This window comes from Pithys albifrons, chromosome Z (genome assembly GCF_047495875.1).
Source record: "Pithys albifrons albifrons isolate INPA30051 chromosome Z, PitAlb_v1, whole genome shotgun sequence".
Classification (NCBI taxonomy): domain Eukaryota; kingdom Metazoa; phylum Chordata; class Aves; order Passeriformes; family Thamnophilidae; genus Pithys; species Pithys albifrons.
In genome coordinates this window covers 33,595,574-33,667,662 of record NC_092497.1, presented here as the reverse complement: position 1 = coordinate 33,667,662, position 72,089 = coordinate 33,595,574, and the positions used below count along the sequence as shown (strand labels likewise).

At 39.7% G+C, this 72,089-nt stretch overlaps 1 protein-coding gene across 4 annotated transcripts; it reads right to left on the bottom strand.

The window, feature by feature from the left end:
• Positions 1-28,612: 28,612 nt before the first annotated feature.
• ALDH1A1 (aldehyde dehydrogenase 1 family member A1) lies at positions 28,613-63,531 on the bottom strand. Of its 4 annotated transcripts, none has more exons than XM_071580272.1 (13): positions 63,356-63,531; positions 56,770-56,874; positions 54,361-54,501; positions 51,325-51,454; positions 50,246-50,307; positions 48,282-48,410; positions 45,687-45,800; positions 44,002-44,104; positions 43,262-43,446; positions 40,059-40,223; positions 37,925-38,082; positions 32,157-32,231; positions 28,613-29,220 (listed from the first exon to the last, which is right to left on the bottom strand). In XM_071580272.1, exons 1-13 carry the CDS (start codon positions 63,404-63,406, stop codon positions 29,148-29,150), a joined length of 1,491 nt encoding a protein of 496 aa, XP_071436373.1. In that variant the 5' UTR covers positions 63,407-63,531; the 3' UTR covers positions 28,613-29,147. The 4 variants fall into 4 exon arrangements, with proteins under 4 accessions (XP_071436373.1, XP_071436375.1, XP_071436376.1 ...); XM_071580273.1 differs by lacking the exon at positions 28,613-29,220 and adding an exon at positions 31,081-31,332; XM_071580274.1 differs by lacking the exon at positions 32,157-32,231.
• Positions 63,532-72,089: the final 8,558 nt, after the last annotated feature.

Below are 72,089 nucleotides of genomic sequence, written 5' to 3'. Positions count from 1 at the left end.
ATCTCTCTGCAAATAGAGCCATGGATCCAGATACCTTGGATAAAGGATATTTTTAGAAAGTCTGCAAGTTACATTCATTTGTTTAAAGGGATCATATTTAAAACATTGAGGACATTTCCACCAAGACTTTGCAAGCCAAGTTATTGCTTGATGATCCAGTTAGTGAGAGATGCCTCTGTCTGAATTAAGGTGAAAAGGAGATCACATGCTGAAGTCAATAGCACAGATTTTATAGTACAGTAAAATTTGAGGTGAAGAGATAGAAAGAAATAGAAAAGAGAGGGGAGAGAGAGAGACAGAGACAGATCAAACAGAAGATAGTTACCTCCTATGGACCCAACAGCATCCCACTGTTCCTTCTTCACCCTGAGCTTTCTATCATGGAGGTCCCTAAGTCATTCGTCTGTGTGTATAGCTTTTATACAGTCCAAGTTCCATGCATCCACAGAGTGGTCAAAGATGCCATTCCCATAACTTGGGGTGGTATATGTATGAACAGTTCATTCTTTTCCAATAGTTTGCCATAGTGGGAATTTTTGTCTGGATATGTTAACCAGGATGTCTTAACCAGATCTCCCTTCACCAGGCCTGGAATTAGCACTGGTTTTGATGAGCATTGACTGGTGAAATAATGATCCATTCCAACCTCATGGAACAAAGGCACAAAAGTAAAGCTTTATTGAGAAACTCACAGATACATATAAGGTTTTGAGGGGAAGGTTCTGGAACTTGCATGTGATTGGGTGAGGGTAGGGACAGAGTGGGAAACTGGTAACTAGATAACCAATAAGGAACAACTCATTAGATGACAGGAGAACTAACCAATAGAGAACCAGGGATTGGGGTAGAGGCGGAAATGCATAGGAGGGGCAGGCATGCCACTGGCAGCTGCATTGGCAATTCAAGGCGGAGGCGACCCTGATACAGGGCCACCCCAGCCCGGACCTGCTAGGGGTACCCGTGGCAGCTCCTGGTTGCTGCTGCGTGGCAGCAGCAGCAGCTGCAGTGGTGGCCACATTGGCAGTGCTGGGGGTGGACGTCCCCTGGGCAGTACATGCCCAAACCAGGAGACAGTCTCCCACGCCTAAGTGGCGTGATGGCTCATCGGGGACTAAGCCTCAGGGGAATACACTGGGGGGGGGTGTGTGACAAAAAAACCTTTTGAACTAAAACCTGTACAGTAAAATGCATAACTTTTAATCTCCAACAATTCTCTTGTGTATGTGGCTGGTCTGGTCTGTGGTGCTTTTCAGGTCACCCTCCTCAGAGGTCCGTTTTAGCATTCTCTCACAAATGTTCTGCCATAATTTCTTATCTAAAGATCCTACTGCAGTGGCTTATCTTATGGCAAGTTTCTTCTGTGACATTGACAGTATTTTGAGACAGGCAACTGTGCTTACAGTTGTAAATAACTAAGATCTAAAGATTCCAAAACTTCTTATATAATTTTAAGGACATAGTCTTGTTGCCAGTGTATAGCACGATTCTGGCACCTTACTGTAAGAGTGAAAAAGCCTAGCCAATCCCAGATATGGGGCAAAAACTGGAATACATTTATTGAACAATCGACACTCAATTTAAGGTCTTGGGGCAGCACATGCTAATAGGGAGGAAGAGTTATAGTAATCGAGGGAGAGCTTATTTTTACTAGAGAATTACACAAGACTTTGCTGAGTTACACAAACAGTTACTGTTTCTCATATCAGAGATTTATATGAGGGGAAGAGGGCAAAGGGTTACAACATGGTCTGATAACATTATTTCTAGAGTCCTTTCTTATCTCAAGGCAGGAAACAGCTTGTCTTCAAGTTGAGCATCACCAGGCCTTCTCTGTTCTTGATGATGGAATTTCTCTCAGCCTTTGTCGACCAAGGTTTGTTGTTTAAGCTTTTTAGCTCTTTTTGCTGGAAGCTGGATTTCAGAGTCCAACACCTTACAGTACCTCTGACGACCACACACAACAATGATGCTGTTGGAACATAAATAAGCTGCAACATGGTTAAAATATGGAGGTGCATTTTTTTTTCCAACAAGCAAGTTCCTATTGGCAAAATCAGCTTCAGTGCTACCATGCAAAAGCAGACTGACAGCTCTGTCTGTGTCATTGCTGCTCTTGCTTACTGAACAGCATCATGCAGATGGGCATTCTCACTTTGTAGACTGTGTTCTCTAATATTATCCTCCAAAATAAGCTTCTTAGCATTTGACGTTTCCTTTCCTCAAATGAACTTTACTGCACAGTGGAAACCAAGTATTCTGTCATTTCCACACTCAAAGGAACAGGGTATAACATGCATTGAAAGTGAGATACTCTGACGAAGAGCGACAACTTACCGTAAATAGCAGTTTTCAGAGAAACCTATTGCCCAGCATCTGTCTGTATAATATGATGGCACTTTCATCACCAGACAAGACCACGAACATATCTGTCTGCCTATATGTATCTATGATCTATGTATCTATCTACAGACCAATAAACAGTCTATATTCTGGATTCTGTGACAGCTTAGAAAAGGGGACTTCTGCAATCCAGGCGAGATGACGCAACAAGGATCATGCACAGCCGAGGGTTTGTGAAGACTGAGCAATTTATTAAAATGGAGATTCTCTTTTATAGAGGGGGTGAAGTCTGGGGGCAGAACATGGGTGGAGTATGTAAACTAGGGGGCTGGGACAACCATATACAAAAAACTGGTGGAATGCACCAAAACCCAAACAGTCAGGGAATGGAGGGAAATGGCTATAGAATAACACAGGGAAGATTCCAGAAATAACTGAGGAATTACAGCCAGCACAGTATTTAACATTAACACAATACATAAGACCCATTATCATTCTAAAAATTAGTCTCCTTGACATGAAACTCTGTAGGCTCAGAGTACTCCATCCAGCATCTGAAGTTGTCTTCTCCAACATCTCCAATTTTTTGTTTTTTAAAATAATGAAAGCCTGCGAAAAAGTTCTACTAGTAAGTTTTTTGAGACATACTATAAGACAAGGGATACATAACAAAACATAAAAAAGGGCAAACAGGCCAAGAAAACCAATAAGAATATTTCTTTAGACTTGCTCCTATACCTAAAGATCCTATCCAACTAAAAAATCCATTAAACCCTCTGTCATTTTTGATTTTTAATTGTCCCACCAATCCTTTTTACGAATCAATACTTTGATGAATGGAATCCGAATGGTCACTTAAGGTCAGACAGCACAATCCTTCAAACTCCTGGCATCCATGGCCTTGGAATAATAAAAGGAAATCAATGATAGCTTGATTCTGCAATGTTGCCTTTTGTAATTGTTCTTTGCAAGTGCTCTAAAACTTAATCTCTGAATCACAATTTTCAGTAAAGTCTTTTGAATCTAATTTCCATATGTTTGGAGCTTTATTTTCTGTTTTGCTAATCCAACCAGGCTTCTTATGTACCAACACAGCACTTCATTCTTCTCCTTGTCAGCAATGATGGTAAAGGGGTTTTTATTGGATTGAATAGAGCCAGCTTACTCAAGGTGCATGGTCCTCCTTGAGCCTCACTAGGGATTCCCCTCCATACTCTCTGACCACAAATAAAAAATGTTTGAACTGGAAGAGAGATAGACCTAACAGGTAAATTCAGAATTACTTTTGGGTGCTGATCGCACTACACTGACTCATTTGTATAAATCCCAACAGGGCTCACCAAGAAGGAAAGCCAATTGTAAACTACCCATTATAGCCAGTTCTTGAGGGTCATGAGGGAGCATTATGAAACCAAAAGACTGTGATTCCTTGGCCTGAATGACTTTGCTTAAGCAATTGTCAATATTAAAGGTACTTCCATAACAATTGGGGCATTAGAGTTAAGCATTGGGGCATAAGTATTAACTAATAGCCTTCACTGGCCAACAGAGAAAGGAATCCCAACTAAACATATTTGGAAAGGGAAAGAGGGGCTGGACATTGAAAGACATCTGTATTAGTGGCTCTGGCAAGTATCATAGAGATGTTATCATGCCCACTCAGTAGCCACTCTGGTAATTCTTCACTCAGCATTGTCTTTCCACATAAGTAGACTCAGGATTATTAGACTGATTCCTTGGCAATTTTGACTCATCTCGACAGTATCCACTTTGACCCAGAATTCGTGGAGATACAAGTATACCCCTTCCCCCAAGTTGTAAGAGGGAAAGGACCCATCCATTTTCCAGCTACTAAATCGGTAAATAATACCTTTGCTTCAGAAGGACTTCGATTGTTGAAGGAATTAAAATGTCTTTTAATAGGTGGTATATCCCCTTGTAGCCTATTCAGGAAGTTTAGCACGTATAAAGCCTTTTTCAACTGCTCCTGGGTGTTAAGCCTACATTCCCTTTTTTTTTGTTTTAGCAGCATATTTTTCAAAGTTTGATGAACTCTCTCAACTACAGCTTGACCTGTCAGGGAATGTGGGATGCCTGTAGTATGTTTAACATCCCTTGCCCAAAGAAATCCTTTAAACTTTGGGAAGTATGTGCTGGTCCATTATCTGTCTTGATCTTCTCTGAACTCCCATAACTGCAAAGGAGAAAAGCAAGTGTCTCTTAACATCTCTGCTTTTTTCCTCTGCATGGGCTGTTGCCACCATGAGCCCTGTGTACTCCGATACAGTGTTCTAGGTCCTTCACGACACTTAAGACGAAGACCCCTCTCTAGTTCTTCGGGGGTACTGTCAGGACCAGGGAACAGCTGATGACAATTTCCTGCATCTTTCCCAGAGGAACACGTGATATCCTAGATACTAAAAGGCCCCATCTGCCCCATGTTGGGCACCACATGCGATCTGGGTGGGATGACGCAACAAGGATCAGGCACAGCTGAGTGGTTGTGAAGACTGAGCAATGTATTAAAATGGAGATTCTCTTTTATAGAGAGGAGGTGGTCCGAGGGCAGAACATGGGTGGAGTATGTAAACTAGGGTACTGGGACAACCATATACGAAAAACTGGTGGAATGCACCAAAACCCAAACAATAAGGGAATGGAGGGAAAAGGCTATAGAATAACATAGGGAATAACATGGGGAATTGCAGCCAACACAGTATGTAACATTAACATGATGCATAAGACCCATTATCATTCTAAAAATCAGTCTCCTTGACACGAAACTCTGTAGGCTCAGAGTACTCCATCCATTGTTGGAAGTTGTCTCCTCCAACAGACATCAGCTATAATAAAGAACACAAAGAACATTACCTGTTAACATATGGTTTCCTCTTCTACTTCAGTATTGTCTCCGTTGGATTTTCTGAATATGCTGTGATTAAGGCAGATTGTATAGACAGCTCCCCTCTATCCCAGCCATTCCCTCCCTATCCGGGTGCTGATGGCAGTGGGAATCCTGGTCAACAGCTTGCAGGTTGCCATCTTCTAAACTTTGCCTTAGATTAGGGAGGGATTAAATCGTTGGTTTGTCTTGTGGCAGATTCACTCATTGGAGATACAAACACACCACTGTCAGTACAGAGCTGCCTCTAACCTTGGCTATGCTTTGCACCAGACTTTTACTGTTACTTCAGTGGAAGGATGCAGCAGGCTCAACAGAGAGAAGAGAGATACTAAGGTGAAGAGCAAAGTGACTTTCTTTCCCTTCTCTGTGCAGCATTGTGGTGGTGGCTGTAGTTCCACTAACCTGGTGACAAGCTGGCACAGACATGTCTTAAGGGACCAATTTGACACAGCAGAAGCAGGATCTGGGTTTTTTTGTGAGCTGCCATCCTGTCTACTTGCTTGAGAAGTGAGAGGCTTCCCACCCCTTCACAGACCAGCAGCTGCTGCTCTTTTATGCCCTATACCTGGGACAGGAAAGACAGTAAATTTGTATAACCTCTCTGTTCATGCAACATATCCATCTGCTTTCTGTGAAATACGAGATTGGATATCTGTGTGTGTTAGGCATGCATATTACACAACTGGAACTATATCATGCTGTGTTGGAGAGGACCTGCTTTAAGCTCCAGTGTTGTTGAAAGTGCGGACCAGCCAGGCAGCCCTTTTCTGACTGTAGGGCTTTTGCAGATGGGATCAGCTCTCGGGGCTCAGTGATTGTTTACATACTTCCATATAGGTCTCACTTCTTCTTTTATGGGCAGGAGTATGATTTAATGAACAAAGGGAGATTCTTCTGAACTACAATTTGATGAAGAAACCAAACACTGCTTCTTTCCCTCCCTGCTACCCCAACCCCCCACATATGGAGATGCTGGTCTCTTTGCCTGCAATCTTCTCCAAGTGATTCCCATATAGGAGAATCCAGCATTTCATTCCTGTTTTGATGTATAGATGAGAAAAATTCCAGTTCTCTTCTTACTCTGTTTTTATGGCTTCACTTCACAATTTTCAGCAGAATTTAAATGAGTTAGAGGCTAAAATGATATTTGCTTTTTCAATATATGAGTTTGGCAGTTAAATGCCTCCCTGACATCCGATCCCGTCAGATCTCGGAAGCTATGCAGGGTCAGCCCTGGATTAGTACTTGGATGGGAGACCTCCTGGGAAATGCCGGATGCTGTAGGTTCTAGTCCTGAGGACTTCACTGGCACTGTCCAAGCTCGCTCGGCCATGGCAGATGAACCTCAGGACTTAAACGGTGGGGCCAGTTCTGCGCACGCTGAGCCTCATCTAAAATCCACTGCGCAGGCTGGAAGGGCACACCCACGTGGGGACAGCCCTTCCCAAATCTTCGTTCACGAAGCCAAGCCACACACATATGAGTTTATTTCACTGTCTTATACTCACTTCCATGATGAATTTGGCAGAATGCCATTAGGAAGAAGTGCCACTGGCTATATGGAGTCCTATTTAAGCTGAGTGAACCCAAGGTGGATAGATTTACTTTGAAAGATTATATTGTGTCTTTGACATAACCCTAATGTTTTCTAAAAGGCAATCATTAATTCTTTGAATCCCACCTTTAGCCTGTTTCTTTATTTGATGGTGCCTCTTGACCAAATTAAATTAGGTTAGCAAAATCATTTTTGTATTTTTATATTCCAGAGTGTTTGAACCAGGAGGTGGTTTAGCTCAGTAGTTCACCAGTTTTAACTGATGCAGGTCCTGGGACCAATCAGTGCTGGTCACTTTTCAAACATCACCTCCTAAGGGCACAGAAGGAGCCAATTGCTAAATATTGAAAGTCAGGCAGAAAAGGCAGAAGGCCAGCTTGGCTGAGCAGGGGTCTTCTTTTGGAAATAATGCCAAAAAAAGGAAGGTAGATGCCCAGTGTAAACAAGGTAAAGTGGCATGGGATGAATTAAAAAATGCTACTTGCAGCTATATACATAATATATATTTTATATATATAATTAGTTGCCAAAGCTCAGATGGAGTTGAATCTGGTCAGAAATGTGGGTGACAATACAAAGAGCTTTTTCAAATACATAATGGCAATAGGCAGTATAGAAATATCATCAGCCTGTTACAGGATGCAGATGATTACCTCTCTAAGAGGGACAGAGACAAGACAGCAGTCTTTAACTTTCTTTGCCTCTGTCTTCTACATGGATGATGGACCAAAGGGATCTCAATGCACTGAGCTGGAGGACCATGACGGTGAGAATGATCAGCTCCCAGTCAACCCTGGAATTGTGTGGGACCTGCTGCTCAAGCTGGATCCTTACAGAACTATGGGGTCTGATGGTATGCATTCCAGAATCCTTGAAGAGCAGGCTGACATCATTGCAAAACCTCTCTCAGTGATTTTGTCAGTGGTCTTGAGAATCTGGAGAGGTCCCAGCTGACTGGAAGCTTGATTTTCAAGGGCAAGAAGGAGGACCCTGGAAACTACAGGCCTGTCAGTCTCATTTCTGTGCCTAGTAAAGTCATGGAGAAGATTATTCTGGGAGGTATTGAAAAATACCTGAAAGACAATGCTGTCACTGGCCACAGCCAGCACAGCTTCATGAGAGGAAAGTCCTGCTTAACAAACTTATTTTCCTTTTATGACAAGGTAACCCACCTAGTTGATCAAGGGAAGCTAAGTGATATAATACTTTGTATTTCAGTAAAGTTTTTCATACTGACTCTCATGTTGGGGAAGGTGCGTTGCGAGAGGAGTCTTTGTGCCCTTGCTGGCCCACCTCACACAGAACCCTGGGTTCAGGCTTCCAGTCACACGTGCATATTCTCATAGAGATCAGAGCAGTGCACTAAGGTTAAAATCAAGGAACCTTCGAACTTTATTCGGGGGTAAACAACTTATATAGGGTTTTGGAGTGAACATGAGGACCGCAACAACTTTGGATAGGCTGAAGGTCTCTGATCATACAGTGGTGGTCTGCTCTCATTGGCTGGGAGCCAGCAATCATGCACCAAGCAGCTTCTCTCAGGCGCCACCGGGTCTATGTTTACCTCGGGTCTGAAGTTGTTTACCTGGTTCTCAGACTGCCTCAAGGACACAGTGACCTTGCCAGCCTGTTAGCTCTTAGGCAGTGTGTTGTGCAAATGGAGGCTCAGGGCCAAACCTCTCCCTACACTCTCACAGTGTCCCTCTGGATGATATGTCCAGCACAGAGCTTTTACAGATGACACAAAACTGGGAGGAGCTGTTGAGTGCCTTGAAGGCAGGGAGGCCCTGCAGAGAGACCTGGACCAGTTAGAGAAATGGGAAATCATCAACCATATAAAGTTAAACAAAGGGAAGTGCTGGATTCTGCACCTGAAATGGGGCAACCGCAGATGTTCATAGAGATGCGAGAATGAGATGGTGGAAAACAATGCCAAGGAAAGGGACCTGGGGGTCAGTAGTGCCCTGGCAGTCAAGAGGGCAGGGAGGAGCCTGGGGGGCACCAGGCAAAGCATCACCAACCAGATGAGGCAATTCATTGTCTTTCTCTCAACCTTCAGTCCTTTACTGAAATCTTGCTCTTTGCCTTATCTTGCAAAGTCTGGACCTCATTTGTAGTTTAACTTCTATACTATTTACTCTATCACTGCAAACTATAGTCAAAGAGATCAAAATCCATAATTTGCATGTGAATTTAGTAAAAAGGAAAATAAAGGATTAATATTGTGAGACCTTTATTTGCTGCTGAATTTTTGTTACATTTAATTCATGAAAACTAACAAAAAAATTAATATTACCTTCATCTACCTAGCCACTTTTTTTTTTTCCCAGCTGTTTTACTTCATCAGATTTACTGACTACATAATGTCCTGGGCTATATGTAAACATTTTGAGGTAGCTTAGACTTTTTGTCTGTTTGTGAGGCTCCCACTGCAGACCTGCTCCAAATATGACTAGGATCTTTGAGTGCTGCTAATGAAGTGAACATCTATGTGTGAGTACCTAATCATTAGCTTTGCATTGATATGGGCCACCAAACATGCAATAATCTATTGCCTCTTTGTATAATAAGAAATGGTTTTAAAACAAACAGTAAAGTAAAAAGTGTTTTTTTCCCTTTCCTCTCCACTTGCTTGAAAATGATAAAAACCTTCAAACCCACAAACAAACCAAAATTACATGTGCTTTGGTCTCCTCTCCAGCAGAGGTCAGAACAACATAACATTTTCCCATCATCTGGGTAAGAAACTCTTAAGAATAAATCCTTTCTATTTGATCCTATAAAAGTTGACAGAACCAAGGCTAATAATAGTGTTTCATATCACCTGTGAGTTCCAGGAAAATCCAGAAATCTACTCATATGATATTTTGATTCATGGTAATGATATAGGTATAGCTGTTCTCTGGCTATCTAAAAGAAACAAGGAATTTAACAGGCCATCTGAAATAGTGCATGGAAAAATTGAGGGAAAAACCCCTTTCCACTATTACTGTATTACTCTTTTTGTCAGAGATAATAACTGGTAGGATAACTGCTTGAGAAGTCTTGGTTTCTGCTTCTTAAAGCAGCATTGCTAAATCATATATTCTGGCCCATAGGTACTACACAGACCAAAATACTCCATCCACTCTCATTTCAAATATGACAATGTACAATGCTTTTTCAAAAAGCCATTTTTAAACATTATTTATAAGTGTACAGAAAGGGCAAACTGCAAACTCATCAAAGTGAGTCTTTATTTCAGAAGCTTCTATTTGGTCAGGAATAAAAATGCCCTCTGTCTTTTATGTCTTGTTTAATACAAAAAAGTATTGATTTTTATTTTCCTGGTTGAATGCATAGAAGTATAGTAATATTCAGATGGAAAAGTCTTATCCAGAACAATTTGGAGAAATTTTTTCAAAGCAAAGATGTTCAGATAAATTGTAAACCATAATTCCCTCTATAGAGGAAGCAAACATCTCTTCAAAGAATCCATATTGTGGTGAATCCATGATGACCCAAACACCACAATAATGAGAAATCATACATGACTAAAGAGAAATCCACAGCCTTTATAAGCTCCGACAGAATATGGCAGAAGGATTGTCCTGCCTCACACAAACTGCTCATGTAAGTAAATACAATACAATTTCAAAAGCTGAGACATCTCTTTTGGGAGGATATCCCTTCATTTTCCACATCATGGATGAACAATTTCAAGAATACTTTATACTTCACCTTTCCATTCCCTCACACAAACCAAGTATGAAGGAGCAGAAAGGAACTTATTTTCAACTCAGTATAAGGCACAACAGCCAGGTTCCATGCATAACAATATTATATCCAATTCACACTTCATATTTCCACTAACTACAACAAATAAATGTACATTCATAAACAATACTCTCTCTAAATGACTTCTACCATTGCAGCAGAAAAAACCAAACTCACCTAAACTTCAGCTACCACTATGTAATGAGGAATAAGTTCTTTTAATCATCTGTAAGTCTCAAGCCAACTAAAATAATTTGGGAATCTTGCAGCAAGAAAGAAGGAAAACTTACTTCAGGAAAGTATGAATACAAAACCCAGCATCATCATAGAACCACAATATGGGTCAGGCTGGAAGAGACTGCAGTGAGTCATCTTGTCCAACCTCCCTGCTCAAGCAGGGTCATCCTAGAGCAGGTAGCATAGGATTGCATCCAGATGGCTCTTGAATATCTCCAGTGAGGGAGACTCCATATCCCCTCTGGGCAACCTGTTGCAGTGTGCTGTCATTGTCACAGTAAAGATGTTCTTCCTCATATTTGGATGAAACTTCCTATGTATCTGTTTCTGCCCTGTCTCTTCCCCTGTTGCTTGCCACCACTGAGAAAAGTCTGACTCCATGTTGTAGTTTGGGATTATTATGTAAATTCTCTCCCCTGCCACTTAACTGCCCAGGCCAGCGGTTGACAAAAGAAGCAGTTAACTGTGATCACTGGGGTGGGGGCAGGTTTGTCTCTTTTGGTTTTTTTTTTTGGATATTCTCCTCAGTCTTGGCTCGGCGGAACGGGGGAGTGGGGGCTCCAAGGAGGCAGGCTGCCCTGCTGGTTACTGCTGGGGTTTTCCCTGGCTGTCTTGCCGCTGCCTACTTCGGATTACTTTTTCCTGCCTTGCTGCTACCTGCCTTGGATTTGCTGCTGGTTGCTCGTACCTGTCTGCTTCTTGGACGGGGAACACAGGGGAAAGAGACTGAGTCCATCTGAAAGCCCACTGCTCGTCTGTTTCGCTGGAGAGGGACTGAAACTCACTCTGCAGCCAGCTGGGCTGTGACAAGGACACTTAAGTATAACCTTTTCTCCCGGAGGAAAACCTGCTGGGTTTTGTTGTTGTTGTTTTTTTTTTTCCTCTTATGGTGTTGGGGAAGTGGGTTGCACTAGTCTGTTTACATATATATATATATATATATAGCAGTTATCCTTCTTGTATTAAAATTCCTTTTCTTAAATTTGATAAAGAGTGGTGTCATTATTGAGGAGGAGGCCCCTCCCCTGCTTGTGGGTAAAACATTTTGGTTTTTCCCCTCAAACTGAGACATTTCTTGGCGCCCAACGTGTGGGGCTTGTAAACAAAGAAGGATAACTGCTATTTTGTGGCACCATGTGGGTCTTGAGCTTAGGGTTCATCAGGACCATCCTGTATAATATATTGGCTTTTTGTTGGTACAAATTCATGCCAAAAGGAGCGGCAGGTTTAAGTCTTATCAACAAATCAATGAGCAAAACTCAAATAGCCGCAATTATTATTGAGTTCTTACTCTGGATTTATGGTGCCATGAATTCGATGCCTTTGGATGTCATGTGGGTGGTGCTCTCCAGGCTGTTTTCCTGCCGCAACCTAAGCTGCTACCTCTGGGGATTCAGTGATAATAGTACGGACCCTTGGGAAGGAACAAAGGGGAATCTCTTCTCCCAACCCTTTGTCCATTCCCCATTCAAGTCTGCTACAACAGCTTTTGAGATGTTTAAATTCTCCCTGGATGCCAGAGATATCTTGCTCTTTATGGTTTTTCTGCAGGGTTGTATCCCTGCAGCTTACAGAATGTTTGAAGGTAGGGCCAGGGTTTTTCCAGAATGCATTCAGAAACCTAGCCCAGTGAAGGGGGAAAAGCGAGAGAATAAAACCCCTGATGCCACAGTGAAGGGAGAAAAGGATGAGGCTAAACCAGGAGGACAGGCCAAGCCTATGGAAGTTGCCCCTATTCAGAAAAGGAAATATAAGACCAAATTAGACCATCCAGCAGACGATGAGGGGGCTGCTGCACCTCCACAGCAAGCAGACCCAGAGCCTGAGATCATCACTGAGTCATTGTCATTTGATAATCTCCGTAGTTTGCGGAAAGACATTGCTCGACACCCGGGTGAGCCCATCCTGACTTGGTTGATCCGAGTTTGGGACCTTATGGGTGAAACCTTACAACTGGATGGTGCTGAAGCCAGGTTTTTGGGGGCTCTGGCCCAGGACGTGGCTATTGAACAGGTGTTCGTGAGGGAATCAAAGCCCCTTTCACTCTGGGCACGACTTCTAACGAGTGTAAGAGAGAAGTTTGTTTATAGAGAAATCCTGCAGGAACATCATATTAGGAAGACTTGGAAGACGATGGAAGAAGGAATTTTACGTCTGAGGGAGATGGCAATGATGGACGTGCTTTTTGGAAGAGGTGGGCAAGCCAATAATGACCCTGACAAGGTCAGATGCACACCACATATGTGGTGGGACCTTTCACGCTCGGGGCCAGCTGAATACACCGATTTCCTGGCATCCATGTATAGGGAAGAGAACCATGAAACAGTGGGCGCAGTAGCAAATAAGCTGCGGATATATGAAAGCATGACCCACAGCCCAATGCAGGCCCGTATTTCTCCTGTAGAGACATTGGTTGAGAGTCTCAAGACGCTGCCTGCAGAGGTAAAAGCGATCAGAGAGGAAATTAGGGAAAGTCTCCAAGTGGCACCAGTGCGAATGAGAACCTCTGAAGTCAGAGCCAGACGCCCCCCAGCCAGAGGAAGTGGACAGACCTCACGAACTGAGATGTGGTACTTCCTGGCCAAACATGGAGAAGACATGGGACGGTGGGATGGGAAACCCACCCGTGCCCTTGCAGCCCGAGTACAAGAACTGAAGGAGAATGGAAGAAGGTCAGTGAGAGTAAGTGCAGTCCCAGTTTCCCACGGGCAAGAATCTGACCCACAGGAGGGCACCTCCCAGGTGTACTCATCGAGAAAAGGTTCTGACCGCTATGACCAGGATCAGTGTTAGAGGGGCCCTGCCTCTAGCCAGGTAGAGGCACGGGACAACCGTGTCTATTGGACTGTGTGGATTCGATGGCCTGGTACATCAGACCCACAAAAGTATAAGGCTTTGGTTGATACTGGCGCTCAATGCACATTAATGCCATCAGGACATGTGGGCTCAGAAACTATTTCTATTTCTGGGGTGACAGGGGGATCTCAAGAGTTGACTGTGCTAGAAGCTGAAGTGAGCTTGACAGGGAGAGATTGGCAGAAACACCCCATTGTGACTGGTCCAGCCGCCCCATGTATCCTGGGCATTGACTACCTCAGGAATGGATATTTTAAGGACCCAAAGGGGCATAGATGGGCTTTTGGAATAGCCACTGTACAGACAGAAGGGATTGAACAATTGAACTCATTGCCAGGTCTCTCAGAAAGTCCTTCTGCTGTTGGACTGTTGAAAGTTGAGGAACAGCAAGTGCCAATTGCCACCACGACAGTGCACCGTCGGCAATACCGAACGAACCGTGATGCTGTGATCCCCATCCATAAGATGATCCGTGAACTGGAGAGCCAAGGGATGGTCAGCAAAACCCACTCACCCTTCAACAGCCCCATCTGGCCTGTGCATAAGTCTGATGGAGAATGGAGATTGACTGTGGACTATCGTGGCTTGAATGAAGTTACCCCACCGCTGAGTGCCGCTGTGCCGGACATGCTGGAGCTCCAGTATGAACTGGAGTCCAGGGCAGCAAAGTGGTATGCCACTATTGACATTGCTAATGCGTTCTTCTCCATTCCTCTGGCACCAGAGTGCAGGCCACAGTTTGCTTTCACCTGGAGGGGCGTGCAGTACACCTGGAACCGACTACCCCAGGGGTGGAAACACAGTCCCACCATCTGTCATGGACTGATCCAGACTGCACTGGAGAAGGGTGAGGCTCCAGAACACCTGCAATACATTGATGACATCATTGTGTGGGGGGACACAGCAGAAGAGGTTTTTCAGAAAGGAGAGAAAATCATCCAGATCCTTTTGGGAGCTGGCTTTGCCATCAAACGGAGTAAGGTTAAGGGACCAGCCCAAGAGATCCAGTTCCTGGGAGTGAAGTGGCAGGATGGACGCCGTCAGATTCCAACAGAAGTCATCAATAAGATCACAGCAATGTCTCCACCTACCAGCAAAAAGGAAACACAAACCTTCCTTGGTGCCATAGGGTTCTGGAGGATGCATATCCCAGCATACAGTCAGATCGTAAGCCCTCTCTACTTGGTAACCCGTAAGAAGAATGATTTCCACTGGGGCCCTGAGCAGCAACAAGCCTTTGACCAGATCAAGCATGAGATTGCTCAGGCTGTAGCCCTTGGACCAGTCAGGACAGGACCAGACATACAGAACATGCTCTACTCCGCCACCGGGAATAATGGCCTGTCTTGGAGCCTTTGGCAGAAGGTGCCTGGTGAGACTCGAGGCCGACCACTTGGATTCTGGAGCCGAGGCTACAGAGGATCTGAAGCCAACTATACCCCCACAGAGAAAGAGATCCTAGCCGCCTATGAAGGAGTCCAAGCCGCCTCAGAGGTGATTGGCACAGAAGCACAGCTGTTTCTGGCACCTCGACTACCAGTGCTGAAGTGGATGTTGTCAGGACAGGCTGCCTCTACACATCACGCCACTGATGCTACCTGGAGCAAGTGGATTGCCCTGATTACGCAGCGCGCCCGTATAGGAAAATCAAATCGCCCTGGGATCCTGGAAATCATCACAAACTGGCCTGAAGGTGAAAATTTTGGTCTAGCAGATGAAGAGGAAGAGCAGGTGACACGTGCGGAAGAAGCTCCACCATACAATCAATTGCCAAAAGAGGAAATACGCTACGCCCTCTTCACCGATGGCTCCTGTCGCATTGTAGGGACTAATCGCAAATGGAAAGCAGCTGTATGGAGTCCCACACGACAAGTTGCAGAAGCTACTGAAGGAGAAGGTGGGTCGAGTCAGTTTGCAGAGCTTAAAGCCGTGCAGTTGGCCCTGGACATTGCTGAACGAGAGAAATGGCCAAAGCTTTACCTCTACACCGACTCATGGATGGTGGCCAATGCTCTCTGGGGATGGTTAGACCGATGGAAGAAAACCAATTGGAAACGCAGAGGGAAACCCATCTGGGCTGCCGACATATGGCAAGATATTGCCACCCGAGTAGAGAAGCTGATTGTGAGAGTCCGCCACGTAGACGCACACGTGCCCAAAAATCGGGCGAATGAGGAACATCTCAACAACCAACAGGCAGACCGAGCTGCGCAAGTGAAAGTATCACAGACAGATCTGGACTGGCAGCACAAGGGAGAGCTGTTCTTGGCTCGATGGGCCCATGATGCCTCGGGCCATCAGGGCAGAGATGCCACTTATAAATGGGCACGAGACCGAGGGGTGGATTTAACCATGGACATTATCTCTCAGGTTATCCACGACTGTGAGACATGTGCTGCCATTAAGCAGGCTAAGAGAGTGAAGCCCCTGTGGTATGGTGGACGCTGGGATAAGTATAAGTACGGGGAGGCCTGGCAGGTTGACTACATCACACTGCCACAGACCCGCCAAGGCAAGCGCTATGTGCTCACCATGGTGGAAGCAACCACAGGGTGGCTGGAGACACACCCAGTGCCTCACGCCACTGCTCGGAACACCATCCTAGGCCTGGAAAAACAAGTGCTGTGGCGACATGGCACCCCAGAACGAATTGAGTCAGATAATGGAACTCATTTCAAAAACAGCTTAGTTGCTACCTGGGCGAGAGAACATGGCATTGAGTGGGTGTATCATATCCCCTACCATGCACCAGCTGCCGGGAAAGTTGAGCGGTGTAATGGACTGTTGAAAACCACTTTGAAGGCGTTGGGTGGAGGGACTTTCAAACACTGGGATCAACACTTAGCAAAGGCTACATGGCTAGTCAACACTAGAGGCTCTGTCAATCGAGCCGGCCCTGCCCAATCAGAACCCCTTCACACTGTAGATGGAGACAAAGTCCCTGTAATACACCTGAGAGGTATGCTAGGGAAAACAGTCTGGATCAACCCTGCCTCAGGCAAAGGCAAACCCATTCGTGGGGTTGTCTTTGCTCAAGGATCTGGTTCCACCTGGTGGGTGATGCAGGAAGATGGAGAGACACGATGTGTACCTCAAGGGGAACTTATCTCTGGGTAAACGACTCATATTACTGTATTTGTAAACACTTAATTATTTGAAAGAAAATTTAAGTTTAATGTCGAGTATCGGCATGGAAGAGAATTTAGGGGTGGATAATGTTGTAGTTTGGGATTATTATGTAAATTCTCTCCCCTGCCACTTAACTGCCCAGGCCAGCGGTTGACAAAAGAAGCAGTTAACTGTGATCACTGGGGTGGGGGCAGGTTTGTCTCTTTTGGTTTTTTTTTTTTGGATATTCTCCTCAGTCTTGGCTCGGCGGAACGGGGGAGTGGGGGCTCCAAGGAGGCAGGCTGCCCTGCTGGTTACTGCTGGGGTTTTCCCTGGCTGTCTTGCCGCTGCCTACTTCGGATTACTTTTTCCTGCCTTGCTGCTACCTGCCTTGGATTTGCTGCTGGTTGCTCGTACCTGTCTGCTTCTTGGACGGGGAACACAGGGGAAAGAGACTGAGTCCATCTGAAAGCCCACTGCTCGTCTGTTTCGCTGGAGAGGGACTGAAACTCACTCTGCAGCCAGCTGGGCTGTGACAAGGACACTTAAGTATAACCTTTTCTCCCGGAGGAAAACCTGCTGGGTTTTGTTGTTGTTGTTTTTTTTTTTCCTCTTATGGTGTTGGGGAAGTGGGTTGCACTAGTCTGTTTACATATATATATATATATATATATATAGCAGTTATCCTTCTTGTATTAAAATTCCTTTTCTTAAATTTGATAAAGAGAGGTGTGATTATTGAGGAGGAGGCCCCTCCCCTGCTTGTGGGTAAAACATTTTGGTTTTTCCCCTCAAACTGAGACACTCCATCCTTTTGACGTTCTCCTTTCAGACACGTGTATACAGTCTTCTCTCAGTCATCTCTTCTCAAGGCAGAACTAGACAAGCTCCCTCAGCCTTTCCTCATACTAAAGAGGCTGTGGTCCCTTAATCATCTTTCCTGCCCTTTACTGGGCATGCTTGCGTAGCTCCATGTTTTTCTTGTGCTGGACACAGCACTCTAGATGTGGCCTCTCCAGAGCTGAGCAGAGGGTCAGGATCATCTCCCTTGACCTGCTGGCAAAGCTTTTCCTAGTGCACTCCTGGATACCCAGGATACAAGGGCACACAGGTGGCTTGTGGGCAGTTTATTGTCCACCAGATCCCCCAGGTCCTTCTCTGCAAAACTTCTTTCCTGCAGGTCAGCCCTCAGCCTGTGCTGGTGCCTGACATTATTCTACCCCAGGTACAGGACTCTGCATTTGTCTTGGTTGAATTTCAGAGTGTTCCTCTCCGCCCATCTCTCCTGTCAAATGAGATTCTTCTGAAGAGCTGCACAGCTTCTAGGATATTGGCCACCCCTCCCAACTCTGTGACATCAGTGAACTTGCTGAGAAGACATCTTCTCCTTCATTGAAGTCATGGATACTGGGCCCAGTATTTAACTTTGAGGGATACCAATAGTGACAGGCCTCCAACTAGTTCTTGTGCCACTGATCACAACTGTTCTGGATCTGCCATTCAGCAAATTCTCAACCCATCTCATTGTCATCATCAGGATAACTTTCTTCACTGCTAGGTATATTTTACTGCTTATGTAGGATTATTTTTCGATACTGTTTTATGATGTGACAAAGACACATATCAGCATTGCTCATTTTACATGTCAAATGTTGGTACAATCTCTGCACATGTGGTGAGCTTTGGTTACATTCCAGCAAGGCTGCTTGAATCTGGTTTTTTTTTAGTTTTAGTCTAAAACAAATGCATGGCTCTCTTAAGTGACTCAGTTGAGACCTCTCTGTTGGATGGTAAAGAAATTGGAGGATACATTTCCTGTGTCAGGTCCATCTAGCTGAGAGATACAAAATAAGGAGCAGTACCCAAATCTACAAAAAAAGGATATGTATTTATATTCCACTTTCATGGTTTATATTCAAATTAACAGAGTAAAAATTTTCCCCATCTTGCTGTCTTGCCAAAATTATCTGAAGTTTCTATGAATATATCTTTCCACCAGGAAAGTTACCCTAGTACAATATCTGCTAGGACATGCCTAGACCTGCTTAAAACTTGATTGTTTCAAGCGCCAAAAGCCAGGTGACCTCCTATATGCCTAAGTTATACTGACAGTAAAAAACTCAGTTTCATGTTTAAATCCTGTCAGCTGCAAATGTTGTGGAGCACGGTTAACACTGTGTGAACAGTCAAGCTAGTGCTCCCCTTCTTTTGTCTTAGTGGCAACTGGATTTTGTTGGGCAGGACTCCAGTGTCAAATATCTGATACCAGACTTTTCGTGGTGTCTTTTGGCTCTCCAGGAAATGTCGATACAGCAGCCTGTTTTGTAGATTGCTTTTTCTCCTTTTCTACTGTTTCACAAGCAAAAATGTATCTCTGTGCCAGAGTTATAGTCCAGAGCCCAGTGATTACAGGGGCTATTTCCAGAAAATGAAGGAAACTGGCCACTTACCTGTGTGCTATGTTTAGTTGCCTACTCCTCATGACTTGTTTTGCAGTTGTTAACTTGGTGCTTAGCATTCAAGGTTTTCAGATTGCATTTTAATGTACCTAATATGACCATTTGAATATGAGAGCTCAGGGCACCTGGAGATGCTCACAGACACCAAGGATGCCTTCCAACCAGATTGCAGCCCTGAGCAGGGTAAAGTTTATGCTATTTTGTCAGTCTCCTAAGAGTTTCCAGGTGTATTTTAAGACAGAATTTCAATAAAGAGAAAAAAAGAGAAAAAAAAAGAAAAGTTTTACCTCAATTGCACTTTGACTCCACACATAATTTACATGCGGTTTCTCCCAGGCCAATTATGAAATATAGAATTTTTCAGTCCTAGGTTCAATCCTGGTTTTGCAGTAGCTGCCATTGTACATTCATGTGTTTCTTCACTGACAGATGAGGTGAGCTAAAGCATCGTTGTGCTATCACCTCCTTGAGGCTAGGAATATTTCCTTTATATAAATCCTTCTGCATGTATTCTTTTGACACATTATTTATTTTCTTATATAGATTTTTTTGTTGATGTTGTTGTTGAGGTGTGGGAATACAAGACCTGTTGTTGGAGCTTAATGCGTTTTTTCTCTGTATGGGTTTGAGTTCTGAGAAGTTTTGTATCCCTTCCCCCTCTGCAGGTGGCTTCTTGACCCCTGGTGTTCCTCCCCACCCTATGTGTCCCCCTGCAGTTTCTCCTGACAAGCCTTGGCACTGAGAGTTGCTGGTGCCATCTCTCCCAGGCTGGATCGGTCCCACCCAGCATGACCCCCTTCTGTGGGGCCACTCGACCCCCGCTGCTGCCGCTGGGGAATGCCACCATGCCTGCACAGGTGTCATGGGCACCGGTGGGGACAACGCGGGTGGCCGGGGGAGCAACGGCGCAGGTGGTGCACCAGGATTGCAGCGTCTGGAGCCCACTGGCAGATCCAAGCCGTGCGGCAGCCCTTCCTGGAGCCCTGGCACGACTGGAGGTCTGATAGAAGTGTGCCGGTCTCTTCCACCCATCCAGCCCTGAACCCTAAGCCCCTAATTTGTCAGTTGTGGGTGTTTCCCCTTTGCTATCCTGGTTATCACTTATCCAGAGCCCTCCTCTCAGACCTTCTCCCTCTCCGTCCCTCAGATGTTATCAGTTACTGATCCATCCCTCCTAAGTTTCCACCCCTTCCAAGCCCCGAGCCGAGCCGACCCCTTAAATGGTTGGTCCTTTTACTGAATAAAGGCTTTTGGGGTTACCCTCATGATGTGTGTGATGTGTTCTCTGAGAAGCCATTCCCCCTTGGTAGGTTTCTGTTATTGAGGAAGCATTTTTATTGCATTATGGCAAAGGAAAAATGTATTTCCTATGAAAACAGGAGTCACAAATGTCACAGCAGCACAATCTGATTCACAGATATGCCATTGTTCACAGCCTTCTTGAAATCCACATTAAAACCTACATAAAAATTGTGCTGAACATCCTACCAGTTAGTAGGTTGCCTGTGGATGATTTTGGTCTCTTATGCAGCTATTTTATAGACCCTGTCAAAAAATTAGAATATATAATAAGATAAAACATAAATTAAATTAAATATTTCATCTACCTTGCTGCAAAGGTTCTCAGCTGGCTTTTTCTTCTTTGCTAACTACAGAGTATAACTATAATTAATACTGATGTTTGCAGGCATTTCAGCCTTAAGGACTTGTATTTCTTTTACATTTAGTCTTAACTGAATTCTCTGAATCTGCCCATTATGCCATGTATGTTCTATGTAATATTTCTAAATTTTTTGTATGTATATATTGTTCTCTAGTCTTCCTGGAATTGTATTTCTTAGGAAAATATGACAGGAAGAGCCATAAATCTCAGGAGCTGGACTTTTTAGATGATGGCTGAAAAATGCCCTGGGGTAGAATGTTTCATTTATTGTCACTTTCAAATGTTGTAACCAAAAGTACATTCTTACAATTGCTAAATCATCATATTTTTGATTTTGCAGCCTGTTGCATAATGAGACATTTTCTTTCTATCTCTGCAAAAGGTTCAGTTTGTTATTCTGCATCAGCTCCCTGTTGAAAGCACAACTTTTCTGTTGACAGAGAAATATATCGGCTCTTCTCAAAAAGAATTCTTGATTTATTTTATGTCTTTGCTTTCTTGAGCTTTGCTTTTTAAGCCCATAAACTTTTGGGAACACAAAATCTTGTCCATCCTTGGAATTATGGATTTTACTAGGTGGCTGTAGTTCACTAACATACATTTACAGTTTTGCTCATCAGTATTTTAAATCATAAAACTTTCTCCCAGAGAGAACAGTGACAAAAAAGTAAACAGATTTAACTTTTTTAAATCATCTAATGTCTTACTTTTATAGTAAGAATTTTAGTTTTAAATATTTAACTTGTTTCTGGATTCTCTAAACTGAAGTGATCTTTATTCTGTCCCCACATTTATTTTAATAATTCCCTGATTGGATACCACTGTTAGAAGTCTCACCTTCAAAATAATTTATTCCCTGCACCATTCAAGAGAAAGATTAGTTTTATATATGTGCATTTGATTTGTTTAAGTATTAAGGAGTTAAAGTGCATCTCTGAAATAAAAACATTGTTTTGGAAGTTAAAGCAGTAGCATCAGATAAGTAAGCCCCAAGGCAGTAAAGCACCAGACCACAAAGAGTAACTGGTTCTCCTATTCAGTGCACATCAATCCTCACAGGAGATGTTTACCTGAATCATATGTGTATGTGGAGCTGTCAAAATTAATACTAGTGACAGCTCAAACCCCTAAAAATATTCCATTTTAAAAATCTGTTAGCAGATGAGACTGAATCTTTTTGTATAAGCTAGAGTGTGTTCAGGCTGGTCACTGTTGTTGAAAAAGCAAAGCCTAACTGGACAATTCAGAATGCTAGATTTAACAGTGAAAAATTGGATCAGACTCTGTTAGATTTGGTGGTTGTGGAAAGTTTCATACTGTTAGAAATCAGTCAAGGTAAGACACAACTAGTTTCTCCGATGCAGCTCTTCCTATGACACAAAAGAACTCCTAATGAACTGTGAATCTCTACTTTCCAGATGCTTTCCAGCTCCAAAAGTGCCATAACACCACACAAAAATCTGCATCAAACTGACTCACATACATTTCTGTCAGGCTGCTGCTTGTGTGATAGGTAGGTAGGCACAGAAGGAGGCAATGAAACCACTGTAATCTTGACTTGGACAGGTATGTTTGGTGAGAAGGAGAAGGCATATGTCTCTTTCTTCTTTCATGCCTATTCTGTTTAATTTTCATGATCTCCCTGTTACAGGGAAACATTTGGAATAAAGCCAAAAGTGAAACTAAAACACTGTTGAAAGCTTAATGAAACAGTACTTTATTATAAGTGGTGGCCAAGTAAATGCAAACCTAAGAAAGAGAGAGAGAGAGAAGGGAGGAACTAAACCCCACCTGTAACACCCTCACTCACCCAGGTGTTACGAAGTTGTCTTACTGACCCCAGAATGCCAAGACTGCTCAGAGCAGAAGCTGCATTCTCAAAGCGTTGGCATGCTCACAAAATAGCAGGCGTCCGTGCCAGAGGCAATGTTCTCCTTCATGTGAAGCAAACGAAGCTTAGAGCACAAGCTATCTGCCTTTTATCCAAATTGCCAGTGATGTCTCATCTGGGCAGGTGTGGCCAGCACCGCCCAGCTAGAAACTCTCGGTCCCTCCCTCTGTTATATAAGTGGTACTCCTTCTGTGCATGTGTATGGACATTGAAATTTCCTTGTGCTTGTGTATTATAATCCAGAGGATCTTTATTAAATTTGTCTGAGGCCTTACTTCATCATTCCCTTCTTCACTTTCTCCTTCAAATGCCCTTGAAGGGCAATCAGCCAATGATGAGGGCCCAATTAATTTTAGTTTATACACAATGCTCCCTTTAACTTTGTCATTCTCATTCTTGCTGTCACTGCAGTGTACTCACTGGTCCTAAGCAGAGTCATTATGTATATTGAGTTTAGAATGAATGTAAAATCCATATTACTGGAGTTACCAAGGAGCCCACAGGTAGAACCTTGAGAGTTTATACCATTTGGCAAGGTTTCATGATCAAATATATTGTTTTGTTTGCAGCAGCAGGGTTTTGTTGATATGTGGATTATGCTATATCACCAAAGCTTCTCAATAGTACATGAAAAGGGACTCATAAGATACATGAAAAAGTAAAGATATTTCTGCCCTGCCAGTGAAAAGATGGTGGCCAGCTGCAGACTTTTGTTCAACAACTTGAAGTCCTTGTCAGGGTTTGTCAAATTGCTCTTTATGCCCAGAAACATCTTGAATTGGGGTGCATTGAACATTTGTAGTTGTCAAGTTATTATTTAGTCATAATCTTAGACTTCATGTGGAACTATAAGCAGTATGAGAATATAAAGTAAAATAATAAAACAAACCCTCTCATTGCTGCTGTCTATTCTAGCTTGCTTCCTTCTAAAAAATCCTTGGTACTAATAATTTTTCTTAGGACAGTTGACTACTTATATTTTGCTTCCATTGAGGACAGCCTTGTGGTATTTTGGTTAATACTTCTGCCAAATCTTTCTGCTTTGCTTGCTAGTAATTTGTCAAAGCAACTGTGGTCTCTTCCTCTTGCATGGCTAGTTTATATATGTATATATAGTCTCTGTTGCTGCTCTTTGAGGGTTGTTTCACAAGTTGAATCTTCAGCAGTTAAATCACCCAATACTCAGGCCTGTTTGTGAGATCATTATTCCTGTCTAATTATTTGTGCAACATTTTGTTGACTGAGCAAGCCTATACTGTATTTCCAAATATTTTACTTTTGTTTCCAGAGCACTGGATTCATCAAGTCACTCTTTTTTTTTGCCAGCATGACAAAGGTTATAATTAATTTCTTGGGACCTTTTACTAAATTCACTGGAAACTATTATTTCCAAATTTTCAAAGCCTTTTTTTAGTACTTTAGTTTAAAGTGGACTTTTCCTAATAAGGACGTATTTAAATCTCACTTTTCAGTAAGGGAGTATATGGAAGACAATATTAACACCAAAAGAACTGGCACATGACTTCAATAAACAGACAGAGAGCAGAAGGATCAGGCAGTTCAAAACCAATCTGGTAGCAAACATATGATAAAGGGCCTGGAGAAGCACACTTCATCTATTAAAGTCCTTCATGTTAAATCTTACAAAATTATAGTTTCACAGTGAGATCTATCAGAATTTCAAGGTGATCCTTATCTTTTCTTTCATTCCTCATCAGACTACTTGTACTTCTGTTACAGCTCCCTTCCTTACTCTCTCTTTTTCTTTCACTGACCTGTTGTGTCCCAGACAGAATACCCCCTATACTCCCCCAAAACCCTTTTGACTGCCAAGTTCTCACATCTTTCAAATTTCTCCCTAAAACCTACTTCATTAGGGAATTTTCACTCTTTATCCGAGCCAAATGCCTTTCTTGCTCTGAATATTTTTTCTGTATCTTCTGTTGTTTGCCTTAAGACCTTGATATCTAGTCATCAACAATTATCAGCGATTTTCTTTCTTGAAACAGAGTGAGAATTCCTTACAACTTCACTATTTTGACTGAAATAGCTAAAGGATCTGTTGTCATTCAACATCTTCCTCTCTGTCCTAGTTCAGCAGGTGGGACCAGTTAACACTGTGTGGGGGTGATCAAAACTGCGTATTCTACCCCCTCTATTCATTTCCCAAGGACCATGGACCATTTGCAGCAGCTGCCCAGGGAGTCGTTAGCATCGTCACACCCAGCCTGAGGGGGCGTGGCTGCCAACGGGCCATCAAGGGTTCAAAATACCCCATGACTCACAGAGTTAATCACCCATTGTGTGAGTCCCCACCCTGGGTGAGGGACTGGGTGCTCCCTGAGGGTACATAAGTGGTGAGTAAGAAGACCTTGAAAACCACTCATTGGATCCAGAGGAGCAGGAGGACCTCGACAGGAGGAGACTACTGCTCTTGACCAGACTACGACTGCCACTCTCAACCAGACTACAGCCATCGCCTGCACCAACACGTTTTTTACTTCCCTTTGCTTTGGACTTGGGGGAACCCCATGGGTCTCAGCACAAGGGCTAAAAAACCCCTTTGGGTTTGTGCCCCAGGACACTGGGTTATACTGCTGGGCTTTGTGAGTTGAAAGCAATTTCTCTTTGTGTCAGTGTATTTATTGTAATATCTTTCATTAAATTGTAACTCTGATTTATAAATATCTCTCTTATGGTAGGTCCATTTCTCCTGCTGGTTTACCTTAAAACCAGCACACTCTCTCTTAAAAAGAAATAGTGAGTCAGGGGCAGGAGAGAGGGCAGGGATCACCTCACTGATGGCAAGACAATGACTTTAAGGACCCTATGTTTCTAGGGCTTGCTTTTCTATATGATATAAAATTCCTTGAAACAGACAACTTTCCAAGAAAGTGCAAACTCTTCTCCTTGGTCCTACTTTCATGAAAACTGAAGATGTGCCTTCAATAGTGTTAAAGCGATAGAAAGACAGTTCACTAGAGAAAACATAGTCCCACTTAAATCTGCAGGGATTTTCCTCTATGTTATTCACCTAGATAACTACTGCCTTCAAGAACTATATGAAAAATATAATTGTTTCACTCCAAATATGCTGCTGATTCTAGTAGTCCATTTTCAGAGGCTTTGAAAGGACATGCAACAATTAAATTTTATTCTATGTGAAATACTGACTACAACTTCACTAACATTGTAAGCAATTTACATAAAAATCAACTAATGCTTTTCTTTCACCCCAGTAAATTTCAATGGTTCTGCTTTGGTATGTAGCTGGAGCAACATGATAGTGATTCAAGCCCGTAAGGAAAGGGCCTCCTTAATTACCGGTGTAATATTTACAGAGTTTAAGTCTTCAGTTATTTCTGTCCAGATCACAAGTCACCATACCTGTGTGCAGATATAAGTCAAAGGCATAGCAGATATTTCACTGTCAGATGGAGACTTTAGTACTATGAACATAGTTACAAAGACACTTAATTTTGAAAGGATATTTCTTGTACTCACAAAGAGATTGTATAATTACTAATAGTGTGTGTATTGTGGAAAGAGAATCCTCATGACCTTGACTCTGAGTCACCACATTAGCAGTTGAAGAACAAATGGGATAATATTCTGATTTTCTTTTTTTCTGGCTTGGACACAGTCATACACTGTGAACAAATGTGCTCTTGTAAGGGATGCCAAAGGGTCTATTTCTTTACACTGGCATATCTTGGGAACAACTTCAGTGTGTCATCAGATTGATCCATAGCTCAAGGCATGTGAAAAAAAAAAATTGGGAACTTAAAAGTGGCTATTAGATATTACATTTTGATCACATTGAAAAATTAAAATTGAGAAAACAAGACCATTGCCAGCTTTCTTTTACCTGTCAAGACTGTCAAAGAGGAGCCGAGCTGTGAATTTACAATGTTGCTGAAAACAGTATTAAAATAGTTTAGACATTCTAAAGAGAATATATATATTCTTGCAAGGATCGAGTTGGTCCTTCTCCTTTACCCCTTTATTGTGCTGGTTGCTCCCTTTCCTTGCATTATATTTTAGTCATTCTTTCCTTGAGCTTGCAATTCCAGGTACCTGCAGTCCTGCGCTGCCAAAGGACATTGTGAGGATAGTAGAACCAACCATCCACATAGCACACATTCAGAGGGCTGTGTCTTCAGGCTAGCCATAGTATGCTTCTAAGAGCTGAATGATTATTAGTTGTTGATCATACCAGACACAGGGCAAATGTGTGCCTTCTGGCTTAGTGTCACCAAAAAGGCACCCCATTTTGCTCCACTGTATACTTATTCCAGGTAAAGAAAGCAAATGGGGAAGATCAGGAATATAATTTCAAAAGTACACTCCTGATCCAAGCCAAAATACAAATATGGACTTACTGTACTTTGGGTTTTTATCCTTGTTTGAATCTTCTACAGTGGAATGAAAGAGCAGAATTTGGACAGCAGTGATTTATGAAGACCCACACCAGCTCTGCATTATGGCTTCTTATTTCTTTTTAAATATATTATCCTTCATTGTATCCAGGTTTTCACTAATACTATGTTTGTCACCACTTTTAATGCCTTTCAGATTGTTTTGCCATTCTTTCTTTATCTGCAGCTCATTTTAAAAAGTTTTTTTCTTTCACCTTTATTTGGCCTTTATTTTCATTTCTGTGCTTTCTACTGTACACACATCTGCTGAACAATCTAGTAATTATTGCACAGTACACTTACTTTTGATTTACGTTTTCTTCTTTTTCTTCCTCAGTGTTTCTTATATGGGACCAGGATTGGATTTGTTGGAAAACCATGTCTAATGAAGGTATTTCAGAGGCATATGTGTGGGATTTGGAACTAATATCTTTCAAGAACAGATAATGTAGAGGATGCAGAAAGAAATAGCTGTGCCACAAGTCTTGTGTCTAGTTCTTAATGAAAAAAGTAGTCTGAGAAGAGTCATAGGATGAAAGTCTGATCTGAATTTTGCTTTAACTATCTTATTTAAGAATAAAAATTATTAAAAATTGACCAACATATCCAAAGAAATGAAAATGTCTTTGCTTTCAATATTGTTCAAATTCTGTTATTGCTGCTTAAAAAATTGTGATGTGTCATGTTCTTACTAGTGAGCAGAGGTTGTGCTATGTACAAGGTTGTATGTAAGGCTGAACTTGCCTAACAAGAGTTCCATTGTGACTCTGGATTCAGCCCTGAGGAAATATGAGCTTGACAGTAGCAGGCTATGTAATTGCTGTACTTGGTGTTTATAGACCTTAGTTCCAGAGTTCATCTGGTGGCTGCTGATGCTGAGTGGCCATCAGAGGGTGCTGCTAGCTGCTCTGCCAGGGAATTGTGAAACACCAGAGCTGCACAGACTGAGAGACCTTGAAGATTATGATCAGCTTGAGACTCATATTTGCAGAGGGCCTTTGTGAGAATAAGTAGGTATAAGAAAAAGGCGAGGAAAAAGGATGAAAGGAAAAAATGGGCTAGAGGAGGAGGCAGGAAGATATGCAAGTTATATGCAGACACGAGTACAGGAAAAATGGAGCAGGGAGACCACAAAAGCAATTTCCTTCCTTCATCTCTCTTTCTCTTTTTTCTCTTCAGTATTTCTTGCTTGTAATCTGTTAAGATTTTTTATGTACTTACCACTTCAAATCCAAGTACTGTCTCTTAGCAAATTGTCACTGTTGTGTGTATTTGTATTTTTCCCATTATAATATTGACAAAATATTAGTGACCTTAGTGTCCATATAGCAGATATGATGAGCTGAACACACTAGAGATGCCTCTGTGCTGCATACTGCCCAATGGTAAACTGGTGTAGTAGAAAAGACTTATAAAAGAAATAGTAGGCTTTGTAGGTGAATTTTAGTATTTTTTAACATTATACAGGTTATACTTGCATAGCATGGTGAACAAATTTAATAGTCTAAGAAATACAACTAGAGAAAGATATAGAAAAGTATCTATCTGCTAACTACTCTTAAGTGCTTTTGCTAAGGTCACAAAGAAAAGAAAATGCAGAGAGCTTGTCATCTAACATTTAGAAGAGCACATAAATTTATACTATACCTGTAGAATGTATCAAAAAAGGAAAATTTTCATAGCATTACAGAGAGCTTCAGCTGCAAATAGGAGTAGATCTTTCTGAACATGATTTTTTAAAATTACTTAGCTATTTACCAGACATTAAATTTTCCTTATCACAATGAATCAAATTAAATTTTTCTACACTATTCCTTACATTGTTAATGCAAGCAAGTACCTCTTACACCATCAGAAAGCAAAAGGGTTAATGAATCATTTGGATATTAAAACCTTTAGGAATTCAGATAGCCTTTTCATATTCATTTGGAGCTGTTAGATTCTGTATCTCAAGCAGCATTACGAGTTCTTTTGTGGGATTTTGATTGTGACAGTCTTAACTTCTGTGTATTCATGAAGTCCATATTCTCCCCTAGATAAAAGAGAAGTAAGAACAATATTTATGCTAATGCTTTTTATATGAGTTTTGTCCTGGATGGGATTTTCAGTGTTCCTGTACAATTTGCCATATATATGACAAGTACATTGGACATATATGGAGGACAGCTGTGCAGGCTATACTGTTGCTTGAAACCTTTTGAAAAGCTACAGCAACAGTCTCCTGAGAAAACTGGGAGAGACAGCAATTTTATTTCTGTACTAAAGAATGGCATTTGATTGAGAGCATTTCTAAATTGAATTTCTGTTCAGCAAATAAGGATTATGATAGATCCTTACAAGCATCCTCAACAAATTTGCAATGGTTGGAAAAGTCTTCTTTTGCTGTCAACAGTTTTCTTCAACATCAAACTGACACTTCATGTCAAGTAAATGGGGGATATAATTAATCCATGATGAAAACTCCCAGACAGTAAAAAACACTTCAATATTTGACATGTTACTAACATAATTTTCCTTTTCAGTGGTTCCTTTTCAGAAGCTTGTTTTTGTGCCTGGTTTGACATCTGACACGGTCAAACTATTTAGACATAACTGATTGCTATATAGAACACGGGTTTGCTACAGTAAGTGTTCTTCAGTTCTCACTGCCATGTTAAAATGTAGATAGATACATAAGCAGAGCAAAAATCTCTGCTCAGGACCCATATAATCATAGAATCATAGAATCAACTGGGTTGGAAAAGACCTCCGAGATCATCAAGTCCAACCCTTGGTCCAACTCTAGTCCATTGACTAGATCATGGGACTCAGCGCCACATCCAATCTGCGTTTAAAAATCTCCAGGGATGGTGAATCCACCACCTCTCCGGGCAGCCCATTCCAATGCCTGATTACTCTCTCTGGAAAGAATTTTTTTCTGATCTCCAACTTAAATTTCCCCTGGCAGAGCTTAAGCCAGTGACCCCTTGTCCCATTGCTGAGTGCCTGGGAGAAGAGACCAACCCCCACCTGGCTAGAACTTCCCTTCGGGTAGTTTTAGACAGTGATGAGGTCACCTCTGAGCCTCCTCTTCTCCAGGCTAAACAACCCCAGCTCCTTCAGCCTCTCCCCATAGGACCTATGCTCCAGTCCCTTCACCAGCCTTGTAGCTCTTCTCTGGACTTGATCCAACACCTCAATATCCTTTCTGAACTGAGGGGCCCAGAACTGAACACAATACTCAAGGTGTGGCCTCACCAATGCAGAGTACAGGGGAAGGATCACTTCCCTGGTCCTGCTGGCCACACTATTTTTGATACAGGCCAGGATCCCATTGGCCTTCTTGGCCTCCTGGGCACACTGTTGGCTCATGCTGAGCTTCCTGTCAATTAGTACTCCAAGGTCCCTTTCTGCCTGGCTGCTCTCCAGCCACTCTGTGTCCAGCCTGTAGCGCTGCAGGGGGTTGTTGTGGCCAAAGTGCAAGACCCAGCATGTGCTAGGGGAAAATGTTTTCTGATTTCCTTCATTTTTGAAGAGGCATTCTGTTAGTTTGTGACATTCACTAGTTTAATTCATAGTGGTATTATCATTCAAAGAATAATACAGGGAATTTTATTCTATCGTTCAAGGAAGTCAGTGGCTTGACACTATGACTTCCTAATTATTTCAGTGCATACTGTTTCACACACTTTTCTGCCTCTGCTAAAATGGATTGCTCTATATTTACATTTTTTTTTCAAAGTGGACAACTATCTCGTGATGATTCTTTCCTTGTCCTTTAGAAAGGATATTGGTCTGATAATTGTGACGTTAAACTAAAAAACTGCATTAGTTCTAAAGCTTAACTCCTTCAAAATGCACTGTTACAGGCAATATTTTTGATAGTCATTTATTGTTTTTCTTTTATTTTGAAAAAATAAATCCAGAAAGTATTTCTGCAAAAGACTGTAATTCAGAATTGATTAACTCCCGTTTTTTGGCAACTACCAAATGCAAAGCAATATTTGATAATAATGGCCTAAATTACTGGGATTTTTCATTTTCCATTTTTCCAAAGCCCTCAGGATTGGCTTGACTCTGTTTCTTTTGAAGTCAGTGGGAGCTTTGCCATAAGGAGCAGATTGTGTCCAGTGATGAGAAAGTATGAAAACACTACTCTTTAACTCTGGAAAAAGAATATAAAAAGAAGACCTTAACACCTTATCTATACATATATTTTTAAATTGCTTCCATGATTCTTTAAAAGTTTTATGCATTTGTCTGAATAAAAGGAAAGCTTACATGTATGGGTTTTTAATTTTTGCTTTAAAAATAATTTGTTGTTCCCATACATATGGCATTTTTAACAAAGGATTAATACAGGTAAGTCAGGACATGATTCAAGTTCAAACTGGACTAAAACTTAGAAATTTGAACAAATTTGATTAGTTTATAATTTTTGTATACTACTCCACTTCTAGTTTTGGGGGGAAAAAAAGAAAAAAAAAAGCTGCACAGGCTACAGAGGGCTATTTTCATCATCACTTTTCACCAAGCTGACTTGTACTGTAAAACCATTCTTGTCACAAGACTTTTAAACTGATAACTGTGGTTTAAATCAAGGATTTTGAAAAGTCTCTTCTTTTCCAAAACCTAGCATTTAAAGGGTATATCAGAAACTATGCACATATATATCTTAATGAAAATGACATTTTCTCTATATATGCAAAAACTGTAAACCATAAACAAAATGGTCAGTTTTGCTTATCAGTATACTATAAGCTTCTAAAATTAGTCATTTTGAAAAAGGATGTGTCTTAGCAGTTGTCTTATTTATATAGGAATTGTTTGGTTGGCATTGCCCCTGACAACATGAAGCCTCTGAACACTCTATAGACTAATTTGATGAAATCTGAAACTTAACATCCTAGTAATGCATATTTAAAGTCGAGGTTTGGAATTTCATTTTGCAGTTCCTGTGAATCTACATTATTAAAAGTATTTACTTACATTTCTCGTCCATTTCCTGACATCTTAAAACCTCCAAAAGGACACTGAGCAGACACTGCACTATAACAATTAACCCTGGAAGAACAGAAAAATTACTTTTGACAGTATGAAGCAACTTTTTTCACTTCTGAAAAATCAGTGTTTTTTCTGTCAACTGTAAAAAGTCTTGAGGAGACAGTCACAATCTCTAGCTGAGTAATAGAGTTTGCAAAAATATGTGTAGTTCAAAGTTCAGAGAAATGTAGCATTAAAACTCACTACAGTTATGATCAGGGTACTAACACTCATCAAGGGTCTTCAGAGTGACGGTCATGTCTTTCTCTGTTTCTCAATGAAACTCCTAACTTGTGTCTAAACACTTGAATGAAAGACCAGCCACAGCTAAGTCTTCTGCAGGTCCACTTCTAATTGATAAACTCAAGACAGCTTCGGTATGTGTTTAGCAACTTTAGTTTGGTTCTACTGAGTTAAACCATATTCGGTATTGTGGATGAGAGCAAAGATACAACAATGAATAAGAATGGAATTTCGCAGGGGAATTTGTAAGTATCAAGAATTTTGGCAGAATGTGTATCCTACTTCCTGGCTGAGAAGCTCTTTTTGTCTTACAACCCTGTCAAATCAAATCTCTATTTTCATATCATATAATCTCTTCTCCTGCCACTCTACTTGTTTCAACAAAAGAATTTCTGTTCATAATTATGGATTCCTAGACCACCAATTGTGTAAGAGCAAAACCCAAGGATTCTACTATTCAAAACTTTTTTCCATATAAAGAGTATCAACTCCTAAGTCAAAACAGTTACTTATTTTTAGAAAGCATAGGTTTTTAGATCCCAGGACCTGGGAAGGAATTTGTGCTTGTTCCAAATGCTTTCAGATGAAATGTAAATTGGACTCAGAGTTTGCATTCAAGTAAAATTGGTTGCTCTCCTTCTGATGCATTGAAATAATTGTAAGGAAATGAAGGTTTTTGTCTGTGATAGTCACTGGACTCAGTCTGCTATGCCCCCACGGTTTCACTCTTAATCTCTTACCATTTTATTTTCCTGATCCATGTAGGTTGCCTCTTCTTTTCTATTGCTGCAAATAGTTAGCCTTGTAGCAGTTCTCCTCCAGCTTGTGTTTCCTTCCTTTGTTCAATCAGATTTTATCAATCTTTTTCATTAAAAGTGAATGTTCTGCCCAGGCTAATGGCCACAAAACTTCAGATAACTAATTTCTTTACACAGTACCGCAAATGAATCCCATAAATTATGTATTCACAGAGTCACAGAATCACAGAATTTGCAGAGTTCGAAGGGACCTGCAAGGATCATGGAGTCCACCTCTTAGCCCTGCACAGGACCACCTCCAAGAGTCACACAATGTACCTGGGAGTACTGGTCAAATGGTTCTTAAACTCTGTCAGGCTTGTTGCCATGACCACTTCCCTGGGAAGCCTGTTCCAGTGTCCAAATAACCTCTGGGTGAAGTACCTTTTTCTAATATTCAACTTGAATCTCCCCTGACACAACTTCAGGCTATTCCCCCAGGTCCTTTCACTGGACACCACAGAGAAGAGATCAGTGCCTGCCCCTCCTCTTCCTCTCATAGGAAAGTTGTAACTTGAATGAGATCTCCCCTCAGTCTCCTTTTCTCTCTGAACACACCAAATGACCTCAGTCTCTTCTCATTTGACTTCACTATCTTCTCTCCTCATATGGCTTCACTATCTTCGTTGCCCTCCTTTGAACAGTCTCTATTGGCCTATCCCCAAATCCTCAATGGAAAGGAAAAGGGCATTCTCACTGTGTTTTCTTTTGTTTCCTTGTCTTTTTAGCAAGTCAATTTCCTTTTTTAGACTAAGTTTACAGGCCAGTTGTGTGAAGACTTACAAGATACAGTTATTTAATGGCACATTAAGTAGGGAAAGGTGAGGGAAGGAGATACAAAGAAGGATGACAATGATCTACTTCTGCAAAGATGAGAAGGAATTAATATAAAAATATACTCCCCTCTGCTGGTTTAAAGGTAAACTAGCAGGAGAAATGAACCCAACTGAAAAAGAGATTACAAATCAGAGATACAATTTAATGAAAATATTACAATAAATACAATGATACAGAGAAAGATTTGGTTTTAACCTACAAAACCCAGATGTATTACCCAGCACACTGGGACATGAACAAAATGGTGTTCTTCAGGCCCTGTGCTGTGTGCCATGTGGGCATCCTGAGTCCAAAATAAAAAGAAAAGGAAAAGCCTGTTTGTAAGGATGATGGTTACAGTCTGGTTGAGAATGGCAGTCCCAGTCCTCTCAAGGTTGTAGTCCTCCTCTGGATCCCACCAGAAGTCCCCAGACCCCAAGATTACACACAGTCACATTCAGATGGGAATGCTGAGAACCTCCCCCAAGGCGGGGAGCTCCACAGTGAGTGAATCTCTGTGAGTCATGGGATATTCCTGGAATCCTTGATGGCCCATTAGCAAACATGATCCCTCAGGCTGGGTGTGAAGGTGCTAATGCCTCCCCAGAGAGGAGTTACCACACCTGTCATTGATGTGAAGACACGAGCACTTCCTATCTCATAGAGTTCTCTAACACCCAGCTTGTAGCCTGAGGTGTCAGGTGTGCTCTTGGCAGCTGCTGCATATGGTCCATTTTTAATAGTTCATGATAAATGACATAGAGGTTGTAGAATACAGTCTTGGTTACACCCACACACTGATAAACTGGTCCTGACCACTTGTAACATACAGATAATGTAGAAATGCAAAAAATTTGTTTCTCCATTGTTTTCCTGCCTATCAAAAACATCCTTCGAAAAATTCTGTCAGCTTTCTCACTAAAACATCCCAAGGAACTCTTCCTGCAAAAGAATCCTGTCATTGTTTTAAGAAGGAAATTTTGAGTGCACAGCAACAGGCTGTCCCAGTGTGCCGAAAGGCAAGCCAGAGGGGAAGATGGCCAGCTTGGTTAAATAGGGAGATTCTGAAAGAAATCAGGGATAAAAAGAAAGTTTACAGACTATGGAAAAAAGGGTTGGCTACTTACAAAGAATTTACAGATAGAGCTAGGTCATGCAGGAAAAAAATTAGGGAAAGAAAAGTGGAATTTGAAGTAAATTTGGCTATTTCAGTTAGGGGTGACAAAAAATCCTTCTATAAATACATTAATAACAAAAGGAGGGGCAAGGAAAACCTCCATTCTCTGTTGGACTTGGAGGGAAATATAGTGAAGAAAGATAAGGAGAAGGCTGAGGTACTTAACACCTACTTTGCCTCAGTTTTCACCAGTAAGACAGGTGGCCCTCAAGACAACTGGCCTCTGAAGCTGGTAGACAGGGAGAGAGAGCTGAATAGCCTCCCTGTATTCCAGGAGGAAATAGTTACTGACTTACTGAGCCAGCTGGATCCTAACAAGTCTATGGGACCAGACAGGATCCATCCCAGGGTGATGAAGGAGCTGGCAGAAGAGCTTGCCAAACTGCTCTCCATCATCTTCCAACAGTCCTGGCTCTCTGGGGAGGTCCCAGATGATTGGAGGTTGGCCAATGTCACCCCAATCCACAAAAAGGGCTGCAAGCAGGACCCTGGCAACTACAGGCCTGTCAGCCTGACCTCTGTGCCTGGCAGGGTTATGGAGCAGTTCATCCTGAGTGCAATCACACAGCACCTTCAGGGTGGACAAGGGATTAGACCCAGCCAGCATGGGTTTAGGAGGGGCAGGTCCTGTCTGACCAACCTGATCTCTTTTTACGATCAGGTGACCCAGCTGGTGGATGAGGGGAAGGCTGTGGATGTGGTCTATCTGGACTTCAGCAAGGCCTTTGACACTGTCTCCCATAATAAACTCCTGGAAAAGCTGGTAGCCCATGGCCTGGACAAGTGTACCCTCTCCTGGATTAAGAGCTGGCTGGAGGGTCGGGCCCAGAGAGTGCTGGTGAACGGAGCTGCATCCAGCTGGCGGCCAGTCACCAGTGGTGTTCCCCAGGGGTCTGTGTTGGGTCCAGTGCTGTTTAACATCTTTATTGATGATTTAGATGAGGGGATTGAGACTATCATCAGCAAATTTGCTGATGACACCAAGCTGGGAGGGAGTGTCAATCTGCTGGAAGGCAGGAGGGCTCTGCAGAGGGATCTGGATAGACTTGAGAGATGGGCTGATTCCAATGGGATAAAGTTCAACAAGGCCAAGTGCCGGGTCCTGTACTTTGGCCACAACAACCCCATGCAGCACTAGAGGCTGGACACAGAGTGGCTGGAGAGCAGCCAGGCAGGGAGGGACCTTGGGGTACTAATTGACAGGAAGCTCAACATGAGCCAACAGTGTGCCCAGGAGGCCAAGAAGGCCAATGGCATCCTGGCCTGTATCAAAAATAGTGTGGCCAGCAGGACCAGGGAAGTGATCCTTCCCCTGTACTCTGTGTTGGTGAGGCCACACCTTGAGTACTGTGTTCAATTCTGGGCACCGCAGTTCAGAAAAGATATTGAGGTGCTGGAGTGAGTCCAGAGAAGAGCAACAAGGCTGGTGAAGGGACTGGAGCATAGGACCTATGGGGAGAGGCTGAGGGAGCTGGGGTTGTTTAGCCTGGAGAAGAGGAGGCTCAGGGGAGACCTCATGACTGTCTATAACTACCTGAAGGGAAGTTCTAGCCAGGTGGGGGTTGGTCTCTTCTCCCAGGCACTCAGCAATAGGATAAGGGGTCACTGGCTTAAGCTCTGCCAGGAGAAATTTAAGTTGGAGATCAGAAAAAAATTCTTTCCAGAGAGAGTAATCAGGCATTGGAATAGGCTGCCCAGAGAGGTGGTGGATTCACCATCCCTAGAGATTTTTAAACGGAGATTGGATGTGGCACTGAGTGTCATGATCTAGTCAATGGACTAGAGTTGGACCAAGGGTTGGACTCGATGATCTTGGAGGTCTTTTCCAACCCAATCGAGTCTATGACTCTATGATCTATGATTCTATCATATCTTCTCAAATATCTGGACTGGCTAACTGACAAGAAACCACGTACACCTTCCTGTGAACACTATAAAGCTTGAGGACAAATTTTGGAAAATTAGAGGAAGAAAAGAGAAAGAGAACACTGGTGACTTTGGCCAGGAATCTCTTGCTCTCCCCTCAGTTTTCTCTGCCACCACATGCTGCCTACCTGCCTCAGAAGCAACCCTGCCAGACTGAAGAGGACTGAGACCCATTGCTGCTACATTCTTGAGTTATAACTTCTTCACTGTATTTTTAAAGGCCACAGAACTGCAGCATTTGCAGCTGAACCAAAAGCCAGCCCGGCCTGGGACACAGAGGGAGAGGTAACAACAGGTATCCTGCATTCCAGAAGGACTTACCCCCTGCTGCTAAAGAGATGACATCGGAAAGTGGCAGAGAAAGACACAGAGAAAAAAAAGGCAGAAACTGTTTCTCTCCCTGCCCCTCACTCACACCAACACAGCAGAAAGGTAGTTTTTGGTGGTAACTTTTCTCTGCTTCTAAGAAATAATCTTCATGCTTTCTAATACTATTTTTTTGTTTTTCCTCTTTTTATTTACATCTCTTTGCAATTAATAAAATAGGTTTTGGTGTCAACAGATAACTTGTGTGAGTTTTAATTTTGCTCAAGGGAATATGCAAATCAGTAGTTCTGTCTGCAATAGTTTAAGCAAATCAGAACATAACACCACTGCAACTAGGACATACCCAAAGAACTGTGAAAACGTCCTACAATTACTGCCATTGAAAGCTGCAGATCTAAAGGAAGTTAAAAAACCCCAATATTACTTACCATACTGTTCCAGCCTGAAGAGCAGCTGCAAACGTCAGTGCTTTATCAATGTCTTTGGTAAAAACTGCTGCTGCTAAACCATAAGTAGTATTATTTGCCCTCTTGATAACTTCATCTATAGTTTTAAACTTCATGATTTGTTGAACAGGTCCAAATATCTGTATCAAATACAATTAAACTCGTAAATGTAGCCTAGAATTACTTACTGTTTTAAGCAATTTTTGTTTATTAAATTTACATCTATCAAATGGCCTTATTCATGAATTCATTCAGTGAAGTGTACATTTCAGAAAAAAGTTATAAAAAATATTGCAAATTCACATAAATATTTTTGCTGTATGAAGTCAATCAAGATAACCTGACATAAAATAATTAAAGAAACAGCAACCAACCAACCAAATAAATAAATAATGAAAACAAATACTAGAGATCAAAAGACTCCCACCTAAAGGCAGTTAACATGGCATCATAGTGTGCTTCATGTCTATACTGGTTACTATCAAAGTGGTATTTTCTTGGCAAACTCCAGTTTTAAAGTTGAGAAAGACATTCAGTTTTTCCTTGACCCAAATTTTCTATTAGACTTTTATCCCTCCAGGCAGCTGCATAACTGGGAATGTACTCCACGTGAAGTGACTAATTCTGCTTTCTATATTGGTGTTAGATAGGACAGTAGTTACTCAGATTTGGCTTTCCTGCCACCATCATTCTGTGTTTTCAGCCAGAGGTGACCATGCCTGCAACCAAATGCCAAGACTGTGTAGTGCGTGGGGGCATTACTACATCCTATTCCCTCTATTCCCTTTATTGTGAGCTTTCTATTTGACCTATTTTAGTTTTAGTTTCTAACTAGCATTGCAAGGATTGATTTACTTAGATGGGAAAATCACTGAACCACCATTCAAACTGTGAGCTTCAAAACTTGGGTATTCTTTAAATTCCCTTGCCTTTCTGGGATCGCACTGCAAATTACACATAAATAACGTGAGAAGCAGTTCTTGGACTGCTGATTGAAAATAAAATAATAGAGCTACAAAAGAATCGTAACTCTGTGTGGTTTTCTACTTGACTACTAGAATGGCAGAAAAAAAATCCAAATTCTGTCTTATACAGCTCTCTTCTGTTTAACAGCCATTTCCCTGTCACAATTAAGTCTAAATGCTGTGGTGTTCATTTTAACTTGGGCTGTTGACTCTTGCTGGATGTACTAGATATGTTCAGTAGACTGTGTCAGCAGTATTGTTGGCTTTGTAAAGCAACAGTTAGGAGGATTTTGAACAGGTTTTTTTAATGAAGAAGTATAATGGACACCAATTGCAGCCCAAATGCAGCAGTTATTAAACAAGATGAATGAAAAAAAAACACAAAGAAGAGGTCATGACAGGACTCTGAGGCTGTGTTTACAGAACTATCTAACAGAGCTCTGCATTCCTAACTGTCTCCCATTCCTTGCAGATGATAACTGATGCCCTGGTACTGTCATGTTAGTTGGGTCAGTAAAAGATTCTTCAATGATGTGCAGATGTGTTTGCAAACTGATCTAAGTTAAATAACCCCAGAGAAGCAAAATTCTGCTTTGCAGTAATTGCTACCAACAAAGCACCTCTGGAAGCACAATCCAACTAGTTTCTCATATTGCAACATAGCTACCTGGTACATATTGTGTCCAAACAATATGTAATATTAAGCTACTATGTGAAATATACATTCAACATTGTTTTCTCTGTCAGCAGTAGCAAGAGGAGTAAATACAAAAATAAGTAGCTCCTTAGGCAGTGCAAATTGTTCACAAGATAGACCTCCACCATTTATTTTTCTGTTACAGGTCACTGTGACTCTGATATGTGAAACATGGACAGTATGGGGTAATGCAAACAATGCAAACCTCATTTATCTACTGCCACTTTAAGTTGCAGCCTTTGTGGGCAGGCCAGCCTCATACACCTCTCCTCACCTCACCCATGTTGGTGAAATGGGCATCAGAAACTAACAACAGCACTTTAAATACCACTAAGATGGAACAACAGATTTACTGAGGGCATTGTTATGTAGTTGCTTGATGTTCTGAATTAATATTTTGTACAGACATTTAAACGACCATCTCTAGTGAGAGAAGAGCTGAAAAGTTATTTACCTCTTCTTTGGCAATGCGCATATCATCTGTAACATTAGAAAAAACTGTGGGCTGGATGAAGTAACCCTTGTTTCCCCATGGACTTCCTCCACATTCCAGTTTGGCTCCTTCTTTTTTCCCACTCTCGATTAGGTCCAAGATTTTTTTAAACTGCTCCTTGTCAATCTAAATGAAAAGATATTTCAGGGATGAAAACAGCACACACTGATAACACTTGGTCTTCTAACTCATTAACCTAAGCCTACCAATTTTCCAGCTTTGTTCAATTACATGTGTTGAAATGAAACAGGTAGAGAGCTCTGCTAATATTCTTTACATTGACTTCTCATAACTTAATGGGCTTTTCTCAAATGGACCAATAATCAAATTTTGACATGGGAGAATCAGCTGTAGAGGGATTGATGCCCTCATTTTCTTAAGAAAAAAGGAAAAAAAAACCCTACAGAATTAATTTGTTTTATTCTTCTCAGTACTCTTGCCAACTAAAAATGGTTCATCAAAACAAAAATTGCTGAACTTGCCTCTGAGTAAATAATGGAGGGCTTGATCTAGCCAACAAAACTCTCCTGTACTTCACCGGTTCTGGTAGACTGGCAATAATGTTCTTCTAAAATATTAGAGTAAATTAAAAAAAAAACCAATGAAATATAATTTAAAGTCATTGCAGATTTTTAGGTCATTCTGATTTATTAGTGGAATAAAGACATATACACTTGTCATTTGAGAAACACAGTTGACAGAATGGTTACAATGTAAAGCCATTCTCTGCCCTTCTCCTCGCTCAGGCCTACCAACAAATTCAATATATGCCAAGTATATTGTCGTTTGGTTCTATAGTTTGGCAAAATGCATGGCCTTTTTCTGCTAAAGAAGTTTATGGTGACATTATAATAGGGCTTATATTTCTCCAACTCCTTCCAGTTTTCAGTGATAAAATGGATAAAAGCAAATAGTGTAAATGGGGACTAGAAACAGAATACATATTGTTTCCTTTCCTCCAAGGTCCAAATCAACCAATTACCATTTCAGATGTGAAGGGAAATTGTGCATGCCAAAAAAAAATCTCAATAAAACTTGTTTGGTTGAAGCCTCTAACACTCTGTCTCTTTATTTTTTTCTTTTTCTTTTTTTGCTTGATTTTCATGATTCTTTCCTTCAGTCTTTCAGACTTCAATCCTTCAAGTACTGAATTGTGAAGATACTGAGATTACTTCCAGGGTGACTCCTGCACAGGATCTTCTTCTCTGTGATCATACTCAATAATCAGCAGAGCAGAGTAGGTGTGTATCTTATTCTGTTATTTGTACAAATAAGAATGTTGAATTTCAGTTTGAGCAACAAGTCTTACTATGGTCTTAGAACTCAATATTTTCAAAGGCTCTATGGAATTCTGGACACATATTAGACTAAACAGCTATTTAAATAAAGCTGTGATAAAAGTTTATAGCTACAAGGAGATGGTTTTTATTTCACTGCACTCCCTTTGTCATTTTGCTTTCAAAAAAATTTGTATTAGTGAATGCAGAAGACATAAAATTTCTGCTACCCTGTTGGCCACATAAACATCTTGAAGAGAAAATGAAGTTTATATGATATAGCTCATATTGTTGTCAGTCCTTCCTTTGTTACTATCATCATTATTTTCCCAAGTAGTATGAATTAGCATATATAGGATCTTTTGAAGTCCAGTAGGACTTTTGCCTCTTCCTCGGTGTCCTCTGTGAAAAGTGTTGTGAGGTGGACAGCAAGTAGGTCTTTTTCTCTGTGACAAGAGACTGCAATGAATAGGCCTGGTACAGGCTATCAGTTTTTATTTCTGGAGAGAATTAATCAAAGCACAAGGAATTTGTAGACAAAGAGGGATATTTAACATAGTTACCACACAAGAAATGCACCTAAACACATGGTTAAAATTTTTTATTAAATGGGATCGTACCAGTTCTAAAAGGAGTAACTTTGCTAGTCTGTAATATCATTAAGTTTCCACTAAAGCTTGCTAAGAAGTAAAAGTAAGTCAATAATGGCAAATGATGAAGCTACAGGCAGCAATATCGTTTGCACTCTTTCAAATATTTTTGATATGCCATTTTTTTCCCATATTGTAACTTTCCTTAAATTTTTAGTAAAATTTATTTGCATCTCTCATTTAAATTGTTAGCATGAATTTCAAACTCAGTAAATAAACAATAACCTGATAGAAGATTTCTGTTAAATTTATAGTAGCTGTACACCAGACACCTGGAATTTACTTGTTTGAATCTTTCTGCCCTTTGACTTCTAAAATTTATTCAGCTGAATGTCTTATCTTATATGAAAACACATTACAGGATAACAAATTAATACCTTAATATTTTAAATTTTCCAGATCTCATGTGGCTTGGAACGCATTTTTTCCAATTTATTTCGTGTCTTCTATTACATACAATGACTGTGAGAATCAATGAAGAACATGTTACACTATCAAATGTTTGGAATTTGCTTTGTCTCTGACTTTTTCTTTTTACTAATACAGTCCTTTTATTCTGTGACAATGAAAAGTGAACATAATAGCTCTGCCAATTAAGTATATATATATATCCTGCAGTATAAGCTGCAATCAAAATAAGATTAGATGAAAACTAATTTAACCATGGTCTGATATGATCCACCATATTCACAGCAAGGTGATAACCATAATTTTTAATGTTGTATTCTAGCCTTCATCTGATGGAGAAGATATTGATATAACCTTTTAACAAAATACAGAAAAAAAACTCTATCACATTTAAATTGTGCAATATTCAAAATAGAGCAGCATAGTGAAGGTCTAGCATCTTGAAAAAGGGGAAAAGACACTGAAAGCCTTATTTTCTCAAGCTAGTAACTTACAATGGCACTATTTGCATATAAAATTAGCAATCTCTAACATGACATGAGCAATTGTACTTGCAGTTTTACAGCAGTTGTATTGGAGGTTTCTCAAAGAATTTAAATTCTTTGTAATAGTTCCCCTCACTAATAAAAGGAACTAGGAAAGAGAAAGAGACCTCACACTTAGTCTTCCACTAGTGTCATAAACAACCATTCCAGTTTCTTCCTCCTTGTCCTACAGACTAACCACTAGAAAACTGTTCTTGTCCTTCAAAGTACTGCAACAATAGGTTTAGAAGTACATTAAATTGTGATGTGTCACAATTATGCTGGAAACAAGTAACATTACTTACTTGAGGGCCTTGCTGTACACCAGGCAACAGAGGATTCCCAAGAGTATACTTCTTTGCTCTTTCAATGCTTCGGTGAACAAACTCATCATAAATAGGTTCTTCCACAAAAATCCTAGATCCTGCTATACAACATTGTCCCTGGTGATAGAACAGACCAATATGTGCAAATTCCACGGCAGTGTCCACTGCAAAGAAATACAGAGCTCATCAGATCATAAACACAAATTGACACATCATTAATTCTTTACTAATCTTTGTAATTTCATCTCATTTTTATCTTTTTAGCACTTTTTTATTTTTATGGTTATTTAAAACACAGATCCATTTACTTATGTCCAAACTACTCTTATCAAGAGCAGCATGGTACACCCAGTTAAATACATATTAAGCTACTATGTGAAATATAGATTCAACATTTTTTTTCTCTGTCAGCAGTAGCAAGAGGAATATTCACCTAGAAAGTTAATAAACTTGCATAAGATCCATCTTTCTGCTTTTGGTTCTGCATTCATATTGCATTAAGATGACCCTTACACTAAGGGTGGACAGGTTGTCAGAGGTCCATATCTATTCAGGAGCCATCAGTTTTTGGTACAACCTAAAGTAAAAGTAAGGTACGACCAGAAAAACTTAAATACTACTCCTTTAATGGAAAAGTTCAAACAAATTACTGGTAAAGAAAAGAAAAAGACCATTGGATTTGCAATACCCGTAATTTATGTAATAAAAGGGCTACTAACAGTCTGCATCTGCAAATACAATATTAGGACTTTTTCCTCCGAGTTCCAAGGTAACTCTCTTCAGATTGCTCCTTCCTGCTGCTTCCTTAATCAGTTTGCCAACCTAAAAGGTAGGGAGAGGACATCTTTATCTCAAAGAATTTATAATGACCTCCATAAACTTCTCTGACTTTCTCAAAAGTGAAAATCCATTCGCAGTTGCCTACTATCCCAGAAATAAAATGAAAAAATAAATTAAAGAAAAAAAAGAAAAGAAAAAGAAAAAAATTTGAAGAGAATAATCAGATTGCAGCTGGCTTGTAGCCTATGAACCAAAATAGTTTTCTAGAAGAGTTTCCACCTGTATACATTCTTGTTAACTGACAAAGAGATCTGGTGCTTTTTTGGTTACCACCACTCTACTAGCATGTATCTGTAATCTAAAGATTTCCTCTCTGCGTGTTACTCCCATTAGATTGAAATGCCTCTGATTTATAAATAGGAAAGTCCTTTGATGGACAACTGTATGAAAGAATCTACACTGCCTGCATGGACACTTCCTTTTTCCAGTTTCTCCCTTAGAAGAGAGAAGAGGAAGAAATGGGTACTGTGAAGTGGAACCCCTACCCAGCTTCTTTCTACTGGTTACATAATTGAAGGAATGACTTACTGTGAATTGCCCTGATAACTGTGAAGGAAAGACATGCTTGTAGTTCTTGCAGCTTTGGTCTGTAACGGCCAGTGTTTAGCAACCATCAGTTAAATTTCAATCCTCTGTCAGCCTTCTTGCCATAATGTCTAATTGCTAATTGCACTGCCAGTAGAATACACCCTTGAATCCATCTGCCTTTGGAGGATCATGAGACACTGGGAATTGTAGTTGTTGCTGTCTATTGGGAACAGCTGTGGGGTATTTCTCAGATGCTGTGTGTTTATGATGTTTTCTTCTTCCATTACTTTAGAGCTAAAGGTTTCTAAGGGTAAACACAGCTCTTGCACTCAGAGTGTATTGATCACTGACATAAAGCTATGATATCCATCTTTGGAGTCTGTATCCAAGAAGTTAAGAGACCAGATGGCAGCTCTTTCACTTAGCATCCATCCAGACAGACAATATAATGAACTGTATATAAGATATAGCTTTATAATGCCTGTAATGAGAAATGTTCAATTATGTCATACCCAATTCTTCAGACTGAAGCTTAGGGAAAATTAACAGTGACCTTCTCTTTAGTTATTAAACTAATACATATTTAAATACTCTTCTAAGACCACCCAGATGGTCCTAAGTATCTCTGAGATAACAAAAACCATCCCCTCACCTAAATGCGTGCAGAACCAGGAATGAGATTTCTTAGGTACCTTCCTACCATCCTGATGTTACTAAAACTAAAGGGAGCAGACCTTCTTACAAAAAGATGCAAACAATGTTATGAAAATGTTCTGGTTTTAATGAATAAGACTTAAGAATACTAGAACCTAGAATATCTCATAGACTGAAGGGCTTTCCAGCAATAACAAATACTGTTTAAATATATTTAAATTTAATAATAACAACGAATCATTAAACAGACTTTGTTTAACAAGCCAGCAGTCAAAAGAAACAGAGTTAAAATAATTACATAGAAAAAGTTCGACATTAAATCACTGAAGGGAATCAGTAGGCCACATTTCCTGCTTATACTTTCTTGCATTCATTACAGTACCTCTGTAGAGCCTGTGAAAGCTACTTTATCTATATCCATGTGATGAGAAATTGCTGCTCCAGCAGTGGGTCCAAAGCCTGGCACAATGTTCACAACTCCAGGTGGAAATTCTGCCTGAATTGGAAAAGAAAACTTGTAAATTTGAGGAAGGATAATGACTGGAAGAAAATGTCTCAGGCAGTTTTACTTCCTTTTTCAATTCTTCAGACACCTTTTCTCAGCCATACATTTACTCTCAGACATAGACCCCAAAGTATTTTCATTCTCACAGGATTTATGCTCTTTTTCCTTCACCTCTCTTTTTTTCTTTTTCTTTTTCTTTTTTTTTTTTTTAAAGAACATTTTCATCTAGCTCTTTGTCTGCGCCTTTTCCAAAGAAATACATTTTTTTCTTTTCTCACTTGGTCAGATATGTAAAGAAAGATTGCTTACTTTCATGTCTGCTTCATTAAATCTGTTTGAATCAATGTATGCGCTTACTGACTTCTCCACATTAACTAGATGCTAGATGGAATTTAATTAATGACCTGCTGACTGAAATTCTTTTAAGAAAAATTATGGAAATAGTACTTCAAACTCAATGTCTTTGCTTGTTCCTCTGGGTGTGGGCTGAAAGTAGAGTGGGCAACATGAACGTTTATAGCAAAAAAAGGCAGATTATTTTCCAAGCTTGAAAAAACTGGTTGCCTGAGATATGCACACTTCCAATATCCTGCATATTTGTTATGCAAATAGACTGTTCCTGTGGTTCAATACAAAACAATTGTTTCCCATCAATCCTGTACTAGTTATGTTCAATTCATAGGTAAAATTACCTATTTTCTTCTAGCAGGTTGTCAGGCAAACCGCAAGGATATGTGAAGTGTAGGTTATGAAACAGCTATGGGATCTTAATGGCATTTGTAGAGCAAACATTGAATTAACAATTTATAATATTAAACAGGACTTCAGTATTACATGGAAAAGTTCCAATTTTTATTTAGAAAATGGTGAATTTCAGGTGATGAGTTAAAGCTCCTAAACCTCATATCCTATGTTATTTACAACAGAGTGTTGCTTTTATTCAATAAACTTTTTTTCCTCATAATTTCATGCTCAGACACAGTCTGTATATGCTTGTTATGCTCATTTAAATTCCAGATTAATATTTACCCTAGAACTGATGAGACAATGAGGTTCCTTCTATTTGCTTGGCATAGTGTTTCAAACTTAATTTGTTGAGAGAAGTAAGAGGAAGCAGCTTTTTTAGAACTAAGTCATGCTGTCTTACTTGGAGCTTTTAATTTCCATGTTTGGTTTGGAAGCTTTTCTCTAAGTATTCAAAAGGGAGAATTGTCGGGGCTAATAAGAAGGATAGCGAAAACTACCAAAATTGACTATAATTTTTTTAACCTGCACCTGAGAATTAGAAAATTAAATTAGACCCTTAGAAATTTTCACAAGTCTAAAGCAGCTATTGAGGTCATCACTGTCAGGAATTTGGCTCCAACTTTGTTTGAATAATCTGTGTACTGATCACATTCCCACTTACAAGCATTCTTTTCAAGAAATGAGAATATCAGAGTAGGTATTTCATTAGACTCATAGAAGAACTGAATTACTTTCCCTGTAAAATTACTTTTTTCAGAGAAATATACTTTCCGATACTTATGGTTAAAAATCAATAGAGAAGGTATCTCTGATAATTTTTAAAGCAATTTCTCCTCCCCAATATTACCTAATAGCTTTTACTATGTGATGCAATAGCAGCAGGACTTGCGTTCATCCTGATAATCATTTAATTTTTGTGTAATATTAATACATAATTAGTCAGTACGCTCTGCTGAATCATTGTTTTGAAGCAAAATAACAAAATGTGCAAAGACATTTTCATTACAAATCTGTAAGGCTACTGCCCTGGTGATTATTGACATCTGTGCCAATTTTTGAAACATGTTTGATTTGTTGATTTTATTGGGAAGAAAGCTAAACTATGTAACTGTTCTATTTGGGTGTTTGCTGGCCTGAGAACAATAGTTAACTCTGAGGAAACTGAAGAAACTAACATACTCTTTGTGGTCAAGACTACAAAGTGAATACACAACTACTCACAATTGCTGTGTGAAGAGGGTTCACAGTTTTGGCAGCAGTTACCAGTTTGATTTTACAGCTCCCAGTTAATAATAAACCCAGGTGGATGAAAACTTTGTTCAGTTAAAAAAAGTAGCTGTACAAACAGGTTCTTATCAGAGATAACTAGGCTAATAATGTCCTTGCCACCCACCTCCGAGTCCTCTGCACTTGAGTCCTTATTTGCTTTTGACTTTGAAAGGTACTGTGCTTTTTTAATACAATTATGTTTTGGAAGGAATTGAGTTTACTAAATGGCTATTGTAGAAATCGGTGTGTGTGTGTACTAGGTCGAAAGATACATATTTTTGTCCTGGATTGGCTTCACTGGTTTACAGTAAGGCAAGTTCCACAGTACAAGGCTAGGCATGTAAAGAGAAGAACTAGCAGAGGCCAGCCTGGATTACATTACCTCTGTGGCATTTCAGCTGCAGTATACTCTTACATTTCTGAGAAGGGCAAATAACTCTGTGGTTGACTACTTACCTCTTTAATTAAGGATCCCATGTAAAGGGCAGTGAGTGGTGTTTGTTCTGCTGGTTTGACAACCACCGTGTTTCCACAACAAAGGGCAGGGGCAATCTTCCAGGTGAACATAACCAATGGGAAGTTCCACTAAAAGATAGATGAGAAAGTGTATCCTATTTCTAATACATCACCAAAATGCCTCAGCTTTTTCTAATAGGGCAAATTTTCAACTGGGTTCTTGAACTCTTTGTTGAACTCTTTTCACAATGAAGATACTTTGAAAAATAAAATGGCAAACAATGTAACACAAACACCAGTCATTTTTGTATATGAAAGTACTGGGGATCCGAGGTTTTAGGTAAAAGTTCAAGAGACAATAAGTGTGCTCCCTCAACAGTCTTACAGACATTGTTGGATTAGTGGTGCAGTTGGGAGTTTTGCTATCTTAAATGATCACATCCCTCATCAGTTCAGTTTTCTAAGCTGACTACTTTGGACCTCAAGTTCTGCAGTATGAGGGATAACGTGACCTGGGTGAAAACTCTTTCCCACTTTAAAAATATTTCTAATAGTTTGGGAACCATTGAGTCCATGACCTAACACTCAAAAGACACCTCTATGAAAATGGGGAAAAAAGGCAATTTAGAGAGGTTTAGATTATTCACACAACTGTTCTTTTTCTCTCTCCTCTCACTTCAGTCTCATTCCAGCCACAAAAATAGTGGGAGCCTAAGTAACTCAAGGCGAGGGATTACAGGGTTTTCTGAATATTCCTCATTAAAGTGGAACTGTGTGAGTGAAAGGAAATGGAATTGGTGAGCTCTCAAACATAGTTTGCAACCTTCACATAATCCTCAAATTTTTGGTTTACATAGAAACCTCCAACTTGCAGGTTTATATTTCAATGGAGAGACAATGAAGACATGCTCCAAAATCCTTGAACATGTTATAAGTGAAGCCAGTGTTGATGCTAATTGCTGCTTATACTTCCAGGATGTAGTTTTATTTAAAGTGGCCATATCTAGTGTTTCTAGTTCTTTAGCTTATCTTAACTGAGTGTTTCACTTCAGATGTTTTGTGTCTGACCTGCAAGAGAATCTAAACCGTCAGTTTCCCAAGCTGTCCTATAAACTGGCTCAAAATATGTTCCACCAATGTTCTCCAGATGAAGGTGGTTTTGTCTAAAAAGACAGCAAATCTTCAAGCTCAACTGAAAGACACCAGAAACATATGTGGGACCCATATGTATGAGCAAACCTAATAGAAAAGATGACTATTTCAGAATCTGTTAAGTTGTTGGGCAGGTCAGGTGAGGCTGCTCACAAACTACCATGTGCAAAGAAGCGTGTGGATTAGGAGTGTTTAGTGCATGAAACTGTTTTCACAGATATCAACTGAAAATGTATAGCTCTCACAAATATATTTGAAAGTTGCATTTTTCAAGGTCAGCCCTTTGAATCTTCACTCAAAAATAAGTAACTTCAAAGCTGGGAGTTTAGATGTGCCAGGAGCTTACTCGACACATTGTTTGTGTTGTTGCTTGTACCATCATCATGGTGAATTAGTCTTAGCCATAAATAAAAATCCATCTCTCTGGAAGCTATAAGGAACAGAACAGATATTCTATGTCTTAAAGAACTTATTTCTTATAGGCTGTAAATATTACACTCTTCTACATGTTTTTTTTTTCTAATTACTTCATTCCAACAAAACACAATTCCATCTTTCAAAGTATTCTGTCAATCTTTTGAGATTTGTTTTTATTTCATATACAGGGAGAAGGGAAACAAGGTTGAATGAGACTGACTGATCAAACCCCATGTGTTGCAGAATTTGCATACTCAGGATAGTCTTTATCTTTCAGGATCTGAAAATTTCTGGTTAGTAATATTTCTCAAATGTACTTGCATAGGCAAAATTTCAAAAGCATTTTCATTTGTAACAAAGGATATTTCTGTTTTACTCAAATAGGTCCAACTTACGGGAATAATTTGGCCACACACACCAATAGGCTCATGTCTTGTAAATGTAAAAAAATTTCCATCTATGGGACAAAGAAATAATTAGATATTCAGACAAAGTATTTGCGAGAAATAGTTAAATCAGAAAGGTGATAAATTTGGATACCAAACTTAGCTGGATACTATTTTAGTTATAAATTATATTTTCCAAATCTTAACAATGCAAAGAGCCATAAAGTACATCTGGATTCAATGTCTACTTCCTTCATAGCTCCAAGGTTTGTTTTCTCCAGTCTACCTTTTGCAGTGATAACTCTGCTTTTTGATGTAGTATGCATAGCACAATAACAAACATTCTGAATTTCTTTTTTCTTTTACCACCTCCCCCCCACCCCCCACTCCCCTACCTCCACCCCATACTCTTGAATCCTAGGTACTTATCAGACATTTTCTAATATTAGATAATCAAATCCATTAAGTATAAAGTTCTTTTTGATTCAAACATGTGTTCCATTAAGCCTAGTAGAGAGGTCTACATGATGCAAAAAAAGTTGGAAGTTTTCTATAATTCCTTCTTTATTACGATTCTTTTCTCTGTTCTTCTGAGAGAAGGTAGCTCAAGAGACAGTGTTTTTATAGAGCTGCCTCATGGGAAAGGGAATGGAGTGAAATTTTAGCGAAATACTCTTTCCTTCTTTCTGTCTCCTAGTACTTACTCTTCTTAGTACATTATCCAGTACCTGAAACAAATATTACTGCTTGGTGCTAATCTTAGCTTTAATAAGCAAATATCTGCTTTTCACTACTGTAGTCTCACAATGCTATGCACAGGAGCCTACCATATTTCTTAGATGTACATACACATTAAATTTGTTGGTCAATAACACTGGTTAGTAGTGTATAGAACACAAAATAAATGTGAAGAACTACACTAAATGTTTAAACTAAAACCTATGATAAATCTTTAATAACCTATATTAAAAACTATCTGAAATACTTTTCAGATATTTTCTGTGTTGCACAACTTTTAGATAAAAGTCAGTTATTTACAGCTCCTATTGGCTTCAATACTGTACTTTGGTTATCTCAAAACTACTTACCCATTGGAACAGTACGCCCATGGATTTTGTCAGCCCAGCCTGCACAGTAGCGTAATGTTTTGACACAGGCATCTAGGTCCATTAGGTAGGCAGTGGAAAAGAGTTTCCCACCATCAATGGCTTCCATTGTCTTCAAACAACAACAATTAAAAAGTTAATATCAAACACTGACAATGATTCTTATGCTTGTACTTTGTCATTTAGCTTCTGGTAGTTCAGTTTGAGGATTATGGCTTTAGTACAAACATTTAGATTAATTCCCTTCTGAAGGACACTTAGTATTCAAAAAATTTAAGCTTGCAATTTCATTATGGTGTACTTTTATTGAGCTATGCATATAGTATTATGGCATATTTGTAATGGTAAGATGTACTGAAAAAACAATAACATTTCTTCTATCTGAATCAGTTACACTGTTCTTGTTTATATCAAATATTCTGCAAGCATAGGTCAAGATATCAGGTAGAAGTCTGCCCAAGTAACTGGGGCAAATAATATGCATGGTCTTCCTCACATACCAGCAAGAAGACTCAAACCACGGCATATAAACCTCTAAATATACCTTGACTGTTTGGTATGCAAAGGAAAGATCTGAGTCATCTGGAGCTTCTAATTCAGAAAAATTCACTGTGGAAATAAAATACATAGAAGAGACTCTCTTTTACTGGCTAACTACCATCTCAATGATCTAACTTCTTATTTGAAGCATAGTCCAATTCTCCATGCCAGGCAGATATAAACTTTTAAAATAATTATAAGAAAATATTCATTTGGCATCTATAACTCTTCAGCTAACCAAGTCAGTTCCACCTACAGAGACACACTAAATATGGTTGATTTCCAGCCAAATCCAGGGGGTGTGGTTTGGATTAATACCTAATCCTAATTATTGGAAAATCTAGTTAAAGAACATACACAATTCTTAAATAGTTTCAAAATCTTTTTGACACTCCTAGTATGTTTTTCCCAAGTTTCCCAAAGCAGAAACCCTGAGGACCTCCAGCTTTGTAAACAACCCTGGTTTAGTACTCAGTAGGAAAAACCTAAACTACAGTTTCAAGATCTAATGAGATTTTAAAAATACATTTTTCCTTTCTAAATTTGTTGGGCTTCTTTAGCATTTCAGATTCACAGATTTGTCCTTCAAGAACAGTTTTGCACCAATAGTGCCTCTGCGAAGCCTACAGTTTTAATTAACTGGACACATTTCACATATCATGCTTGGGAAGAGAACTGAACAGAGAAGAGAGCAATGTTTGATGGCTTTCTGCAACAAGGAACTGATTAAATGAGATGTGTCCTTGATGTTCCAGGCAATATGTCTGGAGCTGTTTTGTTCTATTTTAACATGTATTCCCTGTCCTTAAGCTTATGGATCCTCTATCTTTCAACATCACAAGAGACTGAAACATAAGAAACATAATTCCCAATGGCTTTCTTCAGTTCCCTGCTTTGATTTGTTCTTCCAGTCACCTACTTGTAGGGCTGTTGAGCCTCTGACGCATGTTATCATTAAACAACACACTGAAATGGAGTAATTTTCTTCCTGGTCAGATGCATGAACACAGGAAAATATCTTTGAAATGAGCTTTGGGGATCTATTTTGATTTCTAGTTCTGCAGGTAGGATAAGCTGTGAGTGAAGAAAATCTCCCCTCATTTTGATAACGTTTGGAAAGCATTTAATTCAAAAATACCTTATCTAAAAGGGGAAATAGTTAATAGTGTGAGTAAGATGAAGGAAATATAAACTAAATAAGTAAATTACAATCTTGGGAGGAGCACTGGAGTAAAAAGCTGTACTTTCATATTATAAAAATGGCAAATGAGAACAAAAAGTAATTCAATAATTCATTTTTCCTGGGGGAAAAAAATACAGTGTCTTTGTCCTCTTTGCATTTGTAATGCCTTAGGCTCTAATCAACTTATTTAATATTTAATTGACAAGGGGATATTTCTATTAAAAATTATACCTCTCTTAAAATTTTGTCTCTCTTATCTCAAATAAATGTATCATTGTAAGGGACATAAATGTTAGCCATCCAAGGTTTCTCCTGAAAAACTATACTGCAGGCATAAGGACGTATAATGGGCAGTAGATATTTGCAGGTTTTACGTTTTTGGAGGTTTAAATTTTATAAGGTTATCAGGTGTAGTTTGTGGCTCATGCCTACATGCTTCAAACTGTAACTAGATCAGTCTGAGTGATGATACTTCATCTATTTAATTTTTTTTACACTGTTGACAGAAAACCATGATTCATTCTCAATACAGACAATTATTCTGCCTAAATTTTATTTTCAGAAGGTTCTTGAAATAGCAGATACATCACCTTAATGATAGCATCATATGTGGGCTTAAAAAGGGGGAGGAGTGCATTTTTATTTTACACGTTATTTCTTGCCTTAGTTCACTATCTGTAGGTGGGGACGCACAACTTGCATGTCTGCTGTTAAGTTGGTAAAATGGTCAATACACAGTATTTGGTAAAGACAGGGCATAATTCCTAAGCCTCCATGTTCCTCTTCCTTCTAAACAATTCATTGTTCTGATTAAATTTTATCACTCATTACCAGTTTAAAGCTCGAGTCAATGAAGGATCAGTGATAATGAAACATATAGCCACAAAATTCAGAATTTCTCCCAGTTCTGAATTGTGTCAACCATCTATAAGCACTGAGCAAGGATTTGCATTTAGGCTTTGATTTAGGCCTTGATTTAGACTTTGGTTCAGACAAATGTTAACTATGTGATCCATGCTAGTATGTCCTTAAGAATCAGCAATTCAAATCACTGTGATTGTAGGTAGTTTAAGTATCATTTTAAAGCTAATCAAATAGTCAAGTACTTGTGTGGATTTGAGGTGTTAATAGGCCAGAGTGTAAGCCAGTTTACTGTGGTCTGTTCACTATAGAGATGAAAAACCAATATTGAGAAAGCCTGACTTTCCAAAGGCTAGGCACGTTACACTTGCTTGTATCTTTCTTTAAATATCACAACTTTTCTCCCAGTCTTTTTGTTCATGTATAATACTCACAGCTAAAATCAGCCGATCTCTTTCAACTAAGTCAGCTAATTTATTCAAGAGCCTTCCTCGCTCTGAAGCATCCATTGTACGCCATGGTGACCCAAGCTCAAAAGCCTTTCTAGCTGCTTTAACTGCCTTGTCTACATCTGCCTGTGGGGAAAAAAGATAAACTTTTATAATCAGTAATTCAGTCTGCCATCAGTCTTTTTGGCTGTTAAACATGTGAAGTTTGACATAAATTTTAAACAAGAGACACCAAGACCAGTCTAATAAAAATTCATAATTTTAAATGCATGGGTTAATTTTTTTAAAACACTTCTGTTACTAACTCAGCAATGTGAAATTTTGTTAGAAACAGGAGTTGGGCTTTCAAAGCTTCTAAAATAAAAACATATTAAGGAACTCTATTTTTAAAATTTAGATTTTCGATTCCTCTTCATACAGCAAGCAATTACATTGATGATACAATTTAATCTCTTTCATTTACAAAGAGATGCCTAAATCTGTGAGTTAAATGCATAATTACTCATCATGTAAAAGTATCTTGTGATGTAGTGAAGACCAGGTTGGAAAAATCTGTTCCTTGGGGTGTTTCATAAAATGAACACAAAATTATTATTGATGAAGAAAAATTAATACATCTATTGTTTAAAGTTTTAAGAAAAAATTATGTTTAAAATTATTTTGACAATTAAAAGATAGACTAGATTTAAAATGCTAAGCCTAAGTATCTTGAAGTCTAAGCATTGCCTTTGCATATACCAAATCACTTAGCTATTTAGTTAGTAGCAGTTGTCATTACAGATTAATGTGAAAAATTATTAAAGAGAAAAAGCAAACCTGTATGTCAAATAGTATTATCTTTTTATTTAAACAGTTTTTAGAGTGCTTGTAGGGAAAGAAACTACAAAAATTTTGGCAAGTGAACAGTTGCAACTCATGAGTAATTTGAGGATGATCAAATATCAGGGTTTCAGCACTATATATAGGTAAGAGGGACTACACAAAAGCAAGGCCTTTGAAAAACTCCTGGTTAGATATATGAAATAATTAAAAGGCATGCTTTCTCAGCTGACTTTTTCTAAAAAAATATTAAAATACATCTTCATTATGGCCTTAATATTTTGTGGTAACTATCGGTCATGTGCTAGGCAGCCTGAGACAAAGTTTACTAGGAGATTCATAATGAAATTACAGACCAGGGTAACTAAGATTTAATAAGCAAATGGTTCCAAATGTATTCCTCAAAAGAGGGTTTCATTTCAGAGTGAATCTTTGTACAGTGCATTAATGTATCCTAAAAGATTCCATCTTATGATATTGGCAATAAATTTTTGGTGATCTTATAGCAAAGATAAGCACCTTGTAAGTTTTACAGTAGTTCTCCTGGATAAAAGGGTGTTTAATGACACTTTTTCTGCTAAGCTTAAAAAATGTTTGTTATTCAAAACATTTTAGATAAAGATATTTCTTGACCGAAATTAACATGCTATTTTGTCAGAAATGTGAAAAAAAATTCTCACTTTTGCATGTAAAAAATTGACTTTGATGGGGAAAGTGTAGAAAATTAAAAATATTTTTAAGAACCAAATCCATAATTATAAACAAAAAATATTTCCAATTACTTTCATCTATGAACCAGAAATAGAACCTTCACTTCTCATACTTACAGTCTCAGAGATTATAAAAAATAATTGTGTTGGTCATCACTTTTAAAATTGTTAAGCAACATTGCCTGTCCTATTTCAATAACTATCCTTCTCTCCATTTGATAACCTACATTTAAACTATGTAGTAGCACTAGCCAATCCTTTTCATGAGCAAAGCAAATTATATACCAAAAATACAGAGCTTAGTGCTTAGGTTTTCATTATATCTTTGATTACATGGAATCTATGTGTAATTTTCCATTAAGGAATCTCAAAAACGCATATAAAAATGTTAGGTTCTGTTTTAAACAAGTTTTTTAGTCCTCTGCTTGAATTCATTGATTGCCATGATTAGATCAATTTCAATAGAATTAGTGACTACTTAATAGGCCACTTTCAGCTTCAGAGTATTTTTTAGGTATACATTTTTCACTAAAGAAAGTATTTGAAGGGGGAATACTGATAGTGCATATTCATATTCAAACAATGATGGTAGTAATCATCTTCACAGAGTCTGTGTGGGAACTTATAAATATTTGCCCTCTTCATGTTATCTTTAATGGAAAACCTTACATAAATGACTTATTAAAAAAACCCAAAAGCAGCAAAGAAAAAAAACAACTAAGAATTATTTTGAAGAAGGCATACAGGATAAACTAGGTGCATCGCCAGAGATGGTTGACATTACAGAGATGGCTGCTTGCCTTCATGCTTTAAGATACAGGATCAAATCTAAAGTTCGAACTAAGAGCAAGAAAGAAAACTCTACCTTGTCACCTTCTTCAACCTCACAGATTTTCTCTTCATTTGCAGGGTTGAAAACTGCAAATTTTTTACCACTGACTGAGTCATGCCACTCATTGTTTATAAATATCTGCAGTGAAGAAAGAGCATAAGAATATTAGTAACACATATATAGCTGTTGTCTGTCACCTGTTTTAGTGAATAAACCTATCTTTTATGCCTAAGAGCAGACTGACTGATAGATACCTGAATTAAAAACAGAATAGCTGTTTATTCATTAATTTGAAGAGATGACTAATCATATGTGCACATAACCAGGATCAACCTTTTAAAATTGTCTTCCTTTAGAGAAGCAAACTTTCTCTACATTATATTTTTACTTTGTTTCATATCATAAAAATGCATGTTTGCAAAACAGTATTTACTCTCTCAAGCTGAAATCTGTGATGTATCAGGGAGGTGCACAACCTACCTGAAACTATTGTGTTTCCTGTGCTCACAGAATTGGTAACAATGGAGAGCCTTTTTGTTACACAGCCTGACAGCAGCAAACCCAGTCCTTGGGTTCAATAAGTATAATACTTTCAATGAAAAGTGTCTTGGAGGCTGCTATTATACTTAGCTTTACTTTTATTTCTTTCACTCTCCTGTGCCAAAAAAATAGGAAAATCACAAACAAACCAAACCAAAGCAAAACAAACTAAACCAGAAGCCCCAAACAAAACCAACAGAGTCATTTTCTGAAAGTAGAGACTGAAAAACCCCTTCCATAGTCAATTGAATGAATCACAGATTCACAGAATGAATAAGGTTGGAAGGGACCAGAGCAGGGCCATATGGTCCAATGTTCCTGCTCAAGCAGGGTTAACTTAGAGCACATTGCACAGAATTACATCCAGATGGTTCTGGGTGCTTAGGACATGTATAAGGCTCTCTGGGTGAAAATTGAGATACTTTGTTCTAAAATGCAAAGTAGAACATAGGTTTTATATTTGGGTGCACAAGATCTTTACTACTCTAGAGTCTGCCATCTGCCATCTCCGAAGCACAGTTGGTAAAATTGCCAAAGTGGATTACCTTCTTCTGACTGTACATTAGCCTTGAAACACAAAGGAAAGGCTTCTTGGAAAGACCTGATAAATGCACAGTTGTTGAAAAGAGGAGGCTTTGTTGCTAAGAAGTGCTCTAATTTGCTCTTTAAAAGTGAACATGGTAAGGTATGCAGTCCAATATTAATAGTACCCATCCTTGTCTGCCTGACCATCTTTGTGACGTCTGCACACAGGTCGGTGATGAAGTGGGGTTGCCACACTAAGCTGCTCTCCCAATACCTGAGTCGACTTTCCTGATGCTGGTGGGCTGGTGCCCTCACTTTTCACTCTCTCCCAATGCCACTGCATTGCTGGCAGTTACACAAAGGTCTTGATCATACACAGCACTGAGACCATGTCAGACTCTGACTGACTGTACCAAGTGTTTTGTACTCAAACTGTGGCTCTTTTTGGGGTCAAGGCATCTTGTCCCACCTTGAGTTTAGCTGTGAGACCAGCTAGCAGAAAATATGTGATTCCCGTTTCCTCTCCACTAGGATAAAGTTGCTCCTTAGAGTAGCAGGAACATTGAAATAGAAAAGCAGAAAATACTTTGGGGCAGAAATAGTATGTGATGGTTGACTCAGGGCAAGACAAAGTCAAGACACCAAAATTACAGGATGAATGTATTCTGTCACACTGGGTACTAAATCCTTCCACCACAACCACGGATGTTATGAAAATGTGTCAGATTTCAGGAAATAGATTTTTTGCATAGCCTTGAAATTGTTTACACTGACTGAGAGGTTGTTAATAATTAGGGAATAGTTTGTGGATAACAATCAAGATCAATGAAAATATTATCTCTGAAGAAATGCATGTGGCAACAATTTGCTATTAATATATTCCTGTGTGTTTCAGCTTGTGGACACCTTATACAGAGTGTCATTGTAACATCTGACCATCAGGACTGATCATCAAACTCATGATTTAAAAAAAACTGTCAGTGAAATAAGTATCTAAGTCCCTGGAAGTTTCAGACAGGTGATGAAGCTGGTTATTTACAGCCACACAAAATTCTGACTGTGGTGAAATAAAAAAAAGAGCGGTTAAATGGTTAATATGAAAAAAATTGCCATCTAGATATATTGTTAAGAAAAGAGACAAAGTAAAAGGTAAATATTAACATAACACTGCTGTGATGTTACAGTATGCCAAATTCATATCTGTCTGTGAAAGGAATAATAGCAAAACTTACCATTTTTGGAAATTTTAGAAGTGTTTGTTTAGATAATTCATTTATAGCACCAACTAATATCACCCATAATATTAGCTTAGAATATATTTATTATTGAAGTTGCTAATACCATTCCTGTTTAAAACATAGCTTCATAATATTAAATATATAGGTAGCATTATATCAGTGCTGTATAAATCAAATTATTGAGATGTCTTTCATAAGCTAGATAGCACCCTTGCAAATGCAGGTATGAAAGACAGAAAAGAGAAGGAAAAAGTCAAAACTCCACAAGTAAGTTGTGTTAATGCGTTGCAAGCAGCTGCATTAGTAAATGTGCATACAGCTATGCTCATTAAGTGCTGTGAAGTATTTCCTACAATCAGGATGTGGATCTCTAAAACCAGGCATCCTCTAAGTACCTGCCAACAGTAGCCTCTATCAACAACCTTGACTGAGCAAAATTATGTTTGGGACCATTTTGCAATAGGTTACACTGTTTTGTCAGTCAGAACTCCCCGATAGCTTGTAAAACATAAATGCAGAGGACCTACCCTTGTGTGGCAAGTACTGTGCAGAGTTGTCCATGATGACTGACTGTGGCCCATGAGGTTTATGGCTACAAACTGATTTTGCAAGGATTTAGAAGTGCTGTTGCAGGTATTTCATAAGTGTTACTTCACTGGAAGTTTAGGAGAAGATGCTTTTTGTATTTCAACAACACAAAGAATTAATGACTTTTAGATATCCTTGCAGTAGAACCGGAAATACACTTTTCCTGTAAATGAGACTGTACACTACTATAACTTAGTATTTTAAATAGAGTCCAGCAACAGGCAGAGAGACCCCTCTAAATGTTTTTATTTCACCTTGTCAGAGTGCTGTAAAATCTTGTTTCTCTGAAATCATTGATTTCAGTTCACCATTTGGAGTTGAAGTTACCTGTAAGGCTACAGTAATTTTGTCCTTGTTTACCCAGTTGAATTTGTCATCCAAATAACCCAAGTAGAGAATGGTGAGACAAAACCTGAACTTTGCTTTTTTTCTGTCATCCTAGTGGTTTCTTTTCCTTCAGTCCTGGAGTATTTTGAAAGGATCATGAGTTCATATTATAAAGTATCTGCTAGATAGGAAGTGCACAAGAGAAGAAAGCATTTGACTTTGCATAACTTTGTTTCAGATGGGCCACACTGTAGCTCCGCTGAAATAAGTTAGAGCCCCTACATTAGGTGTTATCACCTTATGAAACATAACCTTTTATTGAATCTTCCTTAGCATAAGAATCCACTTTTTTTTTGTATTTTCAAAATTGTGCAGTGTCTGTTTCAGGTATGGTGGTTCTGCAAAATGACTCAAAAGTGTAGCTTGAAGAGGAAATACTTAATTTCTACCAGTGCAAAAATCCCATATTCAGCATCTATCTGCAAGGTTATTCTTTACTAGGGAAGAATTTTTAAGTAATTCACTATTATTGTTACAAAATATAATTCATACTACAGACATGTAGTCAAGAAATGTAATATAACTAATTAAAATGTGGACTACCCCTAACTTAACTTTTAAAGACAGATTTGTAAACATGAAATTAAATGTCTAAGCTAACTTCTACTTAGATATTTAAACAATACTCTTCAAATGACCCCAGTTGCCTCTTTGACAGAGATGAAAATGACCAACTGATTTGAACAGTGGCTCAGCTGACTGCTCACAAGCTTTCTAGTGCAGACTGTAAACCAGGGAATTATGTATTTATGTGCATCTATGTACATTTTTTTATTTGTCAGTAAGTGGCTTTGTGTCCACAAAGCAAGCTGATCTTAAAAAGAGTGAGTTTCTATAGTATTTTTCTAGGAGACTACCTTTCCCCAGATATTCCAATTACATTTTTATACTTTCATCTCTTTTTGTGAAGCTAGTGACTACAACGTATTGATTCTCAGCTATGATTTCTCTTACTCAGAGTGGCTTATGCTTCCTCCATTTCTGATATTCCACATGCAGCTTAGTGAGAGAACGTGTAATCTGACAACCTAATAATTAACTCATCTGATTTTTTCTGATTAAAGGAGCACCACAGGGCTTAGAGTATGTGAAAGCATCATGAGAGAAAACATTTGTCAATCAATCATTGTCTCAGTCATCAGTGTTGACTAAGTAAAATATTTACTAGTATTTTTAACTAACTACCAAAACTTAGTTCATGGAAATATCTTTAAAGGAGATTCAGACATGAAACCAACTCAAGATTACTTTGTGGTTCAAAAATCCAAGCCAATTTTAGTGTTTAAAATCCTTCCGATTTGATGGTTCAAATTCCAATTCCCTGAAGAGTGTTCAGCATTATTCTGTATGAAAAGACTTAATCTAAAATGCAGCTATACCAGCCCATATATCCATAGACATATGGAAATACTTAGTTAAATGAATTCTGTGAGAGGCCTCAAATGGTCCCTCTCATAGAAAATAAAACAGAGAGAGTGTTAAGTAAAGAGGAAAGTCCTTGGATCATCTTCTGCAGACCACTCTTCAGATCCTCATGTGAAGGCTGTTGATATTATGCAATAGTAGGAAAAGAGAAACTGCAGTTTATAAAGGATCCAGTCCTAGGTGCTTTAGACAGAAAGGGTAATACATCAGCCATAATTAGTGCTTCCCTCATCTTGATCTGTCCAGAGTAAGTAGTCACCCCATACCCCATGTTCTAGCTTCTCTAACAGGAGAGGAACAGGATGGGTAAGAAGACAAGAATGAAAGAGCTTTATTAAATTATGGGATGAGTGCTGGATATGCGGTAACATCTCTATTATCCCAGCTCTTCTTCTCTCAGTCTATTGCTGTGGCTTTCAGAGAGTTATGTACGGTATGTGAAATGAGGAGGAAAGCATTGCAAAAAAAAAGCCTCCACAAAGTGTGTATCGGATTTTGCATACAAGTGCTTTTTGTTTCTGCACACAGTATATGCAGCTTTAAAGCAAAAGGTATCTACTGTGAAAGCTAAAGAAACTCTTTTTGATTGTACACTATGAACTATGGACTTTTCAACCATTCTGTCTGTCTTGTGGCTGCTTTTTATATTAACAGAATAGATTTTTACTAATGAAATATTTTAGAAGGATGGAAATATTTATAGGAATTTGTGTCTTGAATATTCAGTTGTATCACTTGTTTTTTTGCACATAAATTAAATGGCAATTAGGCTTTGTTTGTTGGTTTTTTTTTTTTTTTTTTTTTTGAGACAGCAAGAGCAGTAGCTGGCTATCATATGGCAGAACTACACAGCTTTCCTAGTCAGTTAAATATTTACTGGGTAAGATCCTGTGTGATTTATGCAAGAAAGACATGCATTGAAATTGGGTAGGTTTTTTGCGTTAAAAAATAGGATAGAAAGGAATTCAAAAGGACTACTTTAGATGATTGCTGAATAGCTTGCTTTTGGAAAAGAATGTAAGCAGTGGTTCTGGAAAATAACATTATTTCCTTTGGAAAGTTATGGAGAAAAACCCCAAATGAACAGTGACAAAGGGGTCTCCAAACATAAGAGATCCTTTCTGATCAGTTGTTCTACCTGAATGTTTCAGAGGGCAGAGTTTCAATATTTTCTGTCAAAATTTTTTTCAAAGTTCTAGGAGATATCTGTGTATTATGATATAATATTATGATATAAGACAAGTAAAGTGTCTTTTCAAGTGGGAAACACAAGTCGGGATTCAGATCTTAATCTGCATATTTCTAAATATATATGGAAAGAATTTTCTATTTCAAAAAATTTGTGGTAGTATTGTGTAGTTAGTGTTGGTAGCCTTCATCTATTTTATTGGTAGCTACTTGTTTAAGTTGAAAAATAGATTAATTCTCTGTAAGGTAAATATATGAGCAGAATGATTTTTATTTTAGTTTCATTTTTGCACATCTCTTTCCACATAATCTTATTAGGTATAATTATTTAAATCTGATTATAATATGATGCAATATGTTAACATTTTAATTTGCTCTCACTGTTTTGAAAAATAATATAATAAAAGAAACTTTTCCTTCTTTGGTTGGTTTATACTTCTGAGAAAATTATCACAGCAGAAAGTTTGTTTCAGGAGAAAAAACAACACCCACCCCAAGTAATATATGGAATGATTGTACCATGCTTGCATAATTAGGTGCTTTAACTTCAGTTAAAAAGATCATTGAACATCAATTGCTAATATGTGTAAAAACAGAACTCGTTCAGAATAAACAATTTAAATACTTATTTACAGTTGTTTCCATAGCTCATATAAGGTTAAAATGAGCACATCCTAGTGTGTCAGGTGAATACATAAAAAAGATTAACAAATGCAAATGCTACTAACCTTGGTGTACTTAATTTTCAGATCTTTCACTGGTTCTGGCAGTGCTGACATAACTGAAGCAGGATTGCTGTCTGAACCTTGCTTCTTCTAGTTTTCAGTCGGGAAGTTTGAGGTTGTTCCTGAAACACGGGTGAAATGAGGTATCAAGGAAGTGCAGTGATTTTTGTCCTGACTGAGACCCTAGCTTTATTTGTGTTTTTTTTATCTGAGCCAGTTATGGTATATTTGCATACAGGGATATGATTGGATGAAAGAATTCATTCCAAAGAAAAAGTGACACTACTTATTTTTATGACCAAAAGCAACAGCCTTTTCACGGAGCTGAGGCGTCCATGAAGTAAATACTCCTGAAACAATCTGCTCAGGTAGACACTATGAATTCCTTAATGGGCAACGGGGTTTAAGGACTCCTCATCTTACCTGTAAAATTGTTTTCCAGCAGCAGGCAAGTGCCCAGATTTTCAGTAAAGTTCTTCACGCACTTTACAGCAGCTCTGAAGGTAAAGACAGACTTGTTATCTCTGGAAACAAACTAAGACCTTCTCACTAGAGAGTTGATAAGAATAGTTTCCAAAGCCAGAAAGCATTCATTAAAAAACAAGCCACCTGATGTTACATTTTAGTATGTTTACAGTACATTAAAGTACATAATTAATGTCTATTGCGTAGAACATAGAGATAAGGAAAGACTATGGTGATACAAAATCTTTCACATATTTTTCAAGAAATATGAAGATATGAAAAAAATCATCAATCCTAAAAATATTCTATGGACAGAACCAAGCAAAAATTTGTGCTATTTTTTTTCCAAATAGAACCACAAATTTCAGGACAAAATTTTTACCACAGTGTCTTTTGGAAAAACTGAGTTCAAAACAAATTATTCAATAGACAAGGCACTTCTACCCAGGGTGAAACACACTGGTACATAAATGTCCTGTTCTGATTATTCAATGAGAAACATATCTTTTTTAAAGGCAAATAATCTTATAAGACACAAAAAAATCCTTTCTTCATTAACTTCTCCCTGTTCTGATTAGTGGTCTAGCAGAATTTGTTTTTCTGTGTAAGCTGCTGATATGTGCAGAGCAGATTAATGGTATAGAAATAGAGAGAAATGTTCTTTTTCTTTCATTGAGACTACACAGATGCTTGGAAAACTGACTGCACACAGTTAGTTCATGTACCAGGCATGATCTGCACCGACTGTCAATAAAGGGCCTTCACCTGATGCATGAGATACAATATATCACGAGATTAATCTTACAATACATTATTTATACTTCACATGCTTTCTGAATTAAAGAGCATGCCATAATTATTATGGATGATTTTTGTGTTTGGACATATCATTTCAGCAGCAGTTTATGAACTTTAGAAACATTCAAGTTATTTCCCCATAAGAGAGAATTCTATTCTCACAATAGCCTTCTCTCAATGAGATGTAAAGAGCTGTGTAGAGTTAAACAAGTTTCAGCCATTCACTCTGTCATGAGAACCCATGACTATTGCTGCAACACCATGATATCTGAGGTTATCTGCTTGGTTACCTACTTTCAAATGAATTCTTCAGCTCTTCTACCTTATCTGTCTGACTCAAAACATTGAACATAGAACGGTATACTTGAAATTTTCAAGGACAGCACGTTCAGATCTTAATATCCTGGGTTACAGTGTTTGCCTGCCTAAGAGAATATCTTTGAAGATCATGGGAAAAAATAGGTCTAAGTAAGATTTGTAAGTTTTTATTTGGAATATATCATTTAAGTCCTATCCTCATGTAGCAATGCTTTTCTTTAAATTTTTCTTTTAATTTTCTGGTTTAGGTACTAATGTCTATTCTAATAATCTTCCTGCCACTCATTTCTCTATTAGCCACAAAGAGTTTGTCTGTAGTTAATTCAGCCATTAATTGTTTAGATTTGCCAAATTGTGGCTGCTAAATAGAGATCAGTGGATTTATCTTGTTTTAAGTAAAACAAAAGATCTTTCCCCCAAATGAGAGTGTTCTTAATGCATTCTCTTATTTATGTACCCTAGCATTTGTGATTTTTTTTTAAATGTTTAATCTAGGAGCGAATTATAACTTCTTTGGAAAATGATAATATTTTATCATCCTTCCATATCTATAAGAGCTGCCTGAAATCTCCTTAGAAATCCTACACTGGATGATAAGTTTCAACTTTTTGAAACAGGGTAGTATTCACTGATTCATTTTCGACACCATTTATTCACTTAACACATAGTTTACCAAGAAGGCAGTTAAATGCCTCCCTGACATCCGATCCCGTCAGATCTCAGAAGCTAAGCAGGGTCAGCCCCGGATTAGTACTTGGATGGGAGACCTCCTGGGAAATGCCGGGTGCTGTAGGTTCTAGTCCTGAGGACTTCAATGTCACCGTCCAAGCTCTCTCGGCCATGGCAGATGAACCTCAGGACTTAAACGGTGGGGCCAGTTCTGCGCACGCTGAGCCTCACCTGAAAAATCCACTGCGCAGGCTGGAAGGGCACACCCACGTGGGGACAGCCCTTCCAAACTCTTCGTTCACAAAGCTGAGCCACACACACACACACACAGTTTACCCTCCTTTTTTTTTTTCCTCCCCATTTCCCTTTTTCACCCTTGGATTTCATGAATCATCTCCACTACCATTCTTCCTGTGTATCCTTTCTTTTCTCTCTACACTGTGTGTATCGTTAAAAGAGTCTTGTCTCTTCAAAATTTTGCTTGCTATATTGACCAATCCAGTTGCTCTTTCCTTGGGTTTTGTCTGCTGAGACTTGCTTCCAGCATTACCATTAAAGTAAATAAATCCTTCAAATTCTTGAATGACTGATTCCCTTACCTTTCTCTAGGAAACTATTGCTTAGAGGAGCTGTTCACATTCATGCCAATCTTCTCTTCAACAACTTCCCTATTTATTTTCAGCCTAAGAATGCTTTTAACCTAGTTTAGAAATTATTTAATTTTCCTCATAAACCATGTTCTTCTTTATTACAGCTTCTTGGTGTTTTCTTTCTGTGACATTTTCCCCCATCCTGAATCTCTGCTGTTTCACATTTTATGTAAATAATGATGTGTGTTTTAAGAACAAGTAAGTAACCTCTACAAAGCTGATATAATTCAAAACACTGCAGTTAAATAATCTTCCAAGGTGACTCACACATTATTGACCACAGTTCCCTGGAACAGGAGTTACACAGAATACGCTGCTACACTCTGCTGTTTGGTAGCTGTATTGTATCATCTGTGCTGAATTTAGACTGAGTCTTTACACTCTAAAAAAAGCTCATAATAAAAAAAAAATCCTGTGAAAAATCTCTATTGAGAAAATATCATTGTTACTGAAAATCCTGATTATCCAAACAACCTCTTCCAAATCCAGGGAGTTAAAAAAGGAAAATATTCAGTGATTCAAGTAGATCCCTTGCTGATACTGACAGAAATGGGTATTAAGTCAGGAGTGGAAGATCTAAGTGTCAAAAGCACCAAAATAAATTTTAGAAGTGGAAATCACTGAGATTTTTGAATCCCTGGACTCTTGCTCTGAAATGCTTTATTTGCTTTGTTAATCTCCCTTATGACTTCCTTTAGGGGAGCAAGATCCCATTAATGGCAGTAGAACAGAAGCAGTAGTCACTGTTTAGTGTGATGTGGAAAGGAAGACACATCAGAAACTAGGCAGAACTGAAGTGAAATTTGTGCCCCACTTGCCCAAATAAATTCATAGTCCAAAGATGAGTAGGATGTACAAGTTATGATAACTCTAATTGTGAAGCACTGAAGTAAAATTGACAAGATTTTTGAGGATACTGTACAAATTAAATTAGCTTTTTCAGTGCACTGACTATCTTGCAATTCTGAAAATCCAAGTGTTTCTTGTATATAATTACAGGTATCTGATCAGAATTAGCAGTTCTTCAGCCACGATGAAACTTCTGTGAGCTGTAAAATCCTGAAGCAAGGCAACTTACAGAAGTATAATTATTTATTCGAGTTTGAAATTTGAACTCAGTTACTGAAATATCTTTCCCTTTTTGCCACATGGATGATAACTGTGTACGAAGAAATGTCTTGGAATATTCTTCATTCTCTTCACTCTTCTGAACAGAGACAGAACTTAAGGAAAAGGCATGAAGCTGACTCAGAGCAGATTTAAGTGAGATATCAGGAAAAGGTGGTTCACTGAGGATGACTGAGCATTGGGACAGGCCACCCATGGAAGTCGTCACTGCACCAAGCCTGTCTGAGTTCAGGCAGCATTTGGACAATGTTCTCAGGCACATTGTATTATTCTTAGGGTGTCCTGTGAAGCATCAAGAGATGGATTCAGTGATACTCATGGGTCCTTTCCAATTCAGCATATTCTATGATTCCATGATTCATCCACAAACAGATCATAATACTGGCTGATTCATGCAAATCCCTTCACTCTGCTAATGGCCAGATTCAACTTAATTTGTTCACTACAATGAAGTAGAAAAACTAGTGTTGCTGGTTTGGTAGGCTTAGTATCTCAAAGACAGTGAACAACTCATTGGTACCAGTGTTTGGGCTAAATGCTGTCATGAGGCCTATTCTCTGCTGAATCCATAATAATATTTTTGTCAAAGACACACTTTCTGCAAGGAGGGACAAATAAGTGTTTCCTCTCTCCTTAACTGAATCCTGTGTAACCACAGTTAGATGTCTTTTTCATTCACATAGAGCCCCACTTTTTAGTGGACCAAGACCTTTTCTTCTGATTCCATACACATATAAGTCTCTACTCACCTGTCTGATAAACATGGACCTTCACGACAAATCCCTTTCATAACAGACAATGGAGTACAGTAACAAAGCAAGATAGAGCAGGGCACCTAGGAAAGAAGATTGGGGCTCAGGGTGGAAAGTCTGTAACACCTCCTCACTCATGGGCATCAGTGCAAGAGCACATAATCCCTGAACACAGGGATACTAAGTTTAAACTGTGGACCACTGGCTCTATAAATAAAGTTTATTGAAGAAAATCAGTCACAAATCTCATTTTGAAAATATTTCTACTCTTTGGTGTTGTTTGGGTGAGACAACGTGATATTATGTTTAACTCAATGGAGCTGGACACACTTTAACAAATTTACATCTCACTGATACAACATCTAAGTCTGAGCTATGTATATAGCCACTCTCTGTAATCAGTGGTAACAAGTACAAATATTTTGAAGCACAAATCTGTTCATTCCAAAAAATATTTAAAGTAGCTCGGTATCCTAGTAATCTGAACAGTATGCTGTAGATGAGTAATTATTGTTGGTGGCTATAAAGGATTTACCCACCTTTCATGCAAATACCTTAGTAGAGCTACTTACTGACATGTGAGATGACTTTAACCATTTTTTTTTCACCAACCACAGAAAGACATTTCACTAGCTATCATTTATGGACCATATAATACTGCTTCTTGAGTGTAAATAAATTATTAGGAATCAGTGCTGTTTAACATCTTTGTAAAGTGGGACTGAGTGCACCCTCAACAAGTTTGATGATGACAGGAAGCGGTGTGGCACAGTTAACATTTTAGGGGGCAGGGATGCCATTCAGAGAGAGAGCTGCGCAGGCTTGAGAGGCAGGCCTGTATGAACCTCATGAAGTTCAGCAGGCAAAATGCAAGGTCCTGAACCTAGATTGGGGCAATCCAAAACCCAAGTGCAGGCTAGACAAAGAATGAATTGAGAACAACCCTAAGGAGAAGGACTTTGGAATGTTGGTGGATGGGAAGGTCAACAGTCTTGGCAATTTGCCCTGGCAGCCCAGAAAATCAACAGTATCATGGGCTGCATGAATACAAATAAGACAGCAGGTCAAGGACAATGATTCTGCCTTTCTACTGTGCTCTCATGACACCACACAATAGTGTTGCATCTAGCTTTTGAGCCCCAAGCATAAGAAGAACAGGGTCCTATTGGAACAAATCCACAAAGATGCTCAAAAGGCTAAAATTCCAAACCTTTTCTGTGCATGGCAGTTGGAACTAGATGATATTTAGGGCCCTTTCCAATTCAAGCCATTTTATGATTCTATGATAGAATCATAGAATCGATTGGGTTGGAAAAGACCTCCGAGATCATCCAGTCCCACTCTTGGTCCAACCCCAGTCCATTGACTAGATCATGGCACTCAGTGCCATGTCCAATCTCAGGTTAAAAACCTTCAGGGGGGTGAATCCACCACCTCTCTGGGCAGGCCATTCCAATGCCTGATTACTCTCTCTGTAAAGAATTTTTTTCTGATATCCAACTTCAATTTTCTCTGGCAGAGTTTAAGCCCATGCCTCCTTGTCCTATCGCTGAGTGCCTGGGACAAGACACCAACGCCCACCTGGGAGAAGAGAAGATGATGACAGCATTAAGACAGGTGGCCGTCAAGACAACTGGCCTCTGGAGCTGGTAGAAAGGGAGAGGGAGCTGAATACCCCTCCTGTATTCCAGGAGGAAATAGTTACTGACTTACTGAGCCAGCTGGATCCTAACAAGTCTATGAAACCAGACAGGATCCATCCCAGGGTGATGAGGGAGCTGGCAGAAGAGCTTGCCAAACCGCTCTCCATCATCTTCCAACAGTCCTGGCTCTCTGGGGAGGTCCCAGATGATTGGAGGTTGGCCAATGTCACCCCAATCCACAAAAAGGGCTGCAAGCAGAACCCTGGCAACTACAGGCCTGTCAGCCTGACCTCCGTGCCTGGCAGGGTTATGGAGCAGTTTATCCTGAGTGCAATCACACAGCACCTTCAGGGTGGACAAGGGATTAGACCCAGCCAGCATGGGTTTAGGAGGGGCAGGTCCTGTCTGACCAACCTGATCTCTTTTTACGATCAGGTGACCCAGCTGGTGGATGAGGGGAAGGCTGTGGATGTGGTCTATCTGGACTTCAGCAAGGCCTTTGATACTGTCTCCCATAATATACTCCTGGAAAAGCTGGTAGCCCATGGCCTGGACAAGTGTACCCTCTCCTGGATTAGGAGCTGGCTGGAGGGTCGGGCCCAGAGAGTGCTGGTGAACGGAGCTGCATCCATCTGGCGGCCAGTCACCAGTGGTGTTCCCCAGGGGTCTGTGTTGGGTCCAGTCCTGTTTAACATCTTTATTGATGATTTAGATGAGGAGATTGAGTCTATCATCAGCAAATTTGCTGATGACACCAAGCTGGGAGGGAGTGTCGACCTGCTGGAGGGCAAGAGGGCTCTGCAGAGGGATCTGGATAGACTTGAGAGATGGGCTGATTCCAATGGGATGAAGTTCAATAAGGCCAAGTGCCGGGTCCTGCACTTTGGCCACAACAACCCCATGCAGCGCTACAGGCTGGACACAGTGTGGCTGGAGAGCAGCCAGGCAGAAAGGGACCTTGGGGTACTAATTGACAGGAAGCTCAACATGAGCCAACAGTGTGCCCAGGTGGCCAAGAAGGCCAATCATAGAATCATAGAATCATAGAATCAATTGGGTTGGAAAAGACCTCCAAGATCATCGAGTCCAACCCTTGGTCCAACTCTAGTCCATTTACTAGATCATGGCACCCAGTGCCATGTCCAATCTGTGTTTAAAAATCTCTAGGGATGGTGAATCCACCACCTCTCCGGGCAGCCCATTCCAATGCCTGATTACTCTCTCTGGAAAGAATTTTTTTCTGATATTCAACTTAAATTTCCCCTGGCAGAGCTTAAGCCCGTGCCCCCTTGTCCTATTGCTGAGTGCCTGGGAGAAGAGACCAGCCCCCACCTGGCTAGAACTTCCCTTTAGGTAGTTATAGACAGTGATGAGGTCACCTCTGAGCCTCCTCTTCTCCAGGCTAAACAACCCAAGCTCCCTCAGCCTCTCCCCATAGGACATGTGCTCCAGTCCCTTCACCAGCCTTGTTGCTCTTCTTTGGACCTGTTCCAGCACCTCAATATCCTTTCTGAACTGAGGGGCCCAGAACTGAACACAGTACTCCAGGTGTGGCCTCACCAATGCAGAGTACAGGGGAAGGATAACTTCCCTGGTCCTGCTGGTCACGCTATTTTTGATACAGGCCAGGATCCCATTGGCCTTCTTGGCCTCCTGGGCACACTGTTGGCTCATGTTGAGCTTCCTGTCAATTAGTATTCCACGGTCCCTTTCTGCCTGGCTGCTCTCCAGCCACTCTGTGCCCAGCCTGTAGCACTGCATGGGGTTGTTGTGGCCAAAGTGCAGGACCCGGCACTTGGCCTTGTTGAACTTCATCCCATTGGAATCAGCCCATCTCTCAAGTCTATCCAGATCCCTCTGCAGAGCCCTCCTGCCTTCCAGCAGGTCGACACTCCCTCCCAACTTGGTGTCATCAGCAAATTTGCTGATGATGGACTCAATCTCCTCATCTAAATCATCAATAAAGATGTTAAACAGCACTGGACCCAACACAGACCCCTGGGGAACACCACTGGTGACTGGCCGCCAGATGGATGCAGCTCCGTTCACCAGCACTCTCTGGGCCCGACCCTCCAGCCAGCTCTTAATCCAGGAGAGGGTACACTTGTCCAGGCTATGGGCTACCAGCTTTTCCAGGAGTATATTATGGGAGACAGTGTCAAAGGCCTTGCTGAAGTCCAGATAGACCACATCCACAGCCTTCCCCTCATCCACCAGCTGGGTCACCTGATCGTAAAAAGAGATCAGGTTGGTCAGACAGGACCTGCCCCTCCTAAACCCATGCTGGCTGGGTCTAATCCCTTGTCCACCCTGA

Bases quoted from the DNA above. Each gene is read 5' to 3' on its own strand.
- ALDH1A1 (XM_071580272.1), bottom strand. From the start codon at position 63,406: ATGTCAGCACTGCCAGAACCAGTGAAAGATCTGAAAATTAAGTACACC. The intron at 45,801-48,281 runs GTAAGTAGTCAA...TTTCCAATTCAG, and splicing joins TGGGATCCTTAATTAAAGAG to GCAGAATTTCCACCTGGAGT. The intron at 40,224-43,261 runs GTAAGTAATGTT...CTTTTCATTTAG, and splicing joins GTGTACAGCAAGGCCCTCAA to ATTGACAAGGAGCAGTTTAA.